We start from the raw sequence: 72,089 nt of genomic DNA on the forward strand, positions 1-72,089 counted from the left end.
TCCACATAGCTATTGAGCACTGTCTGAGTAGTGTAAGACTTACAGAAGGGGGAGGAATAGAGTAAGAGGTAGGTGACATCACAAGGGGGAAGGATTGATAGAAATGCATAACATTGGAGGGCAGTGTAACTTGACAGATAACAGACAAACATCAGGGAGAGAGATGTGTCCCAACAGAACACTAGGAAAGTCAAGAAATAGAGGGTGTACACTATCCTTACACTCAAAGGTTCTTGATATATGTGCATGTGCACGTGTGCGCGCGTGTAAGGCAGGCTCACCATATGGGAGCATGTTGCAAACCGTTTAAAACGTTTTGCGCGGGCGTGCACGTGTGTAAGGCAATGTTAGCATCAGGAAGCCTGTTGCCTGATGTATAAGGCTGTGTGCACGCGTTTTAACATGAATCAGCCAAGTCCAAACCGTGTAAGTATGTGTGCGTGCATGTAAGCCACTGTGAGCATGCTTATGCTGGTGTGCACATTGCTCCCCCTGAGGAAACAGAGAGGAAAAAGGAAACAACCAGATTACTAGGAAGCTGTCAGGGAATACTGCTGGAGTTAGCAGGTGATAACAATTAGAATCAGGCAATTACACAGGCAAACTAGAAGCCCAACCCTGCACTTACAACACTTCAAACAGCAGTGCAGGGTGTTTCTCTCAAGAGATACTGCAAGAAAGGAGTAAGCTATCAGAATAGAAAACTGAAAAAGCTGAACTCAGAGCAGAAATGCTAGGGGCTGCCATAGCTGTTATAATCAGACATAGGCGAATTGCTGAGGGTGGTTCATAGGTTCATAGCTTCATACTAGGCTATCTGCCCTAGGGCATTTATACGCCTAGCCAGAGTATGTTTGGCTTTTGCCACCCATTTTAAATTAATTTTGCTATGCCCTTTTTCGAGGTTAGTATACAGTGCCTTTGTCTAACAGTGACACAGAAGTGATACCCAGGGTAAACCTATGATCTCCCATCCACTCATCAGGACTCCTCTTGAAGAGAATCAATGAGGAACTCTGCCTAACCTGGACTGGGAGTTTATTCCACAGTGAAGGGAGCCTCTGGGTTATGAATCTGTCCCTCCAGCATGTCCTATTTATTTCAGTGCTGAGGTTCAAGTCTCCTGAGCGTGTAGCTCGATGGGATTTGGATTTTTTGAGGTGCAGCATGTCCCTTAATTCCGGGTTGGACATGGCCTTAGATGTCAGGCACAGGTCACCTCTGAGCAGCTGATATGCCACTGAGTAGAGCTGGAGTTTCTTTAACTGGGCAGCATATGGCATCTGTTTAAGCCCTTTGATCCTCTTGGTGAGGTACTTTTGGGGTCTTTCCAGTTGCTGCAGGTGTTTGGTAAGGTACAACCCAAAAGGGGCATTGTACTCGATTATGGGCCTGATGAGGGATGAGTAAAGAGGCACGATGACCTCCCCTAATCTACATGTGAATCCCATCATGATTAGGTGGGCTATATAAAATGTTTTTCTAACCACTTTGGCCACGTGGTTGTCAAATGAGAGATTGCTATCAACTTGGGTCCCCAGGTCCCTAATTACTTCTTCTGTACTTAATGGAGTACCACCTATGCGGTAATTTGTGGGCACTTTGTTTTTGCCAAAGGGGATGACTATACACTTTTTGGCGTTTAGCTTGAGGCCATGGCTCTGGCACCAGTTGTCTGTTTCTACGAGGCCCTTTTGAAGGATGCTTGTGTTGGCTGGAGAGTCGATTATGGCACCCAGTTTGCAGTCATCTGCGAACTTGGTCAGCCACAGTCCTTCCGTGTTGGCCTGTACCTCCGAGAAATATATACCAAACAAGAGAGGTCCCAGGACTGAGCCTTGTGGGATGCCACTTGTAACTGGTTTGGAGTCTGACATGGCTCCAGCAATTCTAACCATGTGGGTTCTGTCCTTGAGCCATTTTGCAACCCATCTAGTGACATAGGGGTTTATATTTAAGCTGGTGAGCTTATCTATAATGCCCGAGTGGGGTATTGTATCGAAGGCTTTTGCGAGGTCCAGATAGCCTGTGTGGACCACCTTCCCTTCGTCAATGGCCTTGGTGACTGTTTCAAAGAAGTCTACCAGGTTTAAGAGGCAGGATCTGCCCTTAACAAAGCCGAACTGGGTAGGATCCAGTGTCTGTAGGTCCCCAATATCTTTATTTATGAGGTCCATGATGATCCTTTCCATAGCTTTGCAGACCAAGCTAGTCAGGCTTATGGGGCGATAGTTTCCAGGGTCTGTTGTGGCACCACCTTTGTGGAGAGGGACCACTGTTGCTGTACGCCACTCTTTGGGTACATATCCTGTAGTAAGGCTGAGATTGAACAGTAGTTTTAGGTTTGTATTTAGCTCTTCTTGGAGTTCATGTAGGACGCAGCCTGGGACACTGTCTGGTCCCATTGATGCTGGGTTTTTTGCTTTGGAGAGGGCGGCTCCTACCTGAGCATATGAGATGTCAGGGGGCAGCACTCTGCTGGGATAGATATTTGCCCTTTTGGTGGGGGGGGAGAAGTTTGCGCTGAACCTGTCAGCTAGGATGTTGGCAATGTCTGTGGGTTCGGTGTATTTTTTTTGTCATTTTGGACTAATTCTGAGCATATCTGGGAATTCCCACTCAGGTTCATAACATAACTAAAGAAAGCTTTGTGATTATCCTTAGTGTCCTGTGCAATTTTTCTCTCGAAGATGGCCTTTGGCGATTTAATGAGTGCCCTTAGTTTTTTGCTAATACTGATCAGAGATGCCCTCCCTTTTTGGGATTTTGCTCTATCTTGTAGTAGCTTCCTCCTTCTATTGTATAGTTTGTTTATGGCTAGGGTCCAGCAGACAGGTCGTCTGCCTTTGGAGGATTGGGTCTTGGTTTTATTTGGGATTGCATGATCCATGCATTCCTGAAGGTGTTCATAGAATGCATTTATAAAGGATTCTGCGGTGTGGGCTCTATTTTCCACAGGCCCGGGGGCTTTGAAGGATTCCACCTCAGTTTTGAGGAGTGTAAAATTTGCTATAGAGAAGTTTTTCACTGTGGTTTTCTGGGCAGGGTGTGGGGTCGGGATGTGAATATTCAGTGAGATCAGTTTATGGTCTGATCTTACCAGTGAGGGATACACTTCTGGTCTGGAGCATAGAGTCCCCATGTTGGTGATGATCAGGTCCAGTATGTTTTCCCCTCTTGTGGGAGTGGCAAAAAGTTGTTCCATAGCATTTGAGTTTATGAATTCTAGGAACCTTTGGGCAAGGGTGTTGGAGCTAGAGTAATGCTCCCAATCTATGTTTGGGTATTTGAAGTCATCCAATATAATGGTGTTCGGAGAGACCTTCATATTTTCCAGTGTTCTCAGGAAGGCTGAGTGGGGTTCCTGGGTTTGGGAGGGTGGTCTGTAGCAGGCTATAAACTGGAAGGCAGTTTTACCCACTGTTAGTTGCACATGGATAGTCTCAGATGCTTTGTGCTTTGCCACCAACCTGGAGGTGTGGGTATCTTTGATGAATATCGATTTGTGGTTCGGTCCAAGTTTTGGGGCCAAAAAGCATGGTATGTGGTATAACCTGGTAGTGCTGGGGTGCTCTCGGGAGTCCTGAACCATGTTTCTGTTGACAATGCAGATGCTGAAAGACAACCCAGAGTGAGGAGACGGAGAAGTGTATACAGGCCCAGGGTCACCTACCATGGGTTACATGAGCTGGAGATAGTAGAGTGCTATAGAGTGGACAGAGACCTCCTGCAGCAAATTGTTGAGCTGTGCAGGCCACATCTCACACACAGAACCAACAGAGGGGAACCCATCCCAGTGGAAACTAAGGTATGTGTTGCCCTAAGAATACTAGCAACAGGTACTTTCCAGAGACCAACTGGCGATATGATGGGAATATCACAGGCATCAGCCTCCAGGATACTGCATCAGTTCTTGGATGCCATGTCAGCGCATCGGTGATCATGTTTATTTCCCCAACGACTGTGAGGTTGTGGCCAGCAATATGCGTGTCTTCCAGCAAATAGCGGGATACCCTGAGGTACTGGGTGCAATAGACTGCACGCACATACGCATCAAAGCACCAGCTGGTGAGCAGGGTAGAGCCTACATTAACCGCAAGGGCTTCCCCTCCATCAACTGCCAGGTCATGTGTGATGCCCAGGGCATAATAATGAATGTGTGTGCTGGCTGCCCTGGGAGCTACCACGATTCCCACATCTGGTATCTGACGCAGCTGTACCAATCATTTGCCATTGGGGACTTCCCACACGGACACCTAGTGGGGGATGCAGGTTATGCACTTGAGCCGTGGCTGATGACACCCATCAGAAATGCACACACACCTGAACAGGAATACCATAATGAGGCACACGCACAAACACGTAATGTCATAGAGCGTGTGTTTGGGCTGCTCAAGTCACGGTTCCGGTGTCTGGACACATCTGGTGGAGCCTTGCAGTACACACCAACTACATGTACCCAAATGATCATGATATGTGCTATGCTACATAATATGATCCTGCAAAAACAGCTGCAGCAGGACCAGCATAGGGCCGGGCCAAACATCCCCCCACCATTGCCAAGGCCATCACAGGCAGAGCATGACTCGGAGGAGGAACAACCTGAGCCTGCCCCAGTAGGCAGAAGGAGGTGTGCCCAGTATGCCCTGGCCTTGGCAAAGAGGCAACGCATAGCACATACACTGGCTCAGTAGGAACACTGGGACTGATACCCCCTCCGACTCACTCAAATAATAACATGGATGCCTACATTGACATGACCTGCTCACACACATGTACAGGGACTGTGATATGTGTATCCGACAGAGGCAGCCCTGCAGCACCACCTGAGGCATGAATGCTGTGTGTTAAGTAATGTAATACCATGTACCATATGCACACCTGAGGACCCTGACTAACATCCACCCTCACCAAACATGAAGTCACAAAATGACGATGGGATGATCAAGTGCAATAACTGGCTGAAGTAATGCAGCTAGTCAAAGGGGAGCCAATGTGTTTCAGGCTGGGAAGACATGCGGAGTATGACATGATGCACCACCTGCTAGGGGTGGTGTGCACCTAGCTGTCCATGACCCATGGATACTGGCAAAGACCATCAGTACCCACAGCATGCCCTGAATAGGTAAGTCTCAAAACACAAACCCACCTTCATAGGTTCCACAAGGGATAGGAACCTAGATGTAATGCTACCCAATGCCAGAAGTCTAAACAGCAAGATGCGTGCAGTGTAAACATACACAGTATGGAGAATGTAGATATCAGTCCTGTAATAGAAAACTGGGTCAAGGCTCACATCAGCACCCTAACACTACCAGGTCACACCTCATACTGTGCTGTACAGCCGCAAAGCATGGAACAAGCTACAAAAGGAGGGTGACTAGCAATAAATGTCATGGATAACCACACCCCCATGTTGGTACCACAACAAGAAGCAGCATGGATTAGCCATGGTCAAATATCAATGGCTAAAACCTCCCACCAGTATACAGTCTGCTGCAGACCAATGTCCTAATATCAGGAACTGCACTGGCCCTATGTTGGAATACATGAATATATCAAGACCCCCAAACCACATTATATTGCTTGACTGAAAATACCTAGACATACACCAGGAGCATTATACTAGCATCAACACAGTTGGAGAAAAGTTCCCAGAATCCATAAACCAAAATGCCAAGGAACAACATAACACCCCCACAAGAGGGGTAAGCATACTGGATGTGATAATCAGCAACATGTGTACTGGATGGCAAGACGAGAAGTGTATCCCTCACTGGTAAGACCAGACCATAGAGTAATCACACTGGATATACACATCCCGACCCCTGTCCTTGGCCAGAATACCACAGTGAAAAACATGTGAAAACCATAGGTTGCACCCCTCCAAACCGATGTGGAATCCACAAAAGGCCCTGTGCAAGTGCAGAATATGGGACACACCTCAGAACATGTTATACAGGCATTCCATGAACACAGCCAGGAATGCTTTTACTCTGCAATCACAAATAACAACAAGACACAATGCCATACACACAGGCATCTGGCATGCTGGACTCCAGACATTACCAAACAATTGAAGAGAATGAGGAAGCTACCACATGATAGAGCAAACATAAAAAGGGAAGTAATCACTGATCAGTAGTATGGCAATAAAATATGTCCACACATACAATCCACTAAGGCCAGGCACAACAAGTAGACTCTGTGAATCCAGAGGCAATGTGACACCTGTCCCAAGTACACACACAACCACGACTCACCCCAATAACTACAAATATATGTGATAGATGCAACCATGTAGCCAACTGGAGTCTCAGCTCACCCAACTCAGTACTGTCAAAACTAGTCAGGAGGAGAAGGTAACAACATACACCACAAACCCAGTCCCACATAGACCTACAACAACTGTAAACCAAACACATAAACACAGAAAAACATTCCCAGAGGCCCTAATTACAAACACACCACACCAACAGAAGTCTCCAAAGCAGACACCCAATCAAACAACCTCCAGACATAGCACATGCAACACATAGTACACAAAGCTGGTGTGCCTAACAGTCACAGGACAGAAGGAGAAACAACATGCCTGATACAGTTGTAATAGGTGACTCCATAGTGACACACACTGCTGTCACGCACACCAGACTGAAAAAGGGAAAGGGTACAGTAAGCTGCCTGTAGGCTGCTACAATACGCCACATAACAGAAGTATGCAGGTCACCCCAAAGCAAGTAGAAATATGATGCAGTCATAGTCCATGCTGCTGTGAATGACCTGAGATGCACCTCCATGGACTACATGAAAAGAGACATAGATGAGCTGTCCAATTATGTATTTCAGGCCGGTATGACACTGACCATTTGCAGCATCCTTCCCTCACCATGAATGATGCCACAGTACAATCACATAATGATCAGCTTTAACAAGTGGCACAATTACTGGTGTCATTCCAAGGGGATCCAATGTCTGTCTGCTTGGGATGTCATGCTTGACAAGCCATGCTGCTGTTCCAGGAATGGCTTGCACCTGTTACCTGTCGGTGTCTGGATATTGCCTAAGGCTTTTTGTAACCTCCATAGAGCCTTTTGTAGGCCAGGCCGAAAAGACTAACCCACCACCCAGAAAACATAACTGGAAAGAAACAGAAGGGTCATGCTGACAAATGCCAGATGTGTAAACCTCAATATGCATGCTCCTGAGGCCCTCCCCAGTATGGAGAACATCGATGTCTGCCCATTGATAGAAACCTGCTGCAAGCTGGCTGACAGCACACCAGCACTACCAGGTAATACCACATATCATGTGTTATGGCCCCAAAACCTGGAACAAAACATAAAAGGAGGGTGAGTATCCATATTCAGCACAGACACCCAAACGTCCAGTTAACTGACAATGCTTAAGGCATTGGAGTCCACCCATGTGCAACTAACCATAGGCAAGACTGCTGTACAGTCTGTAGCATGCTACAGACCACACTCTTACACACAGGAACCCCACCCAGCTGTCCTGAAGACAGTGGACAGTATGAATGTACCACCAAATAGAAAACAAGGTACTCACAAATTACCACATAAGTGGTAAACCATTATGTATGGAAGGAGTAATCAGGGACCTAGGGACACAAGTGGACAGTAACCTGTTATGTGACAGTCACATTGCCAATTTGGCTAGGAAGACTGTCTATATTGGACACCGTATCATGAAAGGATTCACATGTACGTCAACAGAGGTCATTTTGCCCTTATACTGTTCTCTTATCAGACCCATAATGTAGTACAATGCCTCATCTGGGATGTACTTTACCTGGCACCTGCAGCAGTTAGAAAGACCTCAAAGGTACCTCACCAAGAGGTATAAAGGGTCACAAATATATGTCATATGCTGCCTGGCTGTAGACACCCCAGCTGAATGCAGTCACATACTGCCTACACAGAGGCATTGTATGTCTGTTGTACAAGGCCATGTCCAACACAGAAGTAATGGACACACACTCTGGCTAGGCTTACAAATGCCCTAGGGTGGACAGCCTAGTATGAACCTATGAACCTATGATTATACAAATTGTACAGGACACTAAGGATCATCCCAAGGCTTCTGCAACTGATGGTAGGAAGCATGTTGGGAATTCACAGATATGCTCTGGATCACACAAATATTACAAACAACAAACCAAACACACACACACATATTGCCAACATACACCCTGATAGGTGCAGTGCAACCCCCCCCCATAATGCAAAATATCTTTCCCAGCAGACTGCTGCCTCCCTGACATTATGTCAGCCTTAACACAGGATATGTACCCAAAGAGCAGTGTACAACAACACTGGTCGTTCTCAACAAAGGTGTTGCCTGAATGGATACTAAAAACTACCACCCCAGAATCCTGAGAAGCTTGGTCTGCACAGCTATGGAAAGGATCAGCATGTACCGCAGACATAAAGATATTGGGGATCTACTGACACCAGACCCTACCCACTGTGGCTTTCTTAAGTGCAGATCCTGCCCCTAAACATGTTTGACTCATGTGAAACAGTCATTAAGGTCACTGAAGAGGGCAATGTGGTCCACACAGTGTAGCTGGACCTTGCAAAGTCTTCCATACAATACTCTACATGTTCATTATAGATATACTCACCAGCTTAAATATGCACCCCTATGTCACTAGAGGGGTTGCAAACCAGACCAAGGACAGAACTGACATGGTCAGACATGCTGCAGCCATGTCAGACTACAAACCAGATATAACAGGCATCCCACAAAGCTTGGTCCTGGGACCTTCCTCGTTTGGTATATATGTCCCATAGGTACAGGCCAACATGGAAGGACTGTGCCTGAACATGTTTGCAGAGGACTACAAATTGCCCAACATATCTGACCCTCCAGCTGACACAAGCATCCCACAAAAGGGCCACATAGAAACAGACAACTGGTGCCATAGCCATGTCAGCAAGGTAATTGCAGAAAACTGTATAGTCAACCCCTGTGGATATACAGTAAGTGCCCACCAATTACCACATAGGTGTTAACCCATTACATACTTAACATGTAATGACAGACCTGGGGACACAAGGTGATAGGTATCCTGCATTGGACAAACATGCGGCTGTAGTGTTAACAGAAACAATCCATATAACCACCTAATCATGAAGGTTATGAAATCTAGATAAGGGGAGGTCATTGTGGCTCTGCAGTTATCCTTCATCAGCATTACAATTGACTACAATAGCCCCTGTGGGGTGTACCTCAGCAGACACCTCCATCAACTGTAAAGTCCACAACAGTACCTCACCAGGAGTATCAAAGAGCTTGAACAGATGTCATGAGTTGCCTGATTAAACAAACTGCAACTCCACACACTGCCATGCTGGCCACCCAGAGGCAAGCTGTGCCTGATGTATAAAGCCATGTCCAAGCTGGAATCAATGAACATGCTGCACATTGTACAATCTGAATGGCAGTGAGCTATGCACATGAGGGACCTGAACCCCAGCACTGACATACATAGCTGTACTGCATGATCCATAACACAGAAGCCACCCCCACGCATGAGTAAACTCCCAGTACAGGTTATCCATAGAGTCACTCATTGATTCTCCTCAAGAGGAATCTTGATGAGTGGATGGGAGATGGTAGGTTTACCCTGGGTATCACTGTTATGCCACGGGTAGACAGAGGCACAGTATACTAACCATGACATATGTCATGGCAAACTCCACTTACAATGTGTGTCGAAGGACAAACACACTCTCCAACTAGCATTAGAAATGGCCTAGGGCACATCGGTAGTGTTTGCCAATGTACACCTATGTTGTGGAATGCACTACTGATGTTGGATGAGGCTGTTTTAAGTAGTTAATATCTGAACATAATGCAACATGGTCAGATGTGCACAACTGGACCCTAACCAGGCTGTTCTGTTCACTATGGCAATGTAAAGCAGTGATAGGACTAAAGCCCAGGATACTGTCCACCACAGTGAAAGTACTGAACCAGTACACTATACAGTACTACAGTGTTAGGTCAGTATGAACGGATGTTGACAATTGTATGCAAAGTATCCCATGCAAACCCTGCAGGCACAGTATAATCCCTGTTGTGTTCACACACAAAGCAGTTGGACAGTAACTACACAACATGACACACAACACACAACCATAAACAGGAGATATTTGTTGCAGTTCACACTCATCCACAAATGTGATGGGCTGCAGAGTTCAACATATGGAAAGCTCACACTGGGCATGCTCGCACACTTTGATAAATGAGACATATTTCAGACAACATGCCATGGGAAGGCTGTACTGGGCATGCTCACACACTTAGGCCAAGTATCAGTTTAGCATTTGGCCACACATATCTGGTATTTGTACGTGTTATTCCAGGAACCAACAACATTACAGCAATCTGCCCAGTGATCACACTTAAATGACTACAGAGACATACATGATATAGTGGATCCCCCCATATGCAAACATCTTCCACAGATACACAAGTTGTTCATACAAACAGGGAATGTTATGGCAATAAAGACCTGCAAACACAACTATCAGCAACAAATAATGTGCATCTGACAATTAAACATATGGGTGTAGAGGTGAACACTAGGCTGTTTGCCCTAGGGAATGACAGCTTAGCCAGAGTGTGTGTGTGTGTGTGGGTGATCAGGGTTGGTGTGTGTGCAAGTCTGTGTGAGGGAAATGTCCCTTTTAGCAAATGGGAAAAAACACTACAGGATGCACATTCCCCTTTCTAAACACTGATGATGTCAGCACCCTATAAGTATATTAGGAGAAGAGAAATCTGCCAGTAATCCGAGTAGTGCGCTCTGCTAATGCGTCCGTCTCTAGTGTCATAACATAGTTAGGTAGGGGATTGAATTCAGCAAATGGCAAGTGTGTGTGAAGAGGGGGGGGGGTTAGTGTGTGTGTAAGTGTGTATGAAAAAAACATCCTTTTTGGCAACTGGGAATGAACACACTACAGGATGCTCATTCCCCTTTCTAAACACTGATGATGTCAGCACCCTACGAGTATATCAGGAGAAAAGAAATCTCCCAGTAATCCGAGTAGCGTGTTCTGCTAATGCATTTGTTTCTAGTGGCATAACATAGTTAGGTAGGGGTTTGAATCTGGCAAGTGTGTGTGAAAGGGGGGGTTAGTGTGTGCGCGTGTATGAAAAAAAAGATCCTTTTTGGCAACTGGGAATCACTACAGGATGCTCATTCCCCTTTCTAAACACTGATGATGTCAGCACCCTACAAGTATATCAGGAGAAAATAAATCTCCCAGTAATCCGCGTAGTGCACTTTGCTAATGTGTTCATCTCTAGTGTCATAACATAGTTAGGTAGAGGTTTGAATCCAGCAAATGGCAAGTGTGTGTGAAGGGAGGGGTTAGTGTGTGTGTAAGTATGAAAGAAGCATCCTTTTTGGCAACTGGGAATGAACACACTACAGGATGCTCATTCCCCTTTCTAAACACTGATGATGTCAGCATCCTACAAGTATATCAGGAGAAAGAAAAGCTCCCAGTAATGTGAATAGCGCGCTGCGCTAATGTGTCCGTCTAGAGTGTCATAACATAGTTAAGTAGGGGTTTGAATCCTGCAAATAGCAAGTGTGTGTGAAAGGGGGTTAGTGTGTGTGTAAGTATGTATGAAATAAACATCCCTTTTGGCAACTGGGAAAACACACTACAGGATGCACATTCCCCTTTCTAAACACTGATGATGTCAGCACCCTATAAGTATATCAGGAGAAAGAAAATCTCCCAGTAATGCAAATAGCACACTCTGCTAATGTGTCCGTCTTGAGTGTCATGACATAGCTAGGTAGGGGTTTGAATCCTGGGCGTGTGTATGAAGGGGGGTAAGGAAGCATCCATTTTGGCAACTGGGAAAACACACTACAGGATGCACATTCCCCTTTCTAAACAATAGCACAGTTATTTATGGCTTTTGATTCCAGACATGTCATGTGTGTTTTTCTCACACAGAATGCCCATGTGTGCAGGTTGTTGTTCACAATAATGCATGACATCGATTAAAACAGTTATGGCAATGCACAGATGATGTATGTGTGTGCCAAATACACATATGTACCTGTGACCTTCAATAGTTACCATGTGTGATGCCTGACACATGTGAATACATGGTATTTGCACTGGGTAACATTATGACTGTGGTCTTCTGTGCATGTGCTGCATGTGGTATGTGTATATACAGTGTGAGATGTAGATGGTAATAACCTAGCAGTGAGGGATGCACACCTGGTCTGGGGCATATAGTCTACATGTTGTTGACGAACAGGTGCTGCATGTTTTCACCTGTTGTGGGAGTGGTAAGAAGTTGTTCCATAGCAATGCAGTGACTGCATGCTAGGAACCTTTCAGCTAGGGTGTTGTAGCTACAGTAATTCATTAGCATTCAGTAATACGTCAGCATTCCTGGTGAGGGTATGATGCCAACCAAGGTCAGGGTTCTACCAGCCTGTGCCACTTGCTCAGTGAGCCCTTCCATGTTCCCTATCATGTAGTCCAGGGAGGTACATCACAGGTCAGCTGTAGTGGCATGGACAATGACTGAGTCATATGTGTCCATGCATCTGACTGATCTGTATGCTTGTGTTATGTGGTGGACCATAGTGCCCCACGAGCATATCACTGTGACCTTCACCTTGTCCAGCCTGGTGAGCGTGACCTCAATGTACCGGACAATAAAGGTACCTAACACAACTGTAGCAGGAGTGTTGTATAGCTGTACAGACTGTGACTGTTTGGCACACAGGATTTGTGTGCTATGTGTTATGCATGCTGTGTTCAGGCATAACGTATGCCTGTGTGCCAGCTGCAGAGGTGTCTGCCACTCAGGCAGGATGCCATTCTTAGGCTCCACGAATGGCCCGGTGTGTTCCCGTGCTTGTATTGCTGTCAGTGTAGGTCTACATCAGACTGGTATTGTAGTCACTGTAGTATTTCATGCCACCTGACAGGTTATGCCAGTACTAGGTTCAAAGTGCTTAGTCAACAGTTTGGCTATGTGTTTCCATCTCATACATGTGTTGTACATCCATGGGTAGGGGATAGGGTTGACTGTGTACATGTGGCAGCTGTGACATTACTACATAACTCACATATTCCACAAATGTACCATAGAGGTGACTGACAACTGACCTTTGCACATGCTACCATAGTATTGTGATTGCCTTGGTGATTAACAGCACATAGGGCCAATGGGGAACAAGATACACAGGTTCATAGGTTCATACTAGGCTATCTGCCCTAGGGCATTTATAAACCTAGCCAGAATGTGTGTGGCTTTCGCCACCCATTGTAAATTTATCTTGCTATGCCCTTTTCCAAGGTTAGTATGCAGTGCCTCTGTCTAACAGTGACACATAAGTGATACCCAGGGTAAACCTACGAGGTCCCATCCAGTCATCAATATTCCTCTTGAAGAGAGTCAATGAGGGACTCTGCCTAACCTGGATTGGGATTTTATTCCAGAGTGAAGGGAGCCTCTGAGTTATGAATCTGTCCCTCCAGCATGTCCTATGTATATCAGTCCTGAGGTTCAAGTCTTTCCAGCATGTAGCTCGATGGGATTTGGATATTCTGAGGTGCAGCATGCCCATTAAGTCAGGGTTTGACATGGCTTTATATGTCAGGCACAGATCGCCTCTGAAGAGGCAGTATGCCACTGAGTAGAGCTGCTGCTTCTTTAACCAGTCAGTATATGGCATCTGTTTGAGCCCTTTGATCCTCTTGGTGAGGTACTTTTGGAGTCTTTCCAGTTGCTGCAGGTGTCTGGTAAGGTGCATGCCAACAGGGGCATTGTAGTCAATTATGGGCCTGATGAGGGATGAGTAAAGAGGCACAATGTCCTCCCCTGATCTACATGTGAATCCCTTCATGATGAGGTGGCCTATATAAAATGTTTTTATAACCACTTTGGCCACGTGGTTGTCAAATGAGAGAATGCTATCAACTTGTGTCCCCCAAGGTCTATAATTCCTTCTTCTGTACTTAATGGATTACCACCTATGTGGTGCTTTGTGGTCACTTTGTTTTCACCAAAGGGGATGACTATACACTTTTTGGCATTCAGCTTGAGGCCATGGCTCTGGCACAAGTCGTCTGTTTCTATGAGGCCCTTTTGGAGGATGCTTGTGTTGGCTGGAGAGTTGATTATGGCATTAAGTTTGCAGTCATCTGCGACTTGCTCAGCCACAGTCCTTCCATGTTGGCCTGTACCTCCAATAAATATATACCGAACAAGACAGATCCCAGGACTGAGCCTTGTGGGACACCACTTGTAACTGGTTTTGAGGCTGACATGACTCCAGCAATTCTAACCATATGTGTTCTGCCCTTGAGCCACTGTGCAATATATGTAGTGACATAGGGGTTAATATGTACCCTGGTGAGCTTCCCTAGAATGCCCGAGTGGGGTATTGTATCAAAGGCTTTTGCAAGGTCTAGGTAGGCTGTGTAGACCACCTTCCCCTTGTCAATGGCCTTGGTGACTGTTTCAAAGAAATCAACCAGGTTTGAGAGGCAGGATCTGCCATTAACAAAGCCAAACTGGGTATGATGCAGTGTCTGTAGGTCCCCAATATCTATATTTATGAGGTCCATGATGATCCTTGCCATAGCTTTGCAGACCAAGCTAGTCAGGCTTATGGGGCGATAGTGTCCAGGATCCGTTAAGGCACCACCTAAATGTAGAGGGACTACTGTTGCTGTACGCCACTCTTTGGCCACATATCGTGTAGTAAGGCTGGGATTGAACAGTAGTGTTATGTCTGGGTGTAGCTCTTCTTGGAGTTCATGTAGGACACAGCCCGGGACACTGTGTGGTCCCATTGATGCAGTGTTTATTGCTTTGGAGAGGGCAGCTCTTACCTGAGCATCTGAGATGTCAGGGGGGCAGCACTCTGCTGGGATAAATATTTGCCCTTTCGGTGTGGAGGGGGAGAAGTTTGCACTGAACCTGTCTGCTAGGATGTTGGCAATGTCTGTGTGTTTGGTATTTCTTTTGACATTTTGGACTACCTCTGAGCATATCTGGGAATTACCACCCAGGTTCCTAACATAACTAAAGAAAGCCTTGTGATTATCCTTAGTGTCTTGTGGAATTTTCTCTCAAAGATGGCCTTAGACAATCTTATGAGTGGCTGTAGTTTTCTTCTAATACTCATCAGTGATGCCTTCACATTTTGGGATTTTGTTGTATCATTTAGTAGCTTCATCTTTCTATTGTATAGTTTGTTTATGGCTGGTGTCCACCAGACAGGACGTCTGCCTTTGGAGGATTGTGTCTTGCTTTTATTTGTGATTGCATGATCCATGCATTCCTGAAGGTGTCCATAGAATGCCTTTATACAGGTATCTGCGGTCTGGTCCATATTTTCAACAGGCCCGGGGGCTTTGGAGGTTTCCACATCATTTTTGAGGAGTGTGAAATTGCTTTACAGAAGTTGTTGACTGTGGTTTTCTGTGCAGGGGGTGGGGTTGGGATGTGAATATCCAGTGAGATTAGTTTATGGTCTGATCTTACCAGTGAGGGATACACTTCTGGTCTGGAGCATAGAGTCCCCATGTTGGTGATGATCAGGTCCAGTATGTTTTTCCCTCTTGTGGGAGTGGTAACAAGTTGTTCCATAGCATTTTAGTTCATAAATTCTTTGGGCTAGGGTGTTGGAGCTACAGTCATGCTCCCAGTCTATGTTTGGGTAGTTTAACTCACCCAATATAATGGTGTATGGACAGACCTACATATTTCCAACTGTTCTCAGGAAGGCCAAGTGCGGTTCTTGGGTTTGGGAGGGTGGTCTGTAGCAGGCTATAACCTGGAAGGCAGTTTTACCCATTGTTAATTGCATATGGATAGTCTCTGATGTTTGGTGCTTTGCCACCAACCTGGAGGTGTGGGTATCTTGGATGAATATCAATACACACCCTCCTTTTGTGGTTTTGTCCAAGTTTTGGGGCTGAAAAGCATGGTATGAGGGATAACTTGGTAGTGCCTGGGTGCTCTCGTTAGCCCTGAACCCAGTATCTGTTACTGCACAGATAGCGATGTTCTCCATGCTGAGGAATGTTTCGAGTGTGTGCATCTTGAGGTTTAGACTCCTGGCGTTGAGTAGCATTACTCTTAGTTTCTTATCCCTTGTGATACCTATGCAGGTGAGTTTGTTATTAGAGTCTTGCCTAACACAGGCACTATGGGGGTAGCAAGAGCCTTTGGCAATATCCAAAAGCCCAGGGGTGACAGGTGCAAGCTGTCCTTAGCAAAGCAGGTTGTTCAACAGAAGATGAGTATGTGAGGGTGTAGTGCCTGTTATAACTTAGCAGTGGCATATATGACTGTTCACGTGGACAGATGCCAGGTAAGTCATATGCAAAGTGTCACAGGCAACGTACATGTGAACAGGACAAACAGTGACATTCTGTCAAGTGAGACATGAACATACATATAGTAAGCTATGCAGATGTCACTAGGAGTCCACAGAAGCTCTGTAACTCTGCATGGCAGGTGGGATCAGTATTCCAGGATAACTGTAAGGAAACATGAATGCAAACATAGCTACAGTAAGCAGGGCTGCATGTAGTCCATTGTACAACAAACAAGCTGTACCACTTCCAGTAGGTAACACTGCAAATGCCCACCAGCTGACATATAAATACCTATGTCACCAAAGGTGATACAAACCAGACCACAGACAGAAATGACATGGCCAGACATGCTGCATCCCACATGAAAACATATCACAAGCAACACAAACTTCACAAAGTCAGTGTTCTTAACAGGCACAGCCCCTAAGGCCAAACACAATGCGTGACACACCTATAATAGGTGATGCCATAGTCAGACACACTGACGTCCCACTCTCCAGACTGAGCAAGGTGAGGGTCACAGTAAGCTCCCTGTCGGGTGATAGAATGTGCCACATAACACAAGCACTCAGGTCACTCCACAGCAAGTACAAGTATAAGTCAGTCATTGTCCATGCCGTTGTGAACGACCTGAGACGTACCTCCCTGGACAACATGAAAAGAGACACAGAGGAACTCTCAGATTATTTAGCCCATGCTGGTATGACCCTGACCCTGAGCAGTATCCTACCCTCACCAAGAATGATGCCACAATACAGACACAAAATGATAATTTTCAATAATTGTCTTAATTACTGTTGTAATTCTAAGGGGATCCAATGTCTGTCTGACTGGGATGACATGCTTGACAATCCACGCTGCTCTGCAAGGGATGTCATGCATCTGTCACCCCTAGGTTTCCAGATATTGGCCAAGGCTCTTGCCACCCCCATAGTGCCTTTTCTATGCAAGGCTTAAATTCTAAACATTCTGCAGTAGAAAACAATAATATAAAAAAAATAAGGGTAATGCTGCTCAACGACAGAAGTCTAAATCTCAAGATGCACGCCCTTGAAGCCCTCCTCAGTATGGAGAACATTGATGTCTGTGTGGTGACTGAAACCTTCTTCAAGGCTCCTGAGAGCACCCCAGCACTTTCAGATTTTACCTCATATCATGTGCATCCAAACCCGGACTGTACCACAAAAGGAGGGGATGTATCCATATCCATCAAGGATACACACACCTCCAGGTTTGTGTCAATGCATGAAGCATCACACACCATCCAGGTGCAATTAACCACAGGCAAAACAGCCCTACAGTGTGTAGCATGTTACAAATCACCCTCTCAAACTCAGGAATCCCACACAGCCTTCATGAAGACACAGGAGAGTATAGATTTCTCTCCAAACACCATCATACTGGGTGACTTCAACTACCCAAACATAGACTGGGAACATTATTCAAGCCACAATACCCGAGCTCTAAGGTTCCCATAGTTCAGAAACTCTTTAGCTATGGAACAAGCAGTCAACATTCCCACAATAGGGGAAAATATACAAGACCTGATCATCACAAACATGGGTACAAAATGCTCACCACCGGAAGTATATCCCTCATTGTTGAGATCAAACCATATACTAATCACACTGGAGTACTGGATCCCCCACATATGCAAACATCAACCACATCTATGTGTGTGTGGGAAATGCCCCTATTAGCAACTGTGAAAATACACTACAGGATGCAGATTCCCCTTTCGAAACACTGATGATGTCAGCACTCTATAACTATATTACTTGAAGTAAAGTTCCGCTGTAATCCGTATAGCGCGTTCTGCTACTATGTTTGTGTCTAGTGTCATAACATAGTTAGGGAGGGGTTTGAATCCTGCAAGTGGAATGTTTGTGTGAGGGGCGTTTGTGTGCGTCCATAATGCTGTGAGGGAAAAGTGCCTTTTGCCAACTGGGAGAACACACTACAGGGTGCACATCCCTCTTCCTAAACACAGATGATGTCAGCATCCTCTAAGTACAGCATTAGAAAGGATTTTTTTCCCCCTAATGCAAATAGTACACTCTGCTAATGCATCAGTCTCTGATGTCATAACATAGTTAGGTAGGGGTTTGAATCTTGCAAATGGCAAGTATGTGTGTGAGTGGGGTTAGTGTGTGTACAGAATGCTGGGGGTGAGATGCCCCTTTTGCCAACTGGGGCTACACACTACAGGGTGCACATTTCCCTTAACAAACAGTGATGTTGACAGCACCCTATACAAACAACATGACAACAGACAACTGCCAGTACTCAGTATAGTTCTACATGCTACTGTAACACGCACATGTTCCAGAACATACCTAGATAGTGTTTTGAAACCTGCATGTGGCAAGTGTGTGGATGTGGGATGTTTCTATGTGTGCATTTCTGTATGGAAAACATGTTGGATGTGGCGATCAGGGAACCATAGTACCTGATGCACATTACACTTTTAAAGTAATGAGGTTGCCTGCACCCTATGAGTACAGGTAGAGAAGAGGAACTAGGTAGTAATCCAAATAGTGCACTTTGCAAATGTGTACCTGTCACATGTCGACAGCTACTTATGTAAGGTAATAAATCATGGAAATGGCAGGTGAGCATGTGCATGTGTGGGGGTAGCAGGGTGGGTGCAAATGCATGTGTGACAGAACAGATACACATAGCTGACTCTACAATACAGCACATGATGCACATTCCCATAGTCAATACTAGCATGTGATGGTGTGCAGCTGGTACACTTTGGTAAGTAGTATGGGTGCAGATAACAATTCAGGACATTCATACAGTTACTGCAGCAGGAATGCTGGGATATACACACAATCATAGTGGAACACTGAACAGTTACCAACATGTTACTACTTATACACATCTATGTAGTCACCCTGTGCATCAGCAACATGTTTACCTTTTCCTGCACTGATGTTGTAGTATGCAGGAGGTGGCATAGTGTCATCATATGCACAGGGTGTGGGTTAGGTATGCCCAAGCCAGCCACTGCTACCACCAATTGACATGTGTGTGTATGTGTGTTCGTGAGGGGCAGCAGTACAGGGTGAACCAGTGTTGGTGCAGTGTGTGTGTGTATGTGTTTGCCCTAGGTGTTAAATTTCTGCATGTGTGTAAGCACGCACACAGTTCCACATAATGGCTGCCATGTACAGGGTTTTGTGGACAGCCACAGACTGCACCTGTCAGGTCATCCAGATCAGTGTCTGTGGGCACGGACACGGTACCTGTCCCTGGCAGGGGTGCTACGGACCATATCCGGTACTAATCCAGACTGGGTACTGTCATCGGAAGCGGGTGTGTGTTGACTGGACACAGTTCCCTGTTGGGACTGTCCAGAGCCACGTGCACGTGGTCTCCTGGGGCGTCCTGATGACAGCACTGACCCAGCAGTGCTGGGGCTGCTGCTGGCACTTGGGGTGCGTGAGCGGGCCTGTTGTCGTCCGCGCCGACTGCCAGCTGGTGCTGTTGCTGGCATACGGCCACGTCGATGCCGCAAACGCACACCATCGCCCTGCCCATGGACATCTGGTTGTGGAGCAGGTGTTGCATGTCCCCACAACGTGTGTCAACGACATCGGTGAAATTATGAATAGCATTCGCAATGTCACGCATGCCGTCTGTCATGGCTGTGTGACATGCTCTCAGCTCCCTCAGACCCTGTCTGGTGTACCTTTCCATATGCGCCTGCATAACAGTCCGAAACATAGCGGAGGATGACATACCTCCTTGGACATGTCGGCCAGAGGCAGTACGGCCACGGATGCCCCCACGAGAACCCATGGGAGACAGTCTGCGTGGTACCATTGGAGGACCCTGCTCATGGCTGCTTTGTGGGGATGCATGTGCCACAGGTACCACATTACCCTGATCTATGCCCAATGCATACTGTCCATCACCTAGGGACAATGGTGACAAATGATGTACCGGCAGGATGACATACCTATAGATACAGACATATGACACATTGTCATGGTTTACAGTATGCAAAGTATTACCTGCTACTTACATTACCTGTGTTTGTCACAGCTGTTTGCGTTACCAATTGCTTTGGTTTGTGCTGCTGCTGGCACAGCCTGATACTGTTCCTGCTGGCAGTGCTGACAGTTTATTGCTGTGTGTATTTTTTTTTTGTTTGTTTTCTTGAGGATCTCTGTCTCTGTCTCTTGATCAATGGTGATATCGGGTACCTGCAGACACCTACCCCCAGCCACTGTGCCTTTGTGATGGGCTGATCCAGCCTTTCAAACATGGCTGACCTTTCACTGCGGTCACTACAGCCATTGAAAAGGGCAACACACAGACAACTGCTGCCATGAACATGGCTTAAGAGTGATTGACATGTGATGTATGGTCATTCCCTTTTGCTGGGACTATGTACACACAACCTATCTCATGGACATACCTATAGATACTGAACTATGATACATTTGGAGGTTTCACAGTAAACACATATTAACCTGCTACTTTGCATTACCTGTGTTTGTGTCAGCTGTTGATGTGTCACTGCTGCTGATGCTTGCTGCTTGATGCTTGCTGCTGCTGCTGCTTTTGGTGCTGTGAAGCTACAGTGATTTTTTTTTTATCACTGCCTTTCTCTTTCTCTCTCTCTCTCTCTCTCTCTCTCTCTCTCTCTTTCTCTGTCAGTTTGGTGCAATGAATGTATTGCATGTGTGGAGTGTTAGTACTGGATGCTTTTGAAGGTATCTGCATAGGTCCATGTGATGGCCTCTGCACCAATTGTAAGCCAGCATTTGCTAATTGCATGGAGCCAGTTGTGTACTGATTGCATGTCTCACTGTGATTTCAGGACAGTGCTATAAAAGGGTATGTGAGACAGGTGTTGCCCTTTCAGATTGCAAGGGCGTGGACCATGCTGGTATGCTGTGGACAGTGTTCTGTGAGTGTTAAGGTTAGTAAGTCTCTCATGATTCATGCTGTGTTGTAGATTCAGGTTGCTGCATTTCTCTCACCTGTTCCCTGTAGTGAGTGTGTATGCATACTGACACCTACAAGTATATTTACATATGTATTGGTATATATATATATATATATATATATATATATATATATATATATATATATATGTGTGTGTGTACATATACATACTTTAATATATGTACATTAGCTTACATTATCAACTACAAGCTAACAATTAGCAGGGCTGTTTCTGTTAACACTAAACTATTATGGGAATCCAGTAATTATGACAGTAAAAGTCTACCTGACATGCTTTGGGTAGTACACATCCTATATTGCCTTTATATTCATTCATACTATTACATGTTATATTTATTTTAGCACTATGTTCTTGTATGAGAGTCATGGCTTAGTGGTAGGTCATACAGACTAGTGTTACCAAGGTCCTGGGGTAGGGCCTAATAGTAGGCGTTTATTTTGCTTTCGAAATGAGTACAGGGCCTGTCAATCAAAGTGCTAAAGGCACTTTTAAGCAGTTAAAAGGGTTAGTAAGTCTCACAGGAGTCATTCTGTGTTGTAGATTCAGGTTGCTGCATTTCTCTCTCCTGTTCCCAGTAGTGAGTGTGTATGCATACTGACACCTACAAGTATATTTACATATGTATTGACATATATATATATACATATATATCTATATATATATATATATATATATATATATATATATATATATATATATATATATATATATGTGTGTGTGTACATATACATACTTTCATATATGTACATTAGCTTACATTATTAACTACAAGCTAACAATTAGCAGGGCTGTTTCTGTTAACAGTAAACTATTATGGGAATTCAGTAATTATGACAGTAAAAGTCTACCTGACATGCTTTGGGTAGTACACATCCTATATTGCCTTTATATTCATTCATACTATTACATGTTATATTTATTTTAGCACTATATTCTTATATGAGAGTCATGGTGTAGTGGTAGGTCATACACACTAGTGTTACAAAGGTCCTGGGTTTGGGACTGACAGTGGGATTTTATTTTACTTTCGAAATGAGTACAGGACCTGTCAATCAAAGTGCTAAAGGCACTTTTAAGCACTTAAAATCAGGTCTGCGCTTGTTTGCGCGGAGCTCACGCATGCGCACTGGCAGTGAGCTCCGGTAACACACGCGCACACCCGCGCTATTTTCTTTGAAAGAAAAGAAAAAGGGGTGACAGGAAAGTGGTGAAAAAAGGGGTCACAAAGAGGGTAAGACAGTAGGGAAACAAGCGTGGGATTTGCAGGAGGGATGTAGGTAAGGCCCATAGATGCCCATGTCTTTAGAAGCAACAGCTGTGCATTTGTATGTGATTTGGTGTGACATTTTAAACCTTCCACCCCTGAGAGAGGTGTCAGGACAACATTAATACTTGTTGTAAAGCCAATTGTAATTAACAGTTTCAATGTCCAGTGGACATGTGTGCGACATGGACAGCTATGTATGGGGCGTAATTCTTTTGTGGGTACAGAGTGCCCTTTTTTTTTTTCAGGTGAGAGTGGAATATCAGGTGAAGGTAGTCGGTATAGCTGGGGAGGTAGGTTGGGTAGGTTAACAGACAAGACAGACAAGACGCAAACAGGGGCGGGGTATGACACATGTGGGGGGCTTACACAATTGATGGGGATGGAGGTTGGGATATCCAGAGCCCATGAGCCCACAGATGGCAACAGTGGAACTGATATCCCCACCCATAGGCAGTTGCCACTGTTCCTTCACAGCCCAGGACGGGGCTGTGCTGGGGTCTGTGCAGGCGGGACAATGGGCATGCCCGTAAGCTGTGCCACCCGGGCCTCAAGCTGGCATAGGGGCATAAGAACAGAGTCCTGAATCTCCCTTCGCACCACAGACCGGACACCTTGGAGGGTGAGTGGACAGTCTCCTCCAGCCACGCTTGCAGAGGGGGGACGGGCCCCATCCCCTGCAGTGCTTCCACCTGAAGGTGGAACAGGGCCACCGGAGGAGGGTCCAGCCTGGGCACTAGTGCCAGCTGCACTCGCCAGATGAGTTGGGAGAGGTGGGTCCGCTGGGTCTTGCCTTCCCAAGCATTCTAGGTTTGGGAGTATGTCATGTTAGTTTGGGTTAATAGCATATCATTCCATTCAAATTAGTTGTACCAGCATGCATTGGTATTCCCATTAAACAAACACCCAGATATTAACACCATTGAACAGCAGGCATATCAAATGCATTATTTGAACAGCAATACACAGTCAAACAACATGCAGGGTTGATTAATGGCAACAGGCCATCAGGTTTGCAGGTATGAACAGGGCACATGCACTAACAGACATGCATATATTTATACACCAACAGGACAAATGTCCATGGGTAATACAATTTACACATACCAGTTAAGAGTGATTTTTTTCAGTTGCAGTTGGAGGGTGGGGTGGAGAAAGAAAATGTTGACACATTCATAACAAATACATTTCCTATACAGTTCTAATAGTTGATAATATAAACACAATTAAGTTCAGGGTGATATTTATATTATGATATTTACTTGACTGTCATGCTGCAACTGTTACAGATACATCGGTATACAAGTTATTTTGGATTTGATCAGATACATCATCCTGCTACATTTTGCTGGCAGACCAGGGGACAACTGTGGATGTTTAGTATGTCAGACAATCATTCATACTATCTGAGATTTCTTGACTGTGATCACCATATACAGATTCAGACACACTTTCATCATGTTGGCCTGTTCAGTTTTAATTCACACATGCATTTAGTTCTGTGCTGACAGACTGCAGTATATTTATTCCAGAGTTATTACTACTTTATTTGTGAATACATGACCCTTTCTCTCACTCTCACACATCGTGCTATTTCACAGTTCAGGTTGGTACTTCTATGCTTTATTAACATATTAGACCTGCGTTTATTCCAACACTTTCCAGCAGCCTCACTTCTGTCATGATTCAGTATTTCAACAGGGGATATATCTCACATGTGTGAACACAGCTTCTGCAGCTGTACTCTTCAGACTACTGCAGGTTGAACTAAATTTAATTAATGGTGGGACATCTATATTACAGACTGTTTAAGTGTGTCAGTTATATTTCCAGTTTCACTTACATACTGCTAAACAGTTATTTGATGCAGCCATACCTGCACACTTACACTTGTTGCTTGCACATTCTATTACTTAATGACTACACTGCACTGTTCTGCTAACTGCCACACTTTCATATTTATTTACAAGTACTAGGTGGGGTTACTGACCTGCATGGTGGCGCAGCCGCACCAGCCTGCTATCATGAGCCCTGCGATTCGCAGAGCGGACACTTGCAGCTGTAATATAAAACAAGTAATATTGGAATACACATCTCCATGGTATCAGCTACTTGAATTCCTTACATACATAGTAAACTGTAACTTACTCAGTAGTGGGGCATTGGGCATATCCCGGGCCTCCTGGATCCATTGGTTCAACTGGTCTTGTTTGCGTCGCTTCAGGTCCGCATGGTGGTGACGAACCTGCTCACCAATATATGGAATCCCAGTGGCACTGGTGAGATCATGAGTCAACTGGTCCCATGCCTCCGCCCTGTATGCTCCCCATGAGACCTGGCCCTGCATGAGTTGGGCCTCATGATGATGGACTAGGAGCCAGATCATGTATCTGGACTCTTCAACGCCCCACCGCTGTGCTCGAAAGCAACGTCCCTCCCCTACTCTACTCATTCTGCCTGCAGGTCTGTTCTACAATTGTTTATGCTGTGTATTCCCGCCTATGGGGCTTATATATGCCGATTTTCCTGCACATTTCTATGATTGGCCATTTTGGAATTGTATCAACTTCACAGAAACTGCTTTATCATGCTCCACTTTGTATAAAATCCTATATATATGCTATTTCTGCATTTCTAGGTACTACTGTCATGGCTTAGTGGTTTAGTACCTTGACTCTAGTGCATGGTATCCTGGGTTTGAATCTGACCACTGATATTTATTTTTATGACTGTCTAGACAGGCTGAGGGGTGTGTCTGTGTGAAGGCAGTTTTGATACAGCTTGCTTAACGTTGCCCAGCGGTTAGCTTGTGGGCGCGGTGCGTAGCTCCGCGCAAACGGTGTGCACTGGTTTAAACTTTAATTGGCTATTAGCATGCATGTTAAGCTGAGCACAGCTAGTTGCACACAGTTTGAGCATGCTAAACCAGTGGTTAGCTACGGGCAAGCATTTTGCAGCCTTTGAATCAGTACTCAGCTACAGGCACTCTGTCTCACCTTGTTTGACAGCAGCTTAGCTATGGGTACATTTCTATTTTATTTTCATCTTGCATTATTTAAAATTATATGAGCCATTTCATTCCATTTTACATAAACTCTACTTTTACATGTGTACAGATATGTCAGGGGCCTTTTTTGTGCTTATTTACAGCAAAAAAGGATGTTGTGTGGGCTCGAACCTTGCCTGCCTGCTCTTAAGCCAAACTCTCTACAGCTATGCTATTACTTCTTGGCTTACTTTGCATATTTAGTTCTTATATCCTTTTCAACTGATTGCTAACTGCAGCTGCGCTACGGGCATGCCCGCGCACATGAGGGCACTCATTAGCAAACATCTACGGGGTTTGAAAAAAAAAACAACAGTTTTCATTTTTAATAGGTTAGTACTAAGTTAACTGCTCTTGCAAGCCATTTTAAGCCTAGCCAATTATCCCTTGTGAGATTCAAACCCTGCACCTTGTGTTTGTAAGGGAAACACCTTAACCATTAGGCCACCCTCCTTACATTTTATAGCAACTGTTTACATTTTTACATTTTATATTGCTGGTCTGTGGGGGCATGTGTTGTGTAGTGTGTTTCATCACATTTCCATGGCCTCTCTCGTGGGTGTTTACTTTCTGCCATTGTAGCCTTCCGGGGGCGTGCCCGCTTGCAGGGCTTAGCCTACGGACACGCCCCCTACTGTCTTACACGGACCGTGTAAGACTTAGGTGTGATTCAGCATGCCTCATGCATATGCATGACATGCTGACATCACACAGTTTAACTGCAGCCTCCATGTAAGAGTTATAACTCTTACACGGAGGCTTACTGAATCCTGCCCTAAGTCTTATTTCAAAGGGATGTTCAACAAGGACAGTATGGTTAAGCTTAGTACCTTTAAATGTGAGCTCCCTTTCTGTAGTTTTTGTGAGGTCATGAACTGCAGAGGTTTTTTTCATCTGTCCCTGTACAGGTAAGAAATATAACAGTAAGGTGGCTTGGGAATGTAACATTGAAAATATTGTTTACAGAGTCCAGTGCTCCACGTGTCAAGTTGTTTATATAGGAAAGGCTGTTTCTAGATTTAAAAGGAGGATAGCTCAACACACATCTGAAATTAGAAATAGACGAAGCAAGAATCCTCTTGCAAAGCACAGCATTGAATCACCAGGTTATTCCTTTTTCACTTTTCACATTTCGGACATGGTCAGGATCAGTTTACTCGAGGGGAACTGTAATGCCATTCTTGAAAAGATGTCAAAGTCAAAGTAAACTTTATTGTCATTTAGTGCTTACACATATGTAGCCGAAATGAAATTTTGTGCAGCAGCTCATTTCTTGAGATTACAAAGGAAAGTAAAACAACACATACAAGTAGAGGAATAAACATAATTAACACATACACTAGTACTCCCAATATGTGCAAGAAAGAGCAGAGACATTTACCAAGACTCAAATACAAAAAGAATACCCTCCCCTGAGTTAAATTAACTGCCCTATTTAAAGTAATACAAAACACACTACAGAATGAACAATTCCTATGTTATTTGTATAATATTGCAGCTGAGGGGGTTAAATAATACTGACTATGGATATAATAAATAAACATTGCACTTACTTGGACTATATGTAACTATATATGCACAAATAAATAAAAATTGACTTATGTATCGTGACGCCTGGGACTAGTGCCCGAGTTCAGAAGTCTAATCACTGTAGGATAGAATCTGTTATTGCATCTTGTAGTCCTGCAGCAGATACTGCAATATCTCCTGCCTGATGCCAGATGCTTAAACAGTCCATGCACAGGATACATGTTGTATTATTTTGGTGGCCTTTCAGATGTTTCTTGCAGAATAAAGATGTATTGATGGAAGACTAGAACCTGCTACCTTCTCTGTAACCCTCACTACTCTTTGTAACACCTTCTTTTTTGTAAATGTGCAGCTTCCAAACCAGACTGTGAAGTTGCAGGTGAGGATGTTCTCTGCTGCACCTCTATAGAAGATGAAGAAAATATGAGGAGGAAGTTTAGCTTTTTTCAGCCTTCTTAAAAAGTGGAGGCATTAGTGCACCTTCTTGGCCCACTGGCTGGTGTTTCCCAACCACGAGAGATCCTCTGACATGTGCATACCCACAAATTTCATACTCTTAACCCTCTCCACATTCTCGCCATTGATCCTGAGCAGTGGGTGGTATGTTCTCCTTTTTCTGAAGTTGATGATAATCTCTTTGGTCTTGCTTACATTCAGGTCAAGGTTGTTCCCTTTGTACCAACTAATCAGAGATGCTACGTCCTCTCTGTATGTCCTTTCATCTTCCTTTGTGATGAGCCACAAGTGACTGTGGTGTCATCAGCAAACTTGATGATGTGGTTGGACTTGTGCTTAGTATAGCAGTAATGGGTCAGGATGATGAATAACAGTGGGCTGAGAACACATCCCTGTGGAACCCTGATGTAAGTGTCTATGTTAGAACATCGAACATTTAACAGTTCAAACTACTAAAGGTCGACCTTTAGTGATCGAACTGTTAAAATATCAAATGTTCGTAAAATAAAAAATAAAAACAAACAAAAAAAACTAAAGAGTGTAGGCAGGGGGGCAAGTCCCCCTGCACCCCCCACACCCCCGCTACTTAAATATACCAACTCTGAGATCGCACTACATTGAAGTAAATGGAAATCTCCCCTTACGGAGATTTCCGTTTACATGCTCGATGTTCTGCACTTTCGCTAGTCTCGGATCAACAATGTCAAATTCGACATTGTCAGCTTTCAAGAATTTAATATAGACCCTGTTGCAACCACAGTGTTAGAAAAATGAGGTGGAATGGGAAATTCATCTTAACTCATACAACCTGCTGGACTCAGTTCTGCTTGTTCAATTAAATGCATCCTTCAGCTAAAGAAACAGGACCACAAATTATTTTATTAATGTTTTTGACATGACATGTTGGATCCTTCCTTCACTTTTCTTGGACTTTTCGTATGCCTATATTTTTCATGGTTTCTGCTTGTTTCCTATTCTACTACAACATATGTATGCATTTTCCCACACATTTTATTGATTCTTCCCCCTATTTTTAATGTATGATTGTTTTTATGGTTGCTCAGTTTTAACAGTGATATGATGAAGCCATATGGATAAAAGCCTTTTCTTTTTTGTGTATTTTTAATACACTTATGATTACAGTTTTTAATCTGACTCTATTTTTATCTGTGATGTTTCTTTATCTAGCATTTTTCCTAGGTTTCCATAGTGGGTGCTGTTTTCTTGATTCATGTAGACACACACACATACACACATACCCTTCTTCACTTCAGTGCTCTGATTTTTTTTTCTTAATAGTTTTTAGTTTATCACTTCTTTTGGAATGATTTTGTTGTCTCCTTGGTGCTAAATATTTATTTATTTATTTTATTTTACATTTGTTTACTGGGGACATCCAACTGGGCCAGTGGTCCTTTTTCAGTTGAGGCCCAGGGAGAATAGCTCCATTACAAAAACACATTACAAACAATGCATGAAATCAATAACAATCAAGAATACATAACTTTGGTAACTATAGGTAGTAAATAGTTTACACATAAACAATAAAAAAATGAAAGAGTAAAATAAAGTGGAAAAAAGAAAGCTAGCAAATAAAGTAGGATGAAATAGCTTGTGCCATCATACAAAAATGACTGATTAGTGGATCAATATTGTGGTTTTGATGATAAATATTTCTGAGATACATGTACAGTATATGAACAAGAATATGGCTGATTGTTGCTATGCTAGTGTTACTTGTTCTAAACAGTAATAGCTAAGGCAATATTTGAGGTGAAGTACAAATGGAGGGAATATGATGAGACTGTAGGAACCTTGAGATAGGTAGGTAAAGAAATGAGTAATAGAGATCTTAAGATAAGTAGAGAGAAAATTGAATTCCATGAGAGAAGGAATAGTTTGGATGTTAGAATTTAATAAGGGAAGAGAGATTTTGGTTTTGGTTGTAAGAACAAGGAAGGACAGAAGGATCAGCCTGGATTAGTGCAGGAGCAAAGCCAGCTTTTGGTTAGGTGTTTCTTAAACAGTAATTTAAATTTGGATGTGATGCTAGAATTTAGTATTGTCTGAGGCATGGAATTTCAGGGCATAGATATTTGGTGGGAGAATAAAGACTTACCTTAAGAATTATTAGATTTAGTTACTTTGAGTAGTAGTTTTTTGGAGGATCTTAGTTGCCTGCCATTTGAGTAGGGCTTCACTAAGCTCTTGCGTGCTGGACAGTTCTCTGTATGGTGGAAGATGGAATGAATGAAAGTTAGTTGGTTGAGGGATAGGATATTGGGTAGTTCAATCCAATTTAGTTTATGAAGTGCTATGCAGTAATATGATCTGTAAGGGAGGTTAGTAGCGAATCTTGCAATTTTGTTATAGCAGGACTCCAGAATGTTTAAGTTTGATTTTCTGAGATTAGTGAATATTGGTGAGGCATATAAAAGGGTGGAGAGTAGATAAGTCATAGCTATGGAATGCATAGTGGCCTTGGTTAGGTATGGCTTGACTCTGTATAGTGAGCCTAGCTTAATGTGGACCTTTTGATAGTTAGGGAGAGGTGTTTGTCAAATTTTAGGTTGTTGTCAATTGTGACTCCAAGGAGTTTTGTGTGCTGGACAGATTCAATTTTAGCATTATTGGCTGAGTAGATGATGAAGGGGGGAGAGTTATCAGGAACTTTGCTATTAGTGAAGAGCATAAGGTTTGTTTTGTTTGGAATGAGTATGAGTTGAGAGTCTGAGAGATATTTCTCAAAGTCTTGGAAAGATTGTTGAGTTATTTGTAGGAGTTCTGGTAGGGAGGGAGCTGAACATATGAGGGAGGAGTCATCTGCATATTGAACAAATTTTGCATGCTGGATGTCTGTGCTGAGCCTGTTGGTGAATATGTTGAAGAGCAATGGTCCGAGAACTGCGCCTTGGTGTACTCCTACTGGGACTAGTAATAGGGTGGAGAGTTCATTTTGTCACTTAACTCCCTGTTGGAGGTCAAAATAATTGGGAAACTAGGAAAGGGCTGGGTGGTTAGGTTTAAGGAAGCCTGCTCATTTAGTGGCTTTAGGTGGGATACTGTATCAAAGGCCTTAGACATATCAAGAAAGATAGACGAGAAGAGCTGTTTTGTATTTCTAAGCTCATTGATTGAGTTTATAAAACTAACAAGGGCAGTGGTTGTACTTTGTTTAGGTCTGAAGCCAAGCTGAGATGCTGATAGGAGATTATTACTTAGTAGATAGTCCAGGAGTTGCCTGTGTATGCATTTTTCAAAAAAATTGGTTATGGGAGGGAGGAGGGCAATTGGCCTGTAGTTTCAGAATGCAGTAGAGAAGCTGCCTTTGTGAAGAGGTGTAGATTCATATTTTTGTCAGCTCATCGACAAATAATTATCACTCAGTAAAAGTAGGTTAACATACATATGTAGATGTCATCCTGAAACAGCATATTCTCATGTTAGACATCTTTGAACAAGCTGCATTAACACAACAACATTAAAAGTGGTTTGTAATATAGTACAAAAATATATGCAATCCTGTCAAGGGTCAGATTTTGACTTGCAGCCAGTGTAAACTTGTTTATAAAAAGGCCTACACCAGGAACCATATTCCTAAAAACATGTCCTGCGTGTGTAAATATTCACTTATTACTGAGAACAACTCAGGGCAGCGCAGTGGTGCAGCGGTTAACGTTGTCGCCTCACAGCAAGAGGTTCTCCGGTTCAATTCTCGGCTGAGGTGCCTTCTGTGTGGAGTTTGCATGTTCTCCCTGTGTTCGCGTGGGTTTTCTCCGGGTACTCAGGTTTCCTCCCACATTCCAAAGACATGCATGTGGAGCATTTCTCCCCAGACCTCTGCTGAAAACAGGCTCTGTGGAACCTAGTCGGACTTTCCTGGTCACCAAATGTTAAATAAATAAACAACTGTTTAAAATTTGGTCCCTAAGTGTCGTAATAGACACACTGGTGCATGCACACTTATGCTTAAGAAGACCAGAAGCCAACCAATACTTACAGTTGTAACTCAACCAAAAGCACTGATAAGTTAACAAGAAAAACACCCAACCAACAGATTAATAAACAAGACCAGCACCCTTTGAAGTTAGTTAAAATACTAACACACTACAAAATGAGAAAAGTAATAAACCCCATTCGTTCAACCCCCAAGCTTACATTAGCTCATTTCCCAGTGCAATTACAATGCATGACTTTCATTTAGATTTTGCCTTCATATTTCATCTTACTTCACTATAGATACCAACAGATGTTCATCACTGCAGAAACTGCAGGATGATACTTAATGATGAATTTACAAATGTGGTCTGCACAGGATTATTACTTATGATGACCTATACCTTTTGTTGCATTATGGGAACCTTATATACATTTTTGCATTCAGTGACGCAGTCTGCATAAACTGTGTGAAATAGAAGTGATGAAAGGTGATAACAGTATAATTTAGGCAGGAAAAATGAATACATGGAAGATATACAACTTTGTACAATGTAGTTGTACAGCAGTTAATGGTAAACTACATCATTTCAAAACAGTGTCATAATACACACTTTACATAATAAAGCAAATTAAAACATGGCTCTGTTATACTTTTTATATGGCTTTTTCTTGCCAGTGCTTACTTATCTCACACACTAGGATAACAGACTTCAGCCAAGGTTCAGACCTACAACAGTCATCTGTGTTTCCATCCAAGTCCAGTACCCTACTTGCCTAGCTGGTTGTCCTACAGTATAGGAAAATAACCTATTGTGAATGTAAGATATTAGAGCTGTGAATACACAGTTACAGCATAATGTACTGCACCAGGCGATTATTTATACTCAGGGAAAGTTAAAGACAGAAGTATGGCAGGTGCAGTGTGCTAAAGGTCTGAAGTATGATATGAATAATGATGTAATCACCATTAGGCTCAGTGAACAGTGCAACAAAACAAGGTTAATGGTGTATGGACAACAAGAACTAATGGACTGCATTTACTATGGTATCATGTATAGCTGAATAGTATATGAGAAGTACAAAAACTGTGGCATAAGTAACAATACAGGTATGTATGTAAGATACATATACAGGCAGTTAAAAAACATGTCGGCATATGAATGCTCATGTGTGTGTCTACATATGGAAATATATAGAGATATTTGAAAAATATAAAAAGGAAATATGGACATGGGAAAGAAAGAGAGATTTGATATGGTGCAATATTTATGCAAAGGAGAAAGCCAATTTAACTAATATAGCAAAGGCAGTCTTAAAGGTATTCAAAGAGAAATACAGGCAAAGGCATCCTGATATTGAAAATTTCACAATAAAAAGATTAAGAGCACAAAGATATAATGTAGAAAAGTTGATTAGTAAAGCAGAAGTTAAAGAAACAGAAGATGAAGTTATGGAGTGCCTGCAAAGTGTAGGATTTAATGTAGAAGGTCTAAAACAGACTACATCACAGCATGATGGAGTGAGTCCCCAGAATAAGGAAAAGCAAGAAGATCAGGAGACATGTGAAGATGAAATATGGACATGGGAAAGGAACGGACATTTAATATGATGTAATATTTAAGCAAAGGAGAAAGCAAAACTAACCAATACAAAAAGAGCAGCACCAAAGATATTTGAAGAAAAATATAGGGAAAGGAATCCAGATATGGAAAGCTTTACAATACAAAAAATAAGAAGACTAAGAGGAAAAGTAGAAAAAGAAATTAGTAATGGAGAAGTCAAAGAAATATAAATTGAGGTAATGGAACATCTGTAAAGGGAAGGATTCAGTGTAGTAAATCGAGTACAGAAAACACCACAAAAGGATAGAGCAATATATATCCAAATTAAGGGAAAATCAGTGGAACAGGAAACAATTGGTCAGGTGCCATATCAATATATTTTGGAGCCTTCCATAGGAAACCAGTATAAATGTTCATTAGAAGCTAGACACAAGGAAAGGAACAGGAAACTGTGGAAACTGATGCAGTTAATGTTGAGGAATGACAGGCCAGTGAGTTCCCATATGACAGAATAACAGATGACACAGGATGAAATTGAAGAGAATGTGCCACAGGAAGATGTCATAGAACTTTCTATAGAATGTCCACATGAAACAGAAAACAAGGGATGTGCCCTCAGTATGGAACAAAATGAGTTAAAAGAAGAGTTGCTTGATTTAATAGACAAATACAGATATATCAAATCAATGACAGAAGTAGACTGCAGAAAGTTAATAAAACCTCAAAAGTTAGAAACTTGGTAAAACAAATTAACACAGTAATCAGGACTGTCCATAGATATCCATGCAATATAACAGAAGTAAACAGAATATGTTACTGTGCTGCTAAATTAATAACTGATAAAGTTCTACCACAGGAACACAGGGTAGCAAGGGAAAAGAGGGGGCGAAAGCAAATATCATCATGGAAATATTGAATAGAGAAAACTATAAAGCAGCTAAGACAAGAAGTGTCACTGTTAGAAGATTATAGAAGAGGGAATAGATCGACAAAAATACTAAGAAAGATAGATGTGATAAAAGCAATGTGCAGTATTAGAACAGACCAGGATCTATTATCCACTATTGGAGAAAACAAACTAAAATTTTCAAAACAGGTGGAAAAGACTTAGAAGATATGAAGATAAATATAATGGAAAAGCACAAATTAAGCAATTTATTGATGACCCAAAAAAGTTTTATAGAGAATTGGGAAATAAGGTAAAAGGGATTAAAAGACTGCCAAAAAAGAGGAAGTAGATACATTTTGGAGAAATATCTATAAAGATCCTGTGGAACATAGCAAAGATGCTAAATGGATAGAAGAAGTAAAAGGAAGAATAAGAAGTTTAAAGGTACAGGATATGAAATGGGATGAAATTAACAGCCAGAGAGATTGAAACAAAGTTGAGAAAAGCCTCTAACTGGAAAACCCCAGGCCCAGATGCAGTGCCTAACTTTTGGCTTAAAGTATTAACTGCCTTGCACAAGGACTTAGCCATGAGTAAGAACTATTTATATGTGCACCCTGAACACATGCCACACTGGTTAACAACAGGAAAAAGAATGCTCTTATTTAAGAGTGAACCTGCAAGCTATCCTAAAAATTACAGACCAATAACTTGTCTTCCAACGATGTACAAACTATACATGGGAATTGACGCTGACAGAGTTTATAGTCATTCAGAAGAAAACTCAATTATGGCAGTAGAACAAAAGGGCAATAAAAGAAAGTCATATGGAACAAAGGATCGTTTGTTGTTAAACAAAGTTATAGTGGAGAACTGTAAGAAGGGGAAGAATCTAAGTATGGCATGGATTGACTACAAAAAAGCATTTGATAGTATTCCACATTAATGGATAAAAGAGTGCTTAAAAATGTGTAAGATACACCCTACAGTGATTGATTACATTACAGTAACCATGAAACAGTGGCAGACCACTTTGCAATTAAGCCATAATAAAGGACAGATTATTATCCCAGTGATAAAAATTCAAAGGCGGATATTCCAGGGTGACTCTCTGTCACCGCTGCTATTCTGCCTTGTCATTAATCCATTAAGCTGTTTACTTAGCTTAGGCCATGGGTACAATTTGGCTTCTAGAAAACAACAAAGTCTAATGACTTCTCATCTTCTCTTTGTCAATGATTTAAAACTGCATAGCTCATCAGATGAGGAACTGAAAGCACTGTTGCAGATTGTCAAAACTTTTTCAGATGAAAACTGGAATATCATTTAGTCTTAATAAGTGTGCAAAAGCAACCTTTAAAAAAGGAAAACTGTAGCACCAGGAAAACATAAGTTTGGGACAAGAATGTGATATAAAAGAACTTGAGCAAGAGGGAGTGTATAAATACTTGGGAATTGATGAAGGATCAGCAATAAAACATGAACAACTGTGAATAAAGCTCAGTAAGGAGTACTTCAGAATAATTAAATTAATCCTGAAAACAGCATTAACATCTAGGAACAAGATCCAATCCATAAATCAATTTGCTCTTCCTGTCCTAACATAGTTTTGGAGTGAATGGCTGGCCCCAAAAAGTGTTGGATAGATTGGATATTAAAACAAGAAGGATGCTTCATGCTTACCAAATGATTTATATAAATCATTGTATACCAAGATTATATATTCCCCACTCTGAAGGAGGGATGGGCCTCCTTGAAACTGATTACATGTATAGATCAACAATCATGGGACTCCAGACATATCTGCTGACCTCACAGGATCCAAATGTAGTGAAAGTTTTGAAACATGAGGAGAATAAATCGAAGATGACATCTCTGCTTAATTTAGCAGAAGCATACATCGACATCAAGTAGGAATGGAAATTATACCAGAAGTAGATAAAAAACAGACAGCAACTGAATGTGGTAAAAAACAAAAGAAAGAATATAAGGTGAAACAAAGAATATAAGGTGAAGGACCAGATGAGAAGGCAAGAAATGTGGAAAAACCATAAATATAGTTGCAAGTATAGAAAACTTCTGGAAGAGCCTCATGTTGAGCAAGAATGAACACAGGAATAGTTAAGGAGAGGCGAATTCAAACCAAGAAATAAAAGGTTAATATTGTCAGCCCAAGATTGTGGGCTACATACACGCTGGTTTACAAAGTCCATTGAACATGTGGGAGAAACAGACATATGTAGGTTTTGTAAAACTGAATTGGAAACAGTCACACACCTTGTTGCTGGTTGTGATGCACTAATGGCAGAGGGACTTATACTAAAAGGCATAATAATGTGGTGAGACTGTTACACTGGGGATTGTGCAAATATTATGGTATTGAAGTGGCTGAAAAACACTGGAAGCACGAGTCACAAAGAATCATAGAAAATGATGAAGTTTATATCACATGGGATCACCCCAATACCAACAGTTCAAAAGATAGATGCTAGAAAACCGGGTATAGTGGTCCAAGAAAAGACAAAAGTAGAATTGATCATTGAAATCACCACACCCAGTGACTACAGTGTCTTGCATACAGAGAGACACAAAGTCATAAAATACCTGAATCTGCAGGCAGAAACGAGAGCCATGTGGAAGAAAGATACCCAGACAGTTGGAGTAGCAGTAGGAACTAGTCTTATAAAAAAGAATTTACAATCGTATTTAGATATGTTACCAATTCATGTAACACCATACAAATTGCAGGAGTCATTACTGGGCACATTGCGGGTGCTCCGAAGAGCACGTTTGGCTAACATCAATGACTGGAACAATATTAATTTCATGAACTTTAATCATACTTTGACTTAGGAATGAGGTCCATTCTCGTCATGGTATTAGAAACCTAAAAGACTTGGAGAAATTAAGAAAGGGGGAAATATAGTCACATACCTACCTATCTATAAATATACCTTCATATATAAAAATCTGTTTATTGATATGTATGTATGTATGTGTATAAAGGCATATTTCTATATATGGAGATCTACTGCTATTTTTCAGTACGTGTATAGATATATATATATATATATATATATATATATATATATATATATATATATATATATATATATATATGTCTGTATATGTATATACAGACACGGTTTCACTTCATAATCTCGAAATGCTGAAATACTGAATTTCAGCATTCCGAGACCATGAAACCGAAAATTCAGAATGCCGAAAGTGCATAAGAGCGAATTTGAATATCTCAAATTCTCGCTTATGCATTTCTGGTACATTGCATGTAGTGTTATGGTGCCTGAAATTGCAGGTGAGTGACTATCTGTGTGTGTTTTTGTATGTTGTATGTGCGGGTAAGGGTAGGGAGGCGTAAGTGTGAGTGTCAGTGTTGGAATTGTTGCTGTTTGTGTATGTGTGATGTGTATTTGTGTGCAAGTGAGTAGAGAATGCCGTGGTGTGAGGTTTTTTTTTACGTTATATGCAATCCCGGAGTTGGTATATATAAGTAGGGTGGGTGTGGGGGGTGCAGGGGGGCTTGCCCCCCTGCTTATATGTAGTGTAGGGTTTTGTGGTTTGTGTGATGTGGGTGGAATGGTGTGTGTATGTGTGTGTTATGTGGTGTATGTATGTTTGTGATTGTTTGATTCGTGATTGTGGGTTTCGGTATTTTGAATGGTCGGGCTTCATGGTCTCGGAATGCTGAAATTCGGTAGTTCAGCTTTTCAAGATTATGAAGTGAAACCACAGACACACATACACACAGATATCTATCTATCTATCTATCTATCTATCTATCTATCTATCTATCTATATGTATATGTATATATAGACAGAGAGATAAACAGTGAGTGAGAGAGAGAGAGAGAGAGAGAAAGAGAGAGAGAGAGAGAGACTGATTTGTGGGAATATGTACATATACAACTTTCAAAATAAAGTTAAATGGCATATGATAACCTGAGTTGTTTGACAGAGTATGGCACCTTAATATTTAAGCAGTACATGATCACTTGGCTGCAAGGTGTTGCAGATGATGACAACATGCATAATCATCATTAGTGGCCCAAACTGGGTGTGTAGTAAAGCAGAAATATATCCTTAAAGATGTTCTGTTGCTCACAAACTGCATAAATGTCTAAAATAGCAAAAGGTGGGAATTACATAAACAAGAGGTCTGATGTGAGAATAGAACCCACAATAACCAACAGTATAATTACTGGCTGTACCTAGAATGCTACTCTTTCAGCTGTACTAAATTATTAGGATTCCATTTGCATACTGGTTTGAAAGCAAGTGCACTTGCATAACCCAATCATATTTTATGCTTGTCCACTTGCATTGTTCAAACATCTCTAATTCATCTAGAAGGTAGTGCATGTTTACAGTCATCACTAAACATTTAAGACTGTGCTTAGTCAGTTAAGTTTTTTCCATAGTTACTGCAATTATAGCACAGCAATTTCTTTCTCAATAAACTGAATAACATGGAATAATCTCAAAGTGATGTGTTTAATGAAGAAATGCATAGTCATCCACTGCCTATGAGCTGCAGGTGTTAATGCACTCTGACAATAAAATGTGTAGACGTTTTAATACAGCAAAAGCAAACCATACAACAGAATCATAGTTGCTGAATTACTGAAAATAATTTAATATACACGCAAGTTGGATAAAGCATCCTTTGAATTCTCATTCACTCAACACTGCTACATTGCTTAACCAGTTGAGCTAATGGATAGTACAATTTTTTCCAGGGTGTGCTAGGGAGTCCTATACCACTGCAAATTAGATGTCTCAAATACCTACAAATCATGAATGAGGAATGCTGTTACTATACAGTCCTGCACACCTGAATTTCTGATCTTGCTTATCTATGGATGACCTCAGAATTCACAGTCATACAGCCATTAATAATGTACTACTCAGTCATACTCTGCATTACTACTAACTTAATGATGGCAACACAGAACCAGTACCATATCACTATAAACACAGTCTGAGCATTAAAACGTGTGTCTGTTCCCCATTCCACTGCTCCTGTAGATATCATGACATGTGCCTGAATATACCATGAATACATAGGAAACACAAATCAGTACTTCAAAAACATCTGCTCAGTAAATGAGAACTGTATGTAATAGGTGTTAGGGTGTGGAATATGGCACTTATTGTAGGCATTTGGGGACTGTCATCAAACCTTGGCAATTATCTCCTGCAGATGTCCTTAGTCAATACTATGGAGGTCATTGCAGTGGTGTTGGACCTGTACACCAGTCCTGAAGATACTGGTACATCCTCAAAGCTCCTTCACAATCTGGTTCTACACGTTGATCTGGGAGAAGTACCTCTGGTATGCCAGCATCCTTGGCTTATGTTGAACGTTGACTACCAGCATCTTAAGAATCTCCTCGTCTGTCCAGTTGAGTGCTCAGACATGCTACAACCTCCTCTTGGTCAACATCTACTTGGAATTGATACAAACTCTGATAATAAATGCCTTGCACAAATTACTTACAGAGGCACCACTCAGTTCACAGGTAGCAAGGGAATGATCTTGAAATGTATCATTATCACATTTTAAAAGTGGTGCACATAGGGTGGTAGCTGTCTATTGGTGGTCATCCTGCACATGTTCTTCATGTACACATTCAGTGTCAACTATCGGGCATTTGTGCTGAGCACTGTACACTTATGCCAAGATACTTTTTAATGCACTAAGATTTGAGAACTTAAGCAGATGTTCACAGATGAGATTCCAAAACATTCTCTGTTAATGAAGCTCATTAATTATGTATGGTACAAACAGTACTTCATAGCTGCTTGCGTTGAGATACCCTCATTGTTTGGTATACCTGCGTAACACAAACTACTTTTAAGGTAACCTTTAATGGGGTCAGCTGCTTGTGTTACTGTTGTGAACCTCTGTGCTTAGTATTGCTCTGTGATGGTCAGAATGTCCTGTGTGTATCTTGTAAGTCGTATAACACAGAGTTTCAACTGTGAAGTCATCTGTTCATGAACATGTTGGTTATATAAAGGGAAGGGGTGGCCTTACCCCATATGCATGCTTATGTTTACACGTTCATTACTGCCAGTGAGGTTTCACACATACGTAGGTGTATGGATACATTTTCATGAGCCCCAGTGAACTGTGGATACAGACGGACTCTGACCATATCTGCCTGGAACACCCCACACCAACACTCCCATAGCTGTTGAATGAAAGAGCAGTACCTAACCAATCAGGTTATGTTTTTGCACCATGCCCTAACCCTCCTCCTTCCTCACATTTTGCTTAAGTAAGGAAAACAAAGAAAAAAAAAATATATATTTTTTTCTTTAAATTCTAACAAACTGCTTGCTATAAATTCAGCAAGCAGTTTCTACAGTTTATACCCTGCACAGAGCAATACAAAACTCAGATTTTATATTAAAAAGAAAAGTACTTTTTTTACTTTTTACTGTAGCAAGCATTCGCTGAGTATATACTTTATATTAAAAAGAAAAGTATTTTTTTACTTTTTTACTGTAGCAAGCATTCGCTAGAGTATATACTTTGCATGGAGTGCTACAGTGCACATCTTTTAGTTAAAAAAAGAAATGTGTTAAAACTGCAGGAATATGCTTGCTACAATACCGCAAGCAGTTGTTACAGTTTAGACCATACTGGGAGCACTACAACACTCAGGTTTGACAGCAAATGCAATACCAGCTTTTAAAAGTGAGTATGCATTACAGAGCAATTGGGATTGGCCAACTGCTCTCTCTAAACCTTTGCAACTGTGGCAGTTGTCTCCTTTGCCCAGCCCCAGCTACACTTCTGGCTAGAACTGTTACAGTCTTGGGGAGGCTGGTGTCCTGAAACATACTGGTATACCCACTGTTCACATACAGAACAGAATTTTGCCCTTGAAGTTCATGGACATACATTCATTCACACATGTCTTTGTCTGTTATCACATATCTCATAGTGACACAACAGCATCATGTGTGGTACAATATGACATAGCTGAGGGAAGACCCATTCAGATTGCTTGCATGTTCTGTTAAATAAGCACTTCTTAGGTGACACTCTGGGCACTGTGTGTAATGATGTTCTATTTACATACACAGGGCCATCACATTAAACACAGCATCACTCGATGTGAAACACAGCATCACTCGATGTGAGGTATGTGTCTCTGTACTCAGATAAAGTTGTGTATATCCTTTGCCCCATTGCTGGATGTTAAGAGTGATATGTGCTCATGTGTTCCTCATGTTCCACTTTAACCTACAGGTGCAACCCACCAATCAAAAGAGGTGAGCCTCCTCTGAGGAAGACAGACCTGGTAAGATAGTCTCCATAATTGCTATCCTGAGATATATTTAGATGTCAATGTGACCATATATGTAATGCTGTTCTGTTCACCTGCATAAGACTATCACATACAGCACAGCATCATCAGACGTTATGTAAGTGCCTCTGTACTCAGATAAGGTTGGGTGTATTCTTTGGCTACCACTGTCTGATGTTAAAAGTTATATGTACTCATTTATACTCATGTTCCACTTTAACCTACAGGTGCAACTCACCAATGACAGAGGTTGGGCTCCCCCAAGGAACACAAACCTGGTAAGATGGTCTCTGTAACTGATAGTCTTAGGTGTCAATATGACCATATGTGTAATAATGTTCTTTTCACTTGCGGAGGGCACATGCCTTCCAGACAACAACATTAGCCTTCAAGTTTGTGTGTCTCTGCTCTGATTGTGTTGCATGCATCTTGATGATGTGTATGTGCTTCCTAATTACTTGTTGTGTACATGTCTGTTTGTACAACACAGTGGTATTTCAATTCTCACCATTGAAGATGGAGTCACAGGAGGACATGTCAGGTACATCAGCATGTATGCATGATTTTACATTGGCCTTCAATGGTTTCTTGTTTGACTAATATGGCTTTTCACTGCTCTCTGAGGCCATTGCACCACCCTCAGCCTCTTCAACTAGGTAATCCTTTATCTCTATAATTTCACTTTAATACTGTGGAATTGTTGAAATGTTTCACTCATATCCTGCCTCATTTGCCCTTTGTCAATCTTCATGACATGTATCATCTCTGGATTTACAGCATGCCCACTTCTTGTCTCCTCCACACATCTGTACACTGATGCTGAGGAGGGATGTGATGTGCCTCATTTGGATAGTACAGCCAATGGCACAAAAGGCACTACACTGGATTCAATGTAGTCTAACCCTGGAGGGGACAGTCCTGTGATTCATGGTATAAATTCTGATCAACAGGTTAGTACAGCTGGCCAGTCTAATGATGTAAATACATCAAATACTGATCATGAAGATGACAGTGACCTGCTTCCCCTAGCTGAGTCTGGTAGTGATAGTGACTCTGCCCCACAACAGAGTGATACTGTCCATCAGACTACATTTGGGAATGTAACCAATGTGTATGGGTGCATGTCAGATGGTGTACACCTGCTCTTAAGGGTGCATGAATGTTCACAGCAATATCATGCCAGTTGCTTGGGTGCACTTGCTCATGCTACTGATCATGTAGCACACCAGTTTCTTGCACTACATGAGATCATGAGGTCAGGCATGGGGGGGGGGGGTCATGGCAGTATGAAAACCTTCTTACAGTAGTGTTGGAGCAGTGTCATAGTATAAACTGGGTGTTATCTGCCTTGACACTCATTGGCAGATTACCTCCAGTGGGGAAAGGCAGACCCCTGCTCTCAGTAAACCCTCACATGGCCTTCATATGTCATTGTCTGAGCTGCAATGTGCATACACATCTGATGTTGGTTGCCCTTCTCAGAATCTGGCACTCATGTCCAAACATGGACATCGCAGTACTGCCCATACACACAGTGTCCCAACCTGTTACTATCACCACAACCAGCTCCTTGGTACAGCACCATGAGCAGAGTTTTTCTGGACATGGAAGGGACAGCCAAGGCCACAGTGTGAGCAATCAGCATGAGCGCCCTAGACTACATTAGTGTAACACTGGTAATTAACCCACTGTATGTTCTGTCGCATCTTCCTAACCCTGTGGCAATGATTCCTGCTGTGCTGAACACTGCCTACTCTACCTGTTAGTGATTTCTTACTTGTTTTCTACAGGCCACATAATAGACCACTGTCAAGTTGTGTTAGTTTGTACAGATTTGTTATTGTGATACATCTTGTTATCTATTAACTATCTTAATGCCTAACATAATATTCACCGTGCTATCATTTGATCAGCTCTTGGTCCTTGACCTACTTCAGTTATTTATTCAGAGCATTAATAGCACCTCATAGCTACAGCCTTGATTTCTACATGTCACATTGCATTGTTGTCTGCCTTTACTTTGTGCATAGGTATTCTTTATTGTGCAAAATGGTGATACATGTGGCACTTTATTCTCGTACTGCACATGCCTCCCCCTCAGCACAATGTGCACCTCTGTTTACATATTCACCTTTGATATCCTCTTCATTAAGTGTACTTTCTATGTGTGCATTTCCATTCATACCTGCCTGCACAGACACGTCTATGCATATGGTGGTTCATCCATAACACTGCTGCATATCCATGGCTGCTATGTCTTACCTATCCTTGATTTCTTATTGTATAGCATGTATTTCTATATCTGGATTATTGTTGCCATTGCACCCATATGTGCATTATAATGTTACATTATGTGTGACAGGAGAGGACATGCATGTAGCATCTATGCATGTAGCCTGTTAGGTGTGTGGCTTTGTGGTCATACCTTAACATGTTGCCAGTATTGCTGTTGCTGTCTAGGCTACTGTCAAATGGTGTTACACATTCCTATGAGTTGTGCATTGCATCTCAGTGTTACTGTACAATACCTCCACACATAGGTTCAGTTGTTGGTGATACCTTCCCCCAATGCATGTTGTTACAGGCATTGACATACTGACAATAATACATATGATAATCATACACACGTTTACAGTCTACTTTGCCATCAACACCTTAGTCGTGCTATAAACATGGCAGTATGATTGATTTTGGCAATGTACCCTACTTACAGTGCTCCAATACTTACTGTTACTCTGTAGCCATCTAGCTGTATTAATCTTTTAGCACACAATGTTTGGCTGGTGATATTGGGGTTAAGGTATGTATAATGCTCCATCTAGATAAGCACTCACCTTATTCCTGTAGTTATGTGTTGTGCTGCTGTAATAGGACAACAGTGTGGTGAATATCACAGCTTTTCCTGTGTTTGTTATGACTCAAATTTGTTAGATAGACACTGCAGTGTCACCTGAGCTAGAATATATGGCTGCAGCCTCAATTGCCCGTGGCATTTATTTCTCACCCTTGTGTCCTCCTGATCATCCTTTGGCAGCTTTGATAGCTCCATGTCAGACATCTGGGGTTCCTGCAGTAGTTCAACAACACTTAAAACTGGCAAGTCACTGTGTTTGTTGTTAACATGTTGTGCAGCATGGCACACACAATTACCATCTCTGATGCCTTTTCTGGTGTGTTTTGGAGTGTATCCCTCTGATGTTTCCAGACATCTGAATCTTGCTTTCAGCACCAAACACATGTTCAGTGGTGTTCCATATTGCTGTGTACACTCTGTTGTCTACATCCTCATCAGGTGTTGACGGGCTTTTGTATGACATCAAAAGTGAAGGCCCCAGTGAATAACCACAGTCACTTGTTTTTGCAAGGAAAAACACACAGTTGGTCCCCTTGCTTACTGTTAGCAAGTCTTGGCTCAGATTATATCATTGATGTGGTCCTTTACTTACCAAGTAGGAGCACCTCTGGAATGTCTCCATGTTGGGCCTCTTTCCCTCCAATTTGGCACATCATGTGTACTACCAGGATGTGTTGCCATGATAATGATAATGAAGCCATCTGCAGAGCACTAAACCTGATAATTAAATGATGGCCACCCATTTTTATTGCTGTAATGTTCAGCATCATCTGATGCTGAGGTTTTTATTGGCATGGGGGTGCAGTTAGTTGCACCAAGAACATTGGAGAAGTTGGCAGTGGCTTAGAACTGTTCCATGGCAGTCCTGCACTCCATGACTGTTTCTGGGAAGTGGATGAATTCATCCACTTTCTTGCACATTACTACCAGGAACTTTCCCAGAATGCAACTACTGGCTGTGTGGGGCACTCCTACAGTTGTCACCCATATGCTGCTAGAATGTCCCAGAGACCAATATACCCAGACTCAAATACATTTTTTGTGTCTGTCCATGATTTACTAGTCAGAGAGCTGGTTTAACTACAGCCTGGCTTGGTGCCTTGCTGTCTACCTTCTGGAAAGCATTTGCAGATTATCTTCTAATATGGCTTGTTGTATCTCAGCCTGATGTAATGCATTAAATGCATCTTGTAGTTTTGTTTTTAGTAATATTTTGTGAAATCCACAGGATTGCTGGGAAATTTGTAAGGAATTATATGGCAAAACAGTAAGTACGTATGACTTCCACCAAGTGCTTTCATAAAATTTTTGGCACCTTGCTCCATCACATTTTATTGTCATTAGGTGCACCTACTGTGTTTTGGAGTTGAAGAGACATGCACAGAGTCTGCAGTTATCTATCTCTGCATACATGTTATTTGTGTGTGTTTGTGTGTGTGTCTTTCTGTCTGTCATGGAATAACATCCACCACTAGTTCACTGACATCTTCTTTCAGTGCACTGCATTGTTTGCATCTCACTTTTGGAATCTGGTCCCTAGTGTGAAAAATAAAGTGCCCCTCTTTCTCACCCTCTGCCATATTTCATAACATCTTTATGCAAAAAATATGACCAACAACAAAAGCAAATGTGTGTGTGCGTGGGGGGGGGGGGCAAAGGCCCAAAATCTGGACAGGTTTTTAATTATTTCTCTTAGTTATTTATTTAATTATTTATTTATTGACATTTGGTTACAGTGAAGTCCAACTGGTAGAAGTCCATTTTTAGTGGAGGCCTGGTTAGAAACACTCCAAAGTATTACAAAATATTTTAAGAACTATAATTTTAGAATCTTTAAAAATAACACACAAAATACTACAGTTTAAAAAATTATACCAGATTAGACATAATCTGAAAACATTGTTTAAGAATAGACATAAGTTATATCTCAATGATTTAACAGAAAAATATTAGCCAGTTTATAGAGAAACTAAAGTTAAATTAATATAATACAAACAGGAATTGCAATACGAAGTGAGAGAAAAGCAGGCTTATGGTATATTTAGAGGGAAAGCTATGGGGGAGAAATTGATAGAAATAAGGAAGTGAGTGAAGAAGTGAGAGTAAGGAGATATAAGTTATGAACAAATGTTTGTTCACATTTAAGGATATAGTCTATCTTGGTGTTGAGCAAAAACAGAGACATCTTTTGGCTAGGAAGTGTTTCAGAATGGTTTTGAAGGATGGTAGGGAGGGTATTAACCTGATGGATAGAGATTACAGTTCCAAGCCTTAGCATCATGGCATGAGTATAGACAATGACCTGGATTTAATAAACTCCATGTAGGAACAGTGTAAACACTATATGGAGTGTATCATGGCCATGTCTGCAGCTCCCCCTCAGCAACATGCATATTCATAAAGGTGTGCTACTGAGGGAGAGCCATGCACATGGTTACTGAATCAGTGCTAGGGGGTGTGTTACATTGCTCAGAGATGTGTAAGACACCCCCTGCACTGTGAAAGTGCTATATGACACTAAAAGATTTAGGAAAGTGTCCTCGGACACTTATTTATAATTATTTGTATATATGTCACACAGGGGTATGTTACAGTGCCCGTAATACCCCCCCCTACTGTCAGAGTGCTGTATGGATCTAAAATATTAAATGTAGTGTCTCCTTGGCCAGTATGGAAATATGTAGTCGGTGTGTTACAGTATCCATAACACACCCCAAGTACTGTCAGAGTGCTGTATGGCACTGAAATTAAATGAGAAAATGTGATTTTCAAGGTTTTTTTTTGTTTGTTTTTTTTATTTTTTTATTTGTGTGTTTGCGCAATGTGGCATGGCACTGAGCAATAAACCTGTGCCAGACATCTAAAATTAGAAACTGGATGCTTTAATTTTTTATACAAAAGGTCAAGTTTAAGCATAGCTGAGTGGGTTTGCATGATGCAGTGCATTGCTTAGCAGTACTTAAATGTAACAAAAGCTATATAGAGATGTATAGCTGAAAACTCCACATCTCAGTTAGCTGAATGGTTAGCATTATGGCTTCATGTGCAATAGATGCATGTTTTGAACATCTACACAGGCTATTCGGCTTTTACTTCAGAAACCATGTTTTATATACATTTTTTTTCTTGACGTAGTTATTGATATTTATTAACCAGGTTCATGCAGCTGGTTCAGAATCCCAGTGTCAGTAGAAAAATGAGGTGAAATCCTCCAGTTAAACACAAGTGTCCAATACAGTACAGTCACACCCGAAGGTAATGTAATTAAAATAGGGTCATGTAAAGTAAAATACATACACATAATAATAAGGCATCATTAATGAGGAATTAATGTCAATATATGTTCTATTCATTAGGAACCACAAAAATCAGCAACCAAAACTAGGAAAACAAAAAAGCGCAGCAGTGTGTAGAATCCCAGGACACAAACTTTAATGAAAATAAGAGCTTTTGTCAAGTACAAGAACCAAGCTTCTTCAAATAAAGAAAACAAGTCATCTGTCCTACTTATACCACATTTAAAATACATCATAGTGCAACAGCCAATAACTCTAAAACAATGATAAAAAATGCAAATTGCAACCTGCAACCCTAATCTTAACCCTTTGTTTACCAAAGTCTTTAAGCATGTAAAATTTTTTTTTTAAAAAACATATGCAACAGATATATGAAAAACTATTTATATGCTTAGTAATATATAAACAAATAACTAATCATTAATGCTTGTTAACAGACATTAGTTTAAAAACTGTACTTATTATCTTTCAAACTGTTTAATTTTAAAGTACTGGAGATGGAAATACTGTCATTCAGCCCAGGGGGAAAACATGCATTCAAATAAATTTGCCACCAAGTTTCTTTGTGTTCCAAGTATAGTTTCCAAGGGCCATTATAGGGACTTTTTTCAATTTGATGCACTACCACAAATTTAAATTGATGTTCAGGGTACTTGGTCAGATGCCAATATAAGGCATTAGTCTCCTTCTTGTAGGCTATATCATACTGATGTTCAGATATACTCTGAGCAAGTTTACATTTGGTTTTTCCTAGATAAAAGTCAGGACATAGCAAGCACAAAGCAATATATACCACTGACTGGGAATAACAGCAATATTTTCCTTTGATATCAACATTTCTTCCCCTTATACTAACACTTGTCCCAATAAAAAGTGTGTTTGCACTGACTACACATTCCACATGGAGCCATCCTCCCAGTGTTAGTACTGTTCTTAATCACTTGCTTCTCTATAATGCTTTTTAAATTAGGTGCACGTCTATACACAGTATTAGGGTGTAACCCCAGTCTGTCCTGAATATCCTGGTCATCCATAATCATTTTCCCATTTTTATTCAAAATATTAGTAATAGTGAAACTGTTACTGTAATATGTGGTAACAAAGCGGCTAAAAACATTTTCTTTGCCCTGGGTTATATTCAGGGTACCAGATTCCTTCTGAGCCACAATATCCTGATTACCATTCATCAAAGATACCATACTTGCTTCTTCCTGATGTAAGGAAAAATCTTGCAGGAAGAGCTTATATTCACAATTATTATACTTGTTAACCACCTCATTACAAATTTTAGTCAATAACCATGGTGGGTAGCCTTGAATGGAAAATATTTTGAGTATATATGTACATTCCTGAAGGAAATCATCATGGTCTGTAATGATATGAGCCGCCCTAACTAGTTGCCCTTTTACCACACCCCTTTTAACATGAAAAGGGTGACTGCTGGTGTTCTGGAGATAACTGTTGAAGTGGATAGGTTTTCTATAAACAGAAGATCTTAGTGCATAATTGTCTGGGGACTTGGTAATTAAAACATCCATGTAAGCTATTTATCCAGACCAATGGTACATGTAAACTTCAAAAATGAGGTGGTCTGATTAATATAGTCAATAAAATGTGGAATTTCATCTAACAGTCCTACTCATGGAATAAACAGATCATCCAAATATCTCATATACATCTTAATGTAGTTGTAAAATTTAGAAGAAACAAATACCACCTCTCCCACCAAGCCATGACAATATTAGCAAATAATGGGCCACATGTGGAGCCCATTGCTACTCCCAGCATCTATTTAAATAATGCCCTTCAAAATAGATGTAATTATGCTTTAATATCAGTTACATTAGTTGACTAAGGGTATTAACTTTATCTTGACCTAGACCCACGACTTGACACAGAAAGTCTGAAAACCATTCCATGCCCACATCGTATGGGATGCAGCTGTACAAATCTTTAACATCAACAGTAATAAATATCCCTTCTTGAAATGGACTGATCTGATTACATAAGATCAAAAAGTGCCAGGAGTCATGGCATAAATAAGGGATTTTAGATACTACATGTTTCAGTTGCTTGTCAAGAAACCGTGTAATGTAACAAGTCTTAGACCAACCTGAGTCAACTATGGGGTGTAGGGGGGTCCCTTAAGTTTTTGTGTACCTTTAGTATACCAGAGATACCAGAAATGTTTGGCCAAGTGGTTGTCATATAATTAAATTCTGTTATAGAAATTTGTCCCTGAGTTAACATATCAGATAATCCATAATCTATGTACTTATAATACGGTCATAGGATCATAGGTAAGTACTAGGCTATAAGCCCAAGGACCTACGTAAGCCTAGCCAACAAGGTTCCCTGGCTTATGCCAACCAAGAAAGTTAATTTCATGTGCCCCTGTTGAACAGAGCCACAGAAGTGATCCCCGGGGTGTATTTCCTATTTCCCATCCACTCATCAAAGATTTTTCTTGAAGAGTGCTAATGAGAAACTTTGCTTGACATAGATGGGTAGCTTATTCCACAGTATAGGAAGTCTCTGGGACAGGAATATATCCCTCCAGCATGTCCTGTTTATGGTGGTGACAAGGTTTAGGTCCCTAGAGAGTGTAGTTCGGAGGGACTGGGATTTCTTTAGGTGTAGCATGTCCAACAACTCTGAGATTAACATAGCTTTATATGTTAGGCAGAGATCTCCTCGGAGCAGGCGATATGCTATAGAGTAAAGCTGGAGTTTTTGAGATGGTCAGTGTAGGGCATCTATTTGAGGCCAGTAATCCTCTTTGTGCTGCTGCAGATGTCTTGTGAGGTACATTCCAAAAGGGGTGTTGTACTCTATAATGGGTCTAATGAGTGCCGAGTAGAGGGGAACAATGACCACTTTTTTCCTGGATGAGAACCCTTTTGTGATGAGGTGTGCCACATGGAAGGATTTCCTGACTACTGTGGAGATGTGATTATCAAAGGAGAGACTACTCTCCACCTGGGTCCCAAGGTCTCTTATCACACATTCGGTGTTAAGTAGACTGCCGTTTATGTGGTAGTTCATGGGTACAGAGTTTTTACCAAAGGGGATGACAATGCACTTTTTGGCCTTGCGCTTGAGGCCATGACTCTGACACCAGGCATCTGTCTCAGCGAGGCCCTTCTGTGGGATGTTCACATCATTTGGGGACTCGACTATGGCTCCTAGTTTGCAGTCATCTGAGAACTTTATTAGCCAGAGGCCTTCTGTGTTAGCCTGTACTTCAGAGAAGTAGATACCAAACAGGAGAGGTCCCAGGACTGAACCCTGTGGTACTCCACTTGTCACTGGATTGAACTCAGATTTGGAGTCTGCAACTTTTACAGTGTGGGTTCTTTCAGTGAGCCAGTTGACAACGCATCTTGTAATGTAGGGATTTATACCTAGTTTAGTGAGTATATATATATATATATAATTCCAGAACGGGTGATGGTGTTGAAAGCCTTGGCAAAATCAAGATAGGTTGTGTGAACCACCTTACCATCATCTCCAGCTTTGGTGACTGCCTCAAATAAGTCAATCAGGTTCAGAAGGCATGATCTGCCTTTCACAAACCCAAACTGGGTGGGGTCTAGAATTTGGAGGTTAGCAATGTCTTTGTTTATGAGTTCCATGATGATACATTCCATGTCCTTGCAGACCAGGCTCGTCAGGCTAACAGGGGGATAGTTTCCAGGATCAGTGGTGGCTCCCCCTTTGTGGAGTGCAATAAATGTTGCTGTGTGCCATTCTGTGGGCACAAAGCCTAACATGAGACTATGATTGAACATGGTGCTTAGGTGAAGAACCAGTTCGTTCTAAAGTTTGTGTAAAACGCAGCCTGGGATGTTGTCCGGTCCCATGGATGCTGTGTTTTTGGTTTTAGAGAGTGTAGCTTTTACCTAAATATATGTGATTACAGGGACTCTGAATTATTCCTGTATAGATATGGACCCTTTAGGAGGTGAGAGGGGGGTAAAGTTAGCACTGACCCTATCTGCTAGGATTTTGGCAATACCAGTTGGTTCTGAAATTTTCATGCTGTTGTGCTGTAACTCAGAGCAGATCTGGGTGTTTCCATTGAGATTTTTGACATAGCTGTAGAATGCTTTGTGGTTGCCCTTAAAATCAGTGGTGATTTTGTTTTTGTAGCTAACTTTGGAGGCTCTTATAAGGGATCTCAGCTTCTTAATGAGGTTGTCCAGGGAGCTCCTCCACTCATGGGATTTTACTCTCTTTTGCAACAGTTTCTTCCTTCTGTTGTAGAGTTTGCTTATGGCAGGGGACCACTAGATTGCATTCCTTTTTTGGAGGATAGTGTCTTGGCTCTGTTTGGGATAGCACAATCCATGCACTCATGTAAGTGCTTATAGAGTGAATTTGTGTAGGCTTCAGCAGTCATAACTGTATTGTCCATCTGCATGGGTGTCATGAAGTTCGCCACTTCTGTCTTATGAAGGTGGCTTTGGAGAAATTTTTTTACCATGGTTTCCTTAATGGTGGGTGGGGGCGGGATGCAGATATCTAGGGTGATTTACTTATGGTCAGATCTGACCAACGAGGAGTTGACTTCAGTTGTGGAACACCAGTCACTCATGTTGGTAATCACTAGGTGTAGGATATTGTTGCCACTGGTGGAGGTGTGGATAAGTTGATCCAGGGAATTTATGAATTCCAGAAAGCATTAAGTGAATGAGTTGGTACGTGAGTAGTAGAGGATCCTGTCACCTGTAATCAGCTCTCATGGTTGGTACGCAGGGTGCTCCAGCATGATTTGGATGACTGACTGCACCAGATTGTGGGCAGACTGGTGCACCTCAAGGAGCAGGTTGGCCCTGGTGCTCAGCCCCTAGCACAGCCACCTTCAAGGCCATGAAGGGGCAGTGGTGACTGCCCTTGGGTGGGGACCTCAGTCCCACTGTTTCCATCTGGGGGCACTTGTTCCTCTGATTCTCAACCACCCTCTCTGTCCAAGCTGTTTACCCCCTCATGTGTCATATACTGCCCCTGTCTGCTGTCTTGTCTGTCTGCAAATGCAACCTCTCTTACCCAACTTACCTGCCCAAATGTACCTACAACCTTTCCCTAACATTCCAATCTCTCCTTAAAAAAGGGCATCTGTCCCACAAAAAAAAATATTGCCCAATACAGAGCTCTCCATTTTGCACCCATGTACACTGTTATCAATCAATCATCCCAACAATTAATCAACAAAGTTATGTTACACACACCCCTCCCTGTGGATTGTGAGGCTCCAAATTACAAAATGTCCACAACATGCACAGCTGTTGCTGTAGAAGAAATGGAGAGCTATGGTCCTTTCCTATACCCATCTTGCACATCCCTACTTGCCTTTCATATTGTTTTCCCCCTACTTGCCCCCATTTAACCACTTTCCTATCACCCCTTTTTTCTTTTTTTTTGGAAATAGCACGGGTTAGGTGGTACAAAGTGTCGCTTGGCATTGTGGCATGTCACGCAAAACTAGGCAAACCTACATAAAACTGCTTTAATCACCCTATCTGATTCAGACACTGTTCTGCACATCAGTAAAATAATCAGCACTGCCAAGTCTCAAATCCAGGACCCTACAGTCAAAGCAACACATCACTAAGCCAACTCAACTCTGGAGAATTGCTGATGCTTTTGTAAATATATCATGCGCTACAGTTATGTAACATTAGGGAAAAACAACCAACCCTGCCAAGTTTTGAACCCAGAACCCTCTAAACTGCAGTCAGAGCAACAAACCACTAGACAAATCAGCACTGGGGAATTGCAGATGCTTTTGTAAATATACTATGCACTACAGTGACGTAACATTAGGGAAAAAAAGACAACTCTGCCAAGTCTCAAACCCAGGAACCTCTAAACTGCAGTTAGAACAACACACCACTACTCCAACTTAGTCTTTTTTAACTTCTTTAAATCTTTTGGGTTTATAATACCATGATGGGAATGGACCCAATTCATAAGTCAAAGTACAATTAAAGTTCATTAAATTAGTATTGTTTCAATCTTTGATGTTAGCCAAAAGTGTTTTTCGCAGCACCCGCATTGTGCCCAGTAATGACTCCTTCTGCAATTTGTATGGAGTTACATGGACTGGTAACATCTAAATATGATTGTAGATTCTTTTTTATAAGATCCATTGCTCTTACTACTATTGGAACTGTCTCGTTATCTTTCTTCGAACTGTTAAACTGAAACGGAATGCAATAAAAGTCGGCCAAAAAGAGTTAGTGCTATTTATTATAAATTACACTTTCAGCCAGGACAGTGCCTAGCCTTCTTCAGACAAACAGTTAAAATATGGTAAACCAATGCCTTTTATCTAATCAAGTCAGTGATGTCATCAATTAAGCAATGTTGTTAGTAACCATAACAATATATTATCGCAGCCTACTTTTATATAACAAGTTATAATTCATTAACTTATAATACAGGAAATGATGAACAAAACCATATATATTCCTATCTCATCTTATGTTTAAAAACACACTTATATGTGTATACATGTTAAAAACTGAACTATACAAATTTAATAACAACATACTCTACTTAAAACACTAAATCAAATTCATACTAAATAAGTCAAATTCATAAAAATACTTATGAATTCTCTGGTTCTCCTTTGTGTGAATATAAGGACTAAAAGGTACCTGATTAAACAAACGCTGCACTAAACAACCTTTAATTCCTGGTTAAACTGTCATATGCAAGAACTTTGTATATTTGCATTGTATTCAATTTTTATCTATTCAAAGTTAGGAGTTTCAGCAGACTTTTAATGGAAATACTGTCATTAATCCCTGGGGTTATATGAGCCCTCTTTCACACTTGCCACTTCAGTTCATCTATTTTGAGCAAAATTTGCCAAGGACCACCCCCCCCCCGAATGTTCTCAATTCTGTGTTGTAAAACTGCGAACCTAAAGGTGTGTGCGGGAAATTCAGAGCAGTGTTTGGCTAAAGCATTGTTAAAATCTTTCTTCTTTATTGCATAACAATGCTCATATATTTGCTGCCTAAAACATCTCTCCGTTTTCCCAATGTAAAACACGTTACATGAATTACAACAAGCAGCGTAAATCACACCCTTAGATTCACAGTTGAATTTTCCTTTTATTTCGTATGTGTTGTGGTTCAAAACCACCTGGTTACCAACCAGAATGTGTTTACATTGTGAACATGAACCACATTTAAACATCCCATTAATTCTCCCATAAGAATTCCTGCTATTAATGTTGCTCTCTAAGAGGGCTTTAAGATTTTGACCACGTCTGTATACTATTCTAGGGCTAGAACCAAGAATTCTAGAAAGGGAATCATCATTTTTAATGAGGTCCCAATTTTTATTTATTACCTCTCTAATAGACCAAAAATCTAAAGAGAATGTATACAAAAAGCTGGCTTGATAACTTACATTACCAGCTTTTTTATTTGGCAATTCATCAGATAGACTAGCCAATCCAGTAAGGACTGAGTGAGAAGATGAGCTTGATTGTCCTTTTAATAAAGGAATAAAATAACCAACATTACGCTTGAAAACTACTTCTTTTTTTGTGTTGTTAACAAGTTGACTAGGATAGCCTCTTTTAATAAACATGTTACACAGATGGTCACATTCAGTCTCAAAGTCTAATTCATCCGAAATCATACAGGCAGCCCTCACCATATGTCCTTTGACCACCGCTTTCTTTTGTTGGTACGGGTGGTTGCTAGTAAAATGAAGGAAACAGTTTGAATACGTCGGTTTCCTATATATAGAACTTTTGTATCTACTATTAGCCTTGTCATTAACTAGCCAAATGTCCAAATAGTTGATCGCGGTTATACATATGTTAAAAGTAAACTTTAGAAAACTTGTGGTCCTGTTAATGTTGTCGATAAAGACTGTCATCATGGACAGTTCCCAATAAATCTGTGCAAAGACTCATGGAGTTTTCTTACAAACATTAATTCCTTAGAATACCAACCTGAGGTGTATTTCTTAACCATAGATGTGAAAGATCTATACACAGTGACCCCTCAGGATTTAGGCGCACAATGGGTAAGGGAATTTTTGCATAGTAAGAAAGCAAATGATAATATCATTTATATAATTGAGACCTTGCTTGAAATGGTCTTGAAGAATAATTTTATGTTGTTTGAGGGTATGTTTTACCTGCAGAAAACTGGTGTGGCCATGGGTTCTCCATGTGGTGCTAGTTTCGCCAATGCCACTATGGCTTATTGGGAAAACAACTTGTTGTTTAAAGACGAACTATTTCAAAACAATGTCTCCTGGTATACTAGATACCAGGATGACATGTTTTGTATTTGGAATGGAGAACTGTCCATGATACCAGTCTTTAGCTGACACACACACACACACACACACACACACACACACACACACACACACACACACGCACAAATACACACACACACACACACACACACACACACACACACACACACACACACACACACTTTGAGATTTTAATTATATACACACCCATAGACACACCTGGGGAAGGCTGGCACAGGTTTACTAGCTATGCCCCCTTCTACCCAGACTATAAGGTAGTTATCACTGCCATCAGCCAGCTCTTATCAACTACTTTTAAGGCCCTTGCAAAAGGATGCCAAACCTTACTGTGTAATGCTACTATTAATATTATTACTTTAATTCTATATCCTTTTAAGAATGTCAGAAAATTATACTCTGTGCCCATAACATAGCCTATAACTTCGTGCAAACATATTAAATTACAGTTAAAATTTCAGTTTAACATATTACAATTTAAGCTAACATTACATACTTACCAAAGCCTAAAGAAACACTTAGAGTCGGTGTTAGCCCGCTTCGCTCGCCCTCGCTGTGCTCGGGCTTGCTCCACTCCTCTCCCTGCCCCCTATTCCCACCCACCCCCACTACATCTCCTTTTATTCTAACCCCTAATCACCTGACCAGTAGTCCAACCCCTAATTCCCTAACAACTAGCCCAACCCACTCATCCTACCTCCCCCCACCCCCCAATCCAATTATATCCCACTCCCAAAACACATTCCCAGGCAACACAACTCTACCCTCACACACAACCAACCAGGAATCCTAGTTGTACTTCTCACTCAAAGTAGTATCATGTTACCCACACTCACATCCCTATCACTAGCTCTACTATCGCTAACCTTCCTAACTTCCTTACAAACAGATCTACCGTTGCACAACTGCTATCACACTACTCACACTAGCCCACCCTCTCAAACTCACTCAGACTTCTACATCTGCCCTACAATCATAAATCTTACAACTACATATTACTCACTAACAAAACTTACACCATCTCATCACACTAAGAAAAACTCTCATAGACCAAGCTCGCAAACAATTAATATTAAAAAACACATACTGACACTCCTACAAATTCTGCTAACCTCTGGTGACATTCACCCAAATCCAGGTCCCCTCTCAGCTAGACAAACATCTGACCTGCTAATCCTAAATCTCAACATAAGAAGTATTACCAATAAGCTAACAGACCTACATGCATTCATAGCCCACTACAACCCTGATATACTCGCCATTACAGAAACCTGGCTTACACCCAGTATCCAAGATGAAGTCTTTCTTCCCCCAGGGTATAATACACTTAGATCTGATAGAACAAACAGGAAAGGAGGAGGAGGAGCCATTCTCTTTAAAAACACCCTTAACCTCCAGCTCCTGCACACCACACCACCCACTTTTCAAACTGCTGAAGTCCTGTTTTCTGTCCTATCCATAAGAAACACCAAGAAGATTAATATAATATGCTGCTATATACCTCCAGGCAACAACTCGCTCATAATAGAAGACATCCTACACTGGACAAAGGACAATCTACCTCAGGAAACGATCCTACTAGGAGACCTTAACACTGACTGGGCAACCTGTAACTCCAGCAGCCCATCTACACATATCAATCTATATGGGTTCTCTCAACTAATTAAAGAACCAACTAGAATAGATGAGAAAACAAAGAGAGAATCCATACTGGACTGGACACTAACCAACTATCCCAAACAAAACTATACAGTAGGCTGCCTCCCAGATGACTTAAGTGATCATCTCCCCACCTTCCTACTCCAGAAACACTCCAATCACCCCAAACCAGTAGTCTACAAATTTGTACGAGATGACCGTAACCTTACCCCACGATACCTAAATACTGTCCTAAGCCACTGCAACTGGGAACCACTACGGACACTCGGGTTAGACCAGGCAGTAGACTACTTCAATACAACCTTCTCTAACATCCTTAATAGTCTAGCTCCCAGCAGAAAGATCAGAGTTAAAGCCAACTACGCACCCTGGCTAAATAGAGACACCAGAGCCTTACTAAAAGCTAGAGATAAAGCCTGGAAAATCTGGAAAACTGACAAAACCCCTAGCTCCAGACAATACTATCAACAGCTTAGAAACAAGGCCAAGGCTGAATCCAAAATAAACAAACAAAACTATTTTCTTAGCGCCCAAAGGAAATATTCAAATAGTCCACAAAAATTCTGGCATGCCATTAACTCCCTACTAAAGCCAGGCAAAACCACAACCCCAGCACCCATCTCTACTAACAATACCCTAGACACAGCTTCTCAATTTAATAACCATTTTACTAAATCCATCTTGGCCCTGTCCAGTCAAATAACCGAAAACATTCTACCTCAGTCACAACATAACCTATTCCACACCACGCCCTGTTTCAGCCTATCACCAGTGCCCACCTCAACTATCAAAAAACTCCTCCTAAAACTAAAGCCAACCACACTAGCAGCTGATAACATACCTGCTGCATACCTAAAAATGGCTAGTGACTCCTTATCATATCCTGTCTCCATCCTTATCAACCGCTCCATGCTAGAATCCTACATACCCAAACTCTGGAAAGTATCTCGCATCATTCCTCTCCATAAAGGAGGTAATTCTTATGAATTCTCCAACTACCGACCTATTGCCATCCTTTGCCCCTTATCCAAAATTCTTGAGAAATGCATCCACTTGCAGTGATGACATTTCTTAACACACACAATCTACTATCTACCACACAACACGGTTTCCGTCCGCATCACAGCACTACCACAGCCCTTTTATCTTTCACTAATTATATAAACCTTCACAGGAATGATAACAAATATGTATCAGCCATTTTCCTAGACCTCTCAAAAGCATTTGATATGGTCTCCCACTCCATTCTACTAGACTCACTAACATCATTATCCTTCACGTCCTCTACTATGGCCTGGTTCAGAAGCTACTTGTCTGACAGGCAACAATCAGTCCAGTGGAAAGGAACTCTGTCTACACAACTTCCAGCCACCATAGGTGTCCCACAGGGCTCTATACTGGGCCCGCTGTTGTTCTCTATTTTCACAAATAACCTCAAATGCTCTACACAACATGCCACACTCATACAATATGCAGATGATTCAACTCTGATCTGCTCCGCCTCATCTCCCACCACCCTATGTACACTCACTCAAGATACCTTTATCTCAGTAGAAAAATGGATATCTGGGATCCAACTAATTCTAAATCCCAAAAAGACAAAACTGCTACTATTTACCCCTAATAGATAAAAAAACCCTCTCCTTTACCATAACCTCTAATGACGGCACCACCATCTCCCCTTCTAACCACACCAAACTTCTGGGCATTGAAATAGACAATAATCTCCACTTTGATGTTCACATCTCACATACCATAAAACTAGTACACAAAAAACTAGGCTCCTTATACAGGCATAAGTCCTTTCTCTCACAAAAAGCAAGAGTCACTCTTGCACAAAGCCATCCTCTCAACTCTATTATACGCAGCACCAATCTTTACCCAAATCAGACAATGTGACCTAGACAAACTAGAATCATGCTACAATAAAATAGCCAAGTTTGCTACTAACTCAACCTATAGAACCCATCACTGTGCTGCACTAAAAGAACTAAAATGGCTTGAGCTACCACAGCTACTTAACTATCACCAGCTGGGCACAGCCTAGAATATTCTCAAATATCCTGAAAAAAACCCTCATTATCCAACCTACTTACTATCTATACTACAAACCGATACCAAAGATCCAGTGAAAAATCTCTCCTCTCCATCACCAAGGCTAACAATAATGCAGGGAAAGCGCTCTACTCCCACACCATTGCCAGAAATTTGAACTCTCTTCCCCTATCTGTGTCCACTGCCCCCTCCACATCCATATTCAAAAACTCCCTCAAATCGCACCTTCTTAGTACATGGTTTTGCCCTTGTATCACATAACCCTACCCATACTACTATTAACTCCCCAAATTCCTCTCTGATCACATGCTGGAGCTCTGATCCCCTGTAGGCTTGGTCATCTGAAAGGGTACTTTTAACTGTAGAATCTTACTTGATATATTTTCTTTTCTTACCAAAGTATGACTGACATTGTCTTTTTACTCATGTTCTATATCTTTTACCTGGAGTGTTTTTATTAATTATTGTTATATTAATATGCTCAGCATACATGATGTAACCTGTTTTGTGTATTATGCTGGATGTACTGTATTTGTATAACTTGATGTTGGAGCTTTTCTCCCCGGGCCTCCGCTGAAAATGGACCTGGTCCAGTCGGAATTTCCCGGTTAACAAATGTAAAATAAATAAATAAATTATCCAAATGGTAAGTGTGATTAAGGCCAAGGCTATTTAGTAGTGGCCTATCTATATTTAAAATAGATTACTGTGCCCTGGTTACTTACTATTAGCAAGGAAAGTGCTGAGGAGAGGATGTTTCCAGGTCCAAAGACAAATACAAAATGCACAGTTTCTGAGAGAGTTCCCAAATTAATATCAAAGCATTACTGCTAAGTCAGCAGGATAACATCACTGTGTGTCACCTGCCTTCAGTTCTCAGGCTAACAGAAACCAACAGCTCTGTGTCAGAAATACTTATCTCTTAGATGTGCAGCTGTTAGAAAGTCACAGAGCAATAAAAACACTTTACATTTGAAACCTAGTAATTATTTCTGTTTCAAGACAAGAGGAAAACCTCTAGCTCTAGATGTGTCTGCTCTGAGTTGAAACAGAGATAACATAATAGTAAAACACTTTCCATTTATTTTCTTGAAGTTTTGCAAGTTAACTCTGTATGCTTCAGCTTCTACCATTAAAACATACATTTGCACAGGCATATAGCTTGCATCCATTTCTGTTCTTTCCCAGTATGGTACACTGTGGTTACATTCATGAAGCTCAGTATATAACATACAGTTCTCTTACATTTTCAAGACAATCATACAAATCATATCACTATTCACAAATGACACATGATTATTTACAAAATTCCAGATAGCTGAAATGGCAATATTTCCCTGGTGTCACAGTCAGCATGAATTTTCAGAAAGGTATGAAGTTTGAAGCTCAAATGTCAGTCATTATTTCTGACTTCAACTCTCACTGATTTACCAATGATTTGACAGAAAACTCCATTGTTATGAGACATGCACCACATATATGTGGCAAACATCTGGACATTCTGCATAAATCTGTACAGATGAGTGGTATGCCCTGGAGAGTTTCAAATGGTGCATCTAAGGTGGATGACATCAACAGGCCATTTAAAGTAATGTCATGGGTAGGGGTAAACAGGTCTCAAAATGGTATAACCAGCACATACAACAGCCACAGGGGATATACTTCACACACATGTACAGTATTACAGTTGGCTGTATTGAGATTCAAACTCTTACATATGTAGTTGTATATACAACAGTGCTACCTACTTATTGCATGTGCCACAGAGCTTATATACCCCAAAAGTGTCCCACAGTGAATCTAAGGTGGATGACATGAACAGGCTCTGTAAAGTAATTCTAGTGGGGGGTCAAGAGGGTGGAACAGGCCTCAAAATGGTATAACCACCACACATGATATACTTCACACATATACAGTATCATAGTTAACAGGATTGAGATTAGAACCCCTACTTATCTAGTTGTCTGTACTATAGCGCTACGTACTTATCACATGTGCCACAGAGTTTATACACCTACAGTCTGTCCAATGGTGCATCTAAGGTGAATGACATCAGCAGGCCTTGTAAAGTAGGGCAATGGGAGTTTACTGGGTAGAACAGGTCTCAAAATAGAATAACCTGCAAAAACACACACATTTGTCAGTTCAGAGACTAGAACTCCTACCTATCTAGGTGTATGTATTAGAGTGCTACATACTTATTGCATGCACCATGGAGCTTATATGGATGAAGAGTGTCCAACAGTGCATCTAAAGTGAATGATATCATCAGGCCATGTAAAGTAGGGCAATGGAGGGTTTACTGTGTGAAACAGGCCTCAAAATGGTATAACCTACAAACACCCATAGATAGTATGTATAAAAAGTCAAACTGCTACAGTAGAAAGAAAATTCTTTATTGCAAGGACAAAGTGAGCGCTTTCACAACCTTCCAGGTTGCTTCATCAGACTTAATAAAACATCCAATGCCTTCCTTGATATATATATATACTTTCAAAGTGACCAATCAGTTAAGACAAACAAGTAAATATTTATATCAGACTCAATTAATTTAAAAATAGTAGAAAAAAATAAATAGACATAAAACTGTTAAAAACAGTATGCAAGTTCAAATGTGAATGCCTATAGAACCATGTAGAAAGGAATTAGTGCTTTAAGGCTCTTGCCTTTAAAATGGTTTCAAATAAATAGTTCCATTAATGCCTGGGGTATTGCCTGCATTTAGTTGCAGAATCCATTTTTGCTCGGCCTCTTCTGTTCTATTTCTAATGTCACCCCCTCTGATATTTTCTTCAAGAACTTCTGAAATTAAACATTTAAAAACATGGTGCATCCCTTCAGCTTCTACATGTTTAGCTAGGGCACTACTCTCCATTTTGTTTACTATGTCCCTCATATGTTCTAAAATGTGTTCTTTGAGCATTCTAGTATTCTTGCCCACATAAAAAACTTTGCAATATTGGCAAAAAATAAGACTATATTTCTAGTCCTGCAGTCTGAATAGAAATTAAATTCAGTTCTAAACTTTTGCTGTGAATGTACAAAAGTGCTACATGAAAAGTGTGAAACAGTATTGAAAGACACAAAATATTTTCTCCAAACATTGTATAGAAAAACAATTCCAATAAATAAAGAGCATCTGCTTGTAAGCTTAGATATTACATCACTTTTCACAGTGATTCCAAGTTAGTCGGGAATAGAGAACATTAGTTGCTTGCTAAGTTCTAAATGTGCTTTCTCTAATGATAAAATGAATCTGTTATGCAGTCTGCTTGAAATAATTTTGGACAATAATGTTTTTGTCTTTAAAGAAGATTTTTACCTAGAAAAGGTTGGTGTAGCTATGGGCACAGCTTGTACAAACAGCTACGCCAACCTAACTTCAGTCCAATGAGAAGAAAACATTTCTACTACAGGGAAATGAATTTAGCAAATATATTCTGTGGTATGCATGTTTTGTGGGTGGCATGTTTTTCTATGGGAAAACTCAATAGAGGTGCTGGGTAGATTCTTAGAGTACCTACACACAACAACATCATTTTTAAAATTTACCTGTAAGTACTCAAATGAACAGATAGAATTCCTTGATGTTCTAGTGAAAAACATCAGAAATGGGGCAGATGGTTACTAGCCTGTATAGAAAACCAAGTAGAAAGAATTCCATATTACATAAAAACAGCATGAATCCAAGACGTTAGCAAAAACATCATGAAAGGTCAGTTCCTGAGAGCTTCAAGATTACATAGTAAAAATTATGAGTTGTAGAGGTCTTTGGAAGTGTTAAAAGGAGAACTACTTGATAGAGGATATAACCAGACAGAAATAGACATCACCATAGAAGTAGTATAGCAAGAATGTCAAGGGAAGGGTAGACCTTACTTCTCAGAACAAACTACAAGAGATAACCCTGAAACCAATTTCAGGGATGAGAAACTCAGGTTCCCCATTATATATGCAAGTGATGTCAGTCAATTTTGTGATATATTTAGGAAGAACTGGAACATATTGTTAGCAACTAAAGAGCTTGAAGGCATCATAGACTCTGGACCCCACTTTTCATTCACAAACAAAAAAAATCACTTAAAAGGCAGCTATGTTATAAAACCCAAACATATAAGTCCCTGAACACATCAGATAGGATAGGGACATATATGTGCAGGAACTGCAGAGCTTGTAAGTACATTTTTTTCATGTAGCACTTTTGTATATCCACACCAAAAATTTATAATTGAATTTAATTTCTATTCAGACTGCAGGACTAGAAATACAGTCTATCTTAGTTTTTGACAATATTGTAAAGTTTTTTTTTATGTGGGCAAGACTATAGAATTTTAGAACATATGAGTGACATAGTAAACAAAAAGGAGAATAGTGTTCTAGCTAAACATGTAGAAGCTGAAGGGATATCCTTAATCACATCCACACAGACTAAATTGCCATTGTTGGGATCACAACCACTACCTCTATAGCTGTCTACATTACAGTACTACATACTCATCGCATGTGCCACAGGGCTTTTTCACTTAAAAAGTGTCTGCCACTGCAGTTGGGGTGGATGACAGCAGTAGCTGCTGACAGGTAGGCCACTGTTGTGGAGGACATTAGTATCAGGGCCATAAAATGAGTGACCATTACACAGACATAGGCCTGTTGGGCATGTGTATTTTGCTGTAAATGTAACAGATACAGAAACACACACACACACACACACACACACACACACACACACACACACACACACACACACACACACACACGGAGAATGATGTGAGATTACAACCCTTACCTAACTACTATTACACAATGGTGCTCACCTTAGTACTTGCACATGCCACTGGTTACAATTGGTGTGCAAATAGCTGCAGCAGTACATCACTCTATGCCTTTCAGGGTGTCTCTCTATCCTTCTCTATCTCTCTCTCTCTCTCTCTCTCTCTATCTCTATCTCTCTCTCTCTCTCCCCTGTCTCTGCCTGTCTATGTATTTCTATATGTTACCTATATATATATATATATATATATATATATATATATATATATATATATATATATATATATATATATATGTGTGTGTGTGTGTGTGTGTGTGTATGTATGTATAGCACACTCAGCAGATCCAGATATATCTTATATGTGCCACATACAGATACATGAGGGTAATCCTGTCTGATGGTGGTGGGGAGAGACAGTTAAGGTGTACATAACTGTCTGTATGCAAAGGCATATATGGACAACACAGTTCTATACTCAGATGTGGGTTCAGACATGGGCTGAAATTCTCTAAGTGTAGGAGCATGCCCAGTATGACCTTCAATATTAACAGCGGGACTCCAGTCCAGACCTACCTGTACTCCGGTCTAGGTTTTTGCGTGCTACAGTCGATTGGCTGATTAACATGTGTAAACAGTGATATAGTGTCTGAGGGCTCTCCTGGCTGTGTGCTATCCTTATTAACTGAGTCATATCCTGGGGTGGGTACAGAGTGCATTGGACTGAGCAGAGTTTCCCATACTATATGTGGTATATTCTACATAGAACTGTGATTTCCTGGTATGTCAGTGGCAGATCAGTATAGATTAATGTGAGGAACCACTGACAGACTTTTGTTTACTGACTCCATACATTGCAGGGAACCTATGTTACTGCACAAACTGTTCTAGTGTGCACATTCTACATTTGTTTGGACAGTGGCTCCCCTTCACCTTATATGTGTCTCTTTGTCCTTCTGTAGTCCAGTCACAGTCTTTGTCCACAGTTGCTGCTGCTATGTATTTGTAGTTATGGTGTGACTGGGGTAGAAGTCATAACATCACACACAGGGTTACGGACTTCACGCTTCTGACTGTACCTTTCTAGCAGGTTGTCCATCATTGTGCCCCATACATCTGCTGTGGTCCTCAGACAGTTTGTATTGCACTGTTATTATAAGGCTACATGTTGCCCATAGTTCTCAAACTTTTACAGACAGGCATCTGGACAGGGCCATATATCATATATAACAGTCAGACACAAGCCCAGACATGGGGACAATGTCTTAATAGTGCTCTTCTAAATGTAAACAGTTGGTAGAATGGTTTTATATTATCTTATTCTTATGGGTATGATGTCTGCATCTTGGCTGTCTGTCATTGATGTTTCCACATCAACCTTTATTGGTTTGCAAATAGTTTTCCAGGTAAATGCAATGTTATGACAAGCAGAACAGATATATGAGGCATACGTGTGCACATTCTGTGAAACCCTGTCATTCCAGGAGTATGGATGGTGCCCACTGACTTTTTGTCAGTGCTGACACAGTGACATGGCAGTCTTTATATCCTGACGCTAGATTGATCTGTGACAACCTGCTGTTCTACTAGGCACTGTCTAGGTTACTCAGAGTTGTGTGCTGTCCATATGTGTGGCCCCCTGTCCCTCCATTTTCCAGCTTTCTTGCAGTAACAAATATTGACTTCATAACAGTCTGTACAACTACTGTAGGAGTACCTGACATGCAAAAAAGTGGCACAGCCAGTCACGAATCATGGACCCTGTCAACCACAGTACAGTACTTAGACCACTAATCCACAACAGCCACCGGACAGTGCTGTCTACATCCTGACACTATTAACCACAAACATACATAGCATGTTGACCCCCTGCATATTGTGGAAATGGAACAAGTTAGGAAATTGATTGGGACAGCCCTGGGAATGTGTGATCTGCTGCTATTACCATACAAACATAAATGTTACTGCAGTTCTGTGGGAGCACGTGTGTGTTGGGGGTAGGGGAGCATACCTCTCAACTGTACACATTTTTGCAGACTGTCCAGATGTTTGCCTCATATTTTGGGTCTGTTTTTTATAATATTGTGATTGTCTGGAAAAAGACTGGCAAATCATTAAAGACTGAAGTTAGAATGTAATGACAGACATTTGTGTTTCAGGCTTCTTACCCTTCAGAGAATTCATGCTACTGCAAAACCTCTTATAATATCAACTTTCTAGGTTTGTAAGAGCAATATTTCATAACTGTCCCTATTTTTGCCCCTTTGCCACACATTTCTTTATGGCTTTGCACAGATGTCTTGCTGTAAGAAGTTTAGATGTATGTATGGGACTCCAACATTGACATCCATGCATCAGTCCTATGACCCTGCTGTTTGTTAGTCCCTCACATATAGCACAGTGAGTTTTGCCTCTTTGGGGATTACTGCATATTCTGAGGCAGCCAGTATTTGGCAGACAATTCCTGTTGCCCCACATAGCTGTCAGTTGTCTGCTGCTATCCTGGGAACCCACTCCATTCCCTTGCATACATGCAGCAATACTATAGATATGCCACCACAGTCTACTACCCCATTCATTTGTCATTAAGAAGAGTGACTTACCTTATGCCTGCAGCAGGTGAGAGGACAGTGCTTCAGGCTGACTCTGTTGGATACAAGAAGTACACACCCTATACATGGTAAGGTATAGGTAGTGTGATGTGGGTGGCATCCTTTCTACTGTATGTATGTCAGTCAGAGTGAGATGTCAGTCCCTGGCTCCCTAGGTTGTCAGTGTATGTGCTATGTGTTGTCTCTTTGCCAAGGTCAGGGTGTACTAGGGACACCTACGTCTGCCTACAGGGACAGGCTCAGGGAGTTCCTCTTCCAAGTCCCTCTGTGCCTGTGGGGACCTTGGCAATGGTGGGGCACTGTGTGTCCCTTCCCTCTGATGTTCATGTCGCAGCTGTTTCCGCAGGATCATATTGTGTAGCATGGCACATACTAAGAACATATGTGCACATGTGGCTGGAGAGTACTGCAGGGCTCCACCAGATATGTAAGGGCAGCAGAACTGTGACTTGAGCAGTCCAAACATACGCTCTATGATGTTCCTAGTGTGTGCATGTGCCTCATTATGGTGCTCTTGCATGGGTGTGTGTGCATTTCTGATGGGTGTCATCATCCACGGTTCCAGTGCATAGCTAGCATCCCCCACTAGATGGCTATATGGGATGTCCCCCTGACAAATGCCTGGTACAGCTGTGATGCATGCCAGATGTGGGAGTTGTGATAACTGCTAGGGCTGTCAGCACACACATTGATGATAATGCCCTGGGCATTGCATACAAGCTGGCAGTTGATGGAGTGATACCCCTTGCAGTTGATGATGACTCTACCCTCCTCACCAGGTGGTGTTTTGATGTACACATGAGTGCAGTCTATGGCACCCAGTACCTCTGGGCAGTGTGCTACATGGTGGAAGAGATGCATATTGCTGGTACTCTTCTCAGGGGTGCTGGGGAAATAAATGTTCTCACTGGCATGTGTTAACATGACATCCAGGAACTGGTGGAGTACTCTGGATGCAGATGCATATGAGACCACCATGATGTCCCCAGTAGGTCTTTGGAAAGTATCTGTAGTTAGCATTCTTAAGGCTAAACATACCTTTGTTTCCACTGGGATGGGTTCCCCTCTGTTGGCTCTGGATCTAAGGTGAGGGCGTCAGAGCTCAGTGAGTTCCTGTAGTATGTCCCTGTCCACCCTGTAGTGCTCTACAATCTCGAGCTCATGTAGCCCCTTAAAGATTACCCAGGGCCTGAACATACTTCTTCTCCTCAGTCTGAGCCTATTGTCAGCATCATCATCATCATCACTGACCTCAGCCTGTAGTACATACAGATGTAGCAAAGTAGCAGCAGCCCCTATCATTTTTTAAGTTAAAATTCCTAAGTGTGTACTCCAATGGTGCAGAGTATGTTGGAAAACTCAAGATTGAAGGGTGCATGCATACTCGCAGATGCAGCCTGTGTGATTGGTTGACTATCATACATTCTTTGGCTGACTATCATACATTCCAGCTGCCAGCTATATTATGGTCCAGTGTCAATGGAACAGGGCTTATCAGTCATTTATACATGATTGGCTTTTCCAGGTTTTTCCTTTTATTTTTTTTTTCAATTTCCTCCACTGCTAAGCTCTGCAGTGCTCCATACAAACCCGCGAAGCTGGTGTAAACATTGCTCAGCAGTTTTGTCCCTCCTCTGAACATGGGCATGCTTAGGTTTTCTTTAACCAGCTAAAACAAGTGCTATGGGGCTAAGCAGAGCAGAGCAGCATCAGATACACCCCCCTGCTTAGCTGTGCTTAGCTGAGTGCAAACAGGCGGCGCTAAGCTCCAATCTGCTTATACATGCCATGACGCACCCCCTTTTGATATCAGCTGTCTCTTCTGCCTACACTACCATGGTTCTAGCCCTTAGACAGTTAGTACTTATAGACACGGTGGCCCTTTTTGCTATTCAATAAATTTGGCTCATTTGCATACACCTAATAGTGGATACTGCACTACATCAAGGCCTTTCTCCTTAGGTACCACTATAACCTGCCATTATATGACTCTGCATGCTGGCCACTATAGCGCAATAACTTTACATAGCTTTAAATTTCACATTTTACATTTTTTATTATTTTTATTTATTTATTTATTTTTTGCAAAATAGCATGTTTGCTCATCACTGCGTGCCACTTAAATGTGGCATATGTATTAAAAAAAGAAGTTTCTTTTTTTTTTATATACTGCATTACTTTTTTAACTCAATGGCCATAGTTTTGGTCGTTTACATGCCTACTGAGCAATATACAATCTTTTATTTGTCTGTTACAGCCCCTGTTTAAATTTTATCCTTTGGTACATGGTTTCTAATCATGTACATTTTTGAGGCTTACACAGCACCTACAAGGGTGCCTTTATATTTCCTGAATCACAAAATCGCCTAATTTGCATGGCTTTCACCAGCATATGAGATTATTTGCATTCCACAGACAAATCTGTATCCACACGGTGTCAGGAAGTTTGTGCATGCCCCCAGCTTTGTTTCCTGGATCACTCAGCAGCCATGTTCTGTGTTCGAGCCTTAACACTATTCCTATATGGACAATCGCTATGTGTAGGGTTTATTGAATCAACCCAATGTCCAGCAGATTTGATAGGTTTGTGAACAGACAGGAGATTTTGGTCATTGGATTGTAATGACCAAGTGGGAAGATAGTTGTATTGAATGGTGTTTAGTGCTGGACAAACAGATGGGTTATGGATAATTTTATAGGTAGTAAGAAGCTGTGTATATGTTAGTTGATGGGGCAGTTGTAACCAGTTTAGGTTTTTTAGTGTTATACAGTGGTGGGTTCTGAAAGAGGCATTTGCTGTTAAGTTAGCAATGTTGTTATAGCATTGTTCACATTGCTATTTTGTGATGTCTGAAGGTTAGTAAAGCTAGGAGCACCATAAAGAAGTGTGGGGAAGACATAAATATTAGCAAGTGTAGCTTTAATCGTATCAGTGAGGAAGTATTTGAGTGTATAAAGCATTATAAACTAATAAAGTTGCTAGAAAAGACAGTTTTGCATTAACATGCATTTTTCTGAAGGATATGAGGTCTGAAACTCAAATTCCTGTCATTATTATTGACATCAATCTTCAATGATTTTCCAGTAAAAACAGAAATTTTATAATAAGCAGACCAAAAATGAGGCAAAAATGTGGACATTTTGTGAAAATCTGGATGGGTGAGATGTTTGCCTTCTGCTATAATTTTAAGGGTCAAGGCTGAGATTGTTAATGCTTAGGAGTTGAATGAAATGCTTCTGGGTGGTCTATTTCCCTATAACTTCCATTCTGCAGGGGCATTATTTCTTGTATATTTGTTTGCAGGTAGCCCCTTCACTGCATCTTTATCATTTTTTCAAGAATTGTCTCTTGAACAGCATTTATGTGCAAGGGCAAATTGTATCTTTGTGTGCCTGCATGTGCTTGTAGGGTGGATGTTAAGATGATTTGCAAGTAGATGTGAGCAAATGTGTCTATTGTCATTAGAAAGTCCTTCTATATTGCATAGCTTATAAACAATGGGATTGTGTCCAGATGTAGGTAGATGTAGGGACGCCATTGCCTTCCTTTACTCATCCCTCATTAGGCCAGTCATTGAGTAAAATGCCCCCTTTGGCATGTATCTGTTCAGATGCATTCATCAACTGGAATGACCACAGATGCCCTACTAAAAGGATGTGAGGCCTAATCAGTATGCCCTACATGGATTGATTCAAAGCCCTGTCACTATACCTTGTATCCTACAGACTACTAAGAGGTGATGTGTCTGACATATAAGACATGCTCATAATGGATTTACTGCTCATCAGCAAGTCAAATGGTATCAGAATTACTTGTATTCTTGGGAGCTAAACCTCTTCTACAACATCAACAGAATGGTTTGGATGGACAGATATGTCTCAAGGAGGATACAGCTGTTCAGAAATTGTCTCTCTGTTCACATAAAACAAAGCTCATCCCTGCCCATATTGAAGCTCAACTTGGATTTATGGATGGGAAACCAGAAAACGTACCCCAGCACTGCTGCTTGTTCTACTAATGAACACAGGCAGCTCCTAAATGCTTTATCCCATGCATTGGTCCCCTCAAATTATCTATGGTATGGTTCCTAGTTATTCTCACTAGGGGTAAAATATAATTATCGACCATAGGATGAGTTAGGCCAGTCGAACACCAAATGAGATATGTTAATGCAAGCATCAAAAGGGAAATTATCTAGGCTTAAAATGACCCACAAGAGGAGCTAGCCTAGTGTTTTCATCTGAACTTATGAGTAAAGTAACAACATGAGACAGAAAAATAAATCCCATAAAAACAGCTTTCTGCACAGAACGATGCATAGTTTTTAAAAAAAATCTTCCTATTGTAGAATTTTTACTTGGAAATATTTACATAGAAGTTTTTCAACACTACATAAAATTACCCTAATTTATAAGGAAGAAAATTTAAAATGCTGGAGGTGTGGTGAGAGTTTAGAAGCAAATTGGCTTCATATAATTATAGAGTGTCAAATGGTTATTCCATTTTGGCAGAATTTAGAAACTTTGCTAAAACTTTATGGCCAGACAATTGTAATATTACAAACTCTTTGATTTTATTTAATGTTCCATTTCCAGATTTCATACCAAAACATCAAGTGCCTCTCCTTTGGCCCATTCTGGCAGTTTCCAAGAAAGCCAACACAATGAATTGGAAAAGTAAAAATATCCTATCTCTTTTTCTGAGTTTATTTACTTAGCAAAACGTGTATGTAAAAAGGAATTACAAACTATGTATAACAAAACATCAAATATCATGCATAAACATCGATCTAGGCAAAAACTTTGAAATCTATTGGAAAAGTTTTAACGGTTTTGTTTAATTTTTAATGCTCAGTAACCTATCCTTCTCACAATCGGTCACTAACTGGTTTCAGAGTTACCTGTCTGACCGCCAACAATCCGTTGTATGGCAGAATTACATATCTCCCCAACTACCTGTCTCCATAGGGGTTCCCCAAGGATCCATCCTTGGACCCCTTCTCTTCTCTGTTTTCACCAATAATCTAGAATGCCACCAAACATGGCACACTCATACAATATGCAGATGACTCATCCATCATCTGCTCGGCCCAGTCCCTACCCAAATTGCAAAAAGTCACAC

This window comes from Protopterus annectens, chromosome 10.part0 (assembly GCF_019279795.1).
Source record: "Protopterus annectens isolate FY-2018-M chromosome 10.part0, PAN1.0, whole genome shotgun sequence".
NCBI lineage: Eukaryota > Metazoa > Chordata > Ceratodontiformes > Protopteridae > Protopterus > Protopterus annectens.